Source organism: Mobula hypostoma, chromosome 19 (assembly GCF_963921235.1).
Source record: "Mobula hypostoma chromosome 19, sMobHyp1.1, whole genome shotgun sequence".
In the NCBI taxonomy this organism is placed as follows: domain Eukaryota; kingdom Metazoa; phylum Chordata; class Chondrichthyes; order Myliobatiformes; family Myliobatidae; genus Mobula; species Mobula hypostoma.
The window spans coordinates 12426968-12499056 of record NC_086115.1 but is presented as its reverse complement, the minus strand read 5'-3'; the positions used below and the strand labels follow the sequence as shown (position 1 = coordinate 12499056).

Sequence of the window (72089 nt, the reverse complement as noted above, 5' to 3'; positions counted from 1 at the left end):
GTACTGGTGGGGATTGAACCACAATTGTAATCACTGGCATTGTAAAGCTTTATACTAACTGCTATGCTCTCTTTATACCCAGCAAGATGGACTGTAAGAACTTTTCCTCTGCAGCAGTTAGTACCATATCTAAGCTAAATCCAGTGTGAAGTATTATAATATTTTCAACTCTGGCACTGCAGGTGTGTCGGTGTGCACCCAGCCCAAATTCTGCCACAATTATTCAAGCAATATCAAATGTCACCATCAGGAGGTCAGAAAACACGAGCAGTGGAGATGTGGATGAAGAGAGGCAAGGCCTGATGAGCAGTAGGTAAACACAGACACTTGTACCTGACACTGTCACTGTACCACGATGTGGTATTGTCAATGTTTGCAGAAACCAAACGCAGATTAATTTGTAAGCACAAGAGAGCCTGCAGGTGTCGGAAATCCAGAGTAGCACACACAAAATTCTGGAGGAACTCCACAGGTCAAGCAGCATCGATAGAGAAAAATAAAGAGTCAACGTTTCGGGCCAAGACCCTTCATCAGGACAGAATAAAGAGTCTTGATTCTGCATTCTTGTATTGTTTTCCCTTGTACCACCTCAGTGCAGTGTTGTAATGAAATGATCTGTATGGATGGCATGCAAAACCAACTTTCTCACTGTAACACATTACATTTGAAAATAATAAACCAGTTCACCAATTTTATTCTGTCCTTTGTTGGATATACTGATTCTCTATACAATGAATACCTTTCTCAGTGCCTGTAAGAAACAAATTCTAATGCCCTTTCTCCCCATTGAGACTATGGTCCCCCTACATTGGTCAAAGTAATACATGATCCTATCAGGATTCAGTTACAGTCTAGAATCAAACTAACCCTAACCTGTATATCTTTGGAATGTGGGAGGAAACCAGAGCACCCAGAGGAAACCCACGGGAGGAGGAGATGGCGGCGCGACGGCAGCGCGAGCGGCCTCTCCGGTGAATGATAACTGCAATCTGTCAAGTAGGGGACCGTGCACAATTCTGATTTGATGGAGACAGATGTGAGAGTACTGAGGAACATCTGGAGAAACTTCTGAAATGCCCGCTTCGCTGCCACTGCTACTGTGTGGTAACCAGAACCTCTGGAGCAGAAGGCCCCGAATCCTCGGCTTTGCTTGTTTCAGCGGCCGGGGCGAGGTCGAAGGCACTCGGAAGGCTGTATCGGAGGGGCTGGTCGGAGGCTCGAAGTTTTCGGACGGACGGACTCAGTGTCGGCTGTGGTCGGCTGCTTCCAAGGCATCAGCAAGTTGACGGTGCCTGGAGGTTTATGGCAGGGAGTTTCTCCCTTTCGCCGCCACTATCGGGGACTTTGAGATTTTTTTTTACCGTGCCCATGGTTTGCTCTTTATCAAATTATGGTATTGCTTTGCACTGCTGTAACAATATGTTATAATTATGTGGTTCTGTCTGTGTTAGTCTTTGGTTTGTCCTGTTTTCTGTGATATCACTCCGGAGAAACATTGTATCATTTCTTAATGCATGTATGCATTTCTACATGACAATAAAAGAGGACTGAGTGTTCTCATAATCTAATCTAAATCTAACTGAGAAAATGTGGAGTTTGTATACAGAAACAGATATCTGGGAAAGAGATGACAGATCTCTCCCTGCTTGTTTGAATAGTCATTTTTAGAGTCTTTACATCCAGCTTACAGGCAGACTAGAACAGATTAATTCTCCCAGCTGAAAGCTGTTACAATTCAGCTGCAGAAAGTTGTAAACTCAGCCAACTCTATTAAGGGCACTGGCATCCCCACCGTTCAGGATACCTTCAAAAGGAGATGCCCTAAACAGGCGGGATCCATCATTAAGGAACCCTCCCCTACCCCATCACCCAGGACATCCCCTCTTCTTGTTGCTGCCGTCAGGGAGAAGGCACAGGAGCCTGAAGAGCTCAGGAACAGCTTCTTCCCCTCTCCATCACATTTCTGAATGGACAATGAACCCATGAAACCTCAATTTATTTTTTGCTTTTTGTATTACTGACATAATTTAATTTCATATATATATGTATAGAGAGAGAGAGAGAGAGAGAGAGAGAGAGAGAGTGTGTTTTTATAGTAATTCCTAGCTTTTTATTATGTATTGCAAGGTACAGCTGCTGCAAAAGAACAAATTTCACAAGACACGCCAGTGATTTTAAACCTGAATCACTCTCTCTGCTGGGCAGAGTGAACATGACCTCATATACTGGTGCATCACCTCAACCTTAGGACTATCAGTACCAACAAAGGCAAGCCTATCAGAATAGACCCACACACGTCTATGTAAAGAGACAAAGACATGTATACAGAGAGAGAGAGAGAGAGAGAGAGAGATACAAACCACACACATGTACAGGCGCAAGCACACACTGAGACACACACACACACACACACACATGCACAGGCACAAACACATACACACACACACACTGAGACACACACACTGAGAGACACACACACACACACACACACACCCACACACACACACTGAGACACACACACTGAGAGACACACACACACACACACACACTGAGACACACACATGCACAGGTGCAAACACACACAGAGACACACACACACAGAAGTAAGAATATATTCACAATTCTCACCTCATTATAGGAAGGATAATGGAGACTTTGGAAAGAGTGTAGTGTAGATTTACCAGGATACTGTCTGGATTACAGAGCATGTTTATGAAGATAGGTCGAGCAGTCTAGGGATTTGCTCTTTGGAGCAAAGGAGGAGGAGAAGTGACTTGATGGAGATGTACAAAATGATTAGAAGCATAGATAGAGTGGATTGCCAGAGACTTTAATCCCACCGTAGAAATGGCTCATATGAGGGGGGCATTAGAGTGTTTGAAGGAAAGTACAGAGGGGATGTCAGAGGCAGGATTTTTACACAGAGAGTGATAGGTGCATGGAACACATGGCCAGGGGCAGGGGTAGAGGTAGATACTTTCGGGACCTTTAAGAGATTCTTAGATAGACTAATGGATGAAAGAAAAACGGAGGGCTATGTGATTGATTGATCTTAGAATAGGTTAACAAATCAGCATGTCATTGTGGGCTGAAAGCCCTGTACTGTACTGTACTGTACTGCTCTTTGTTATAACACACAGCCCGTTCAAAACACACAGGGACATGTGTGTGTCCAGACAACACACACACACACACACACACACAAAAACACACACACACAAAAACATACAGAGACATGACACAGGGACATTCAAAACACACAACAGATATACTCACACAGCTTGGCTGCAGTGACAGGAAAGTCCTAGAGAGAACAAGGGCAACGCACTCTCACCCCTACACGAGGGGCACTAACAGAGTTCAGCACAGTACTGAGACAGAATCACACACGGCATCGTGCAGCTTCCTATAAAAACACTCTCAGGCTGGAACGCCATGAGCAGTCTCCGGAGGGCATGTGACAGGATTTGTACATGGAATAACTTAACTGGGAATGACCTCTAGGCTGGAACCCAGTTTGTAGATTTCATGATGTTTACGTATAGAATTACAAATGTTAATGGTGTAACAGATCCCTGGGAGTCAGCAACAGGCTTGGATGTAATCCAAAGATTCAGGGGGTTTCTATAAAGAATAACAGATCCCTGGAAGTAAGTCACAAACTAGGGTCTAATCCAAGAGTTTAGGGGTTCAGGAGAGAGCTTTTTCCCATTAAAACAAAATGTTCACACCATTTTAAACTTTTTTCCCCCAAGCAGCTAATCTGATCAACCATTCTAGTGAACCCCCAACCCCCTGCTATCGATTCCCCCGTCACTGCTCTGACAGCACTTCAATCCACTTCTTATAATGTTGTTTACATTGTAAATACGTGTTTATTTGTACATTCATTTATTTATGCATATTTTTCCATATCCATCCTTTTAACCTCTAACTTTATTATCCTTTTATATATAATTATTTATTCTTTATAATTGTTGAATGTTGCATTTATCGTTGCGTGTCGCACCAACACATCATGGCAAATTTCTAAAACGTGTAAATGTATATGATATATTAAATCAAGTTGATCCCTGATGCTTGACCCTTGAATAACAGATCCCTAGGAATGGGTTATAGGCTGGGATCTAATCACACGAGGAGTTTGGGAATGGGGTTATATGGAGAATGATAACCATTTGGGAGTGAGTTATGGATATAGAATAGAGTGAAACCACATGATGGACTTGGGGAAGGATTGTACATAAATGCTTGCCAGTGGGTTACAGACTGGAAACTAATTCAAGGGTTCATGGGGTCTCTAATAGAATAACAGGTTTGGGTTGTCCATATCAGGCAGCACGGTTAGCATAACGCTCTACAGTACAGGCAACCTGGGTTCAATTCCCGCCACTGCCTGTAAGGAGTTTGTACGTTTTCCCGTGACCCAGTGGGTTTCCTCCGGGTGCTCTGGTTTCCTCCCACAGTCCAAAGACCTACTGGTTGGTAGATGCACTGTAGATTGTCCCATAATTAGGCTAGGATTAAATCTGGGGATTGGTTGGGGGGGTGCGGCTAAATAAATAGAATATCATAGAGGAAATATCTTAAAAGCCTAGGAAATATCATACTAGGCTTATATTCATTGGAATTTAGAAGATTGAGGGGGGATCTTATTGAAACGTATAAAATCCTAAAGGGATTGGACAGGCTAGATGCAGGAAGATTGTTCCCGATGTTGGGGAAGTCCAGAACGAGGGGTCACAGTTTGAGGATAAAGGGGAAGCCTTTTAGGACCGAGATGAGGAAAAACTTCTTCACACAGAGAGTGGTGAATCTGTGGAATTCTCTGCCACAGGAAACAGTTGAGGCCAGTTCATTGGGTATATTTAAGAGGGAGTTAGATATGGCCCTTGTGGCTAAAGGGATCAGGGGGTATGGAGGGAAGGCTGGTACAGGGTTCTAAGTTGGATGATCAGCCATGATCATACTGAATGGCGGTGCAGGCTCGAAGGGCCAAATGGCCTACTGCTGCACCTATTTTCTATGTTTCTATGTTTCTAAAATGCAGCCCAGAGTTAGTTGGAGGTTGGAATCTATTTAAGAGTTCCTGGAGCATGATATATAAAATAACAGATCCCCAAGAATGGGTTACAGACTGGGATCTAATCCAAAGATTCAGGGGTTTTATATAAAGAATAGTAGATCCCTTTGACTAAATTACAAATGGGAATCTAATCCAAGGGTTTAGGGGGATTAACAGATAGAATAATAGATTCCCCAGGAATGAGTTACAGACTAGGATCTAATCCAGAGCTTCCAGTGGTCTATATAGAGAATAACAGATCCCTGGAGTGATTTAGATTTTGCAATCTAATCCAAGAGTGCCCAGGTTTATTTATTCAATAACAGATCCCTGGAATTGGGCTGCAGGCTTGGATCTGATCCAGTAGTTCAGGGGTTTATATATAGAATAACAGATCCCCGGCTGTGAGTTACAGACTGGGATTTACATGAGGAGTTTGGGATAGGGTTATATAGAAAGCATCAAACATCAGGAAGGAAGTTAGAGGCTGGAAGCTAAATAAAATATCTTGGGTAGTTGTGGGTAAGGGTTAAATAAATATAACCCCCAGGAACAAGGAATAAGTTACAGGTTGGGTTTACGGGGTTTTATGGATATAGTTCAGACTTCTGGAAGAGTTATAGGCTGGAATACAATTAAGAGGTTTGGGTGTTTACACAGAGAATAACAGATCCCCGAGAGTGGTTTACCGGTGGGAGCGAATCGGGGGATCTGAAATGATATTTGCGGACATTGAAAGCAGCAATATCAGCGCAATAAAGAGAAGTTCCACTGCCCTCCGTGTCCCGGGAGCCCGCTGCCAACTGGGGTGGGTATCCCGAGAGAGGTCTGCGAGTTTCGCCGAGGCCTGGGGTTGGCGTGTCGTGACTGCTGGCTGGCCGCGGACCCACATACTCCGGAACCCCTGAGCCCTAGTCTGCCGGAGCTGATCTCTGCGGTTGCGACTGCGGGACTCCTGTGGTCTGTAGGGCTTCTAAAGGGTTAGGGTGTTCCCGCGTGTGAGAGTGAGTGCGAGTGAGACTCTGTGCATGAGGGTGGAAATGAGAGGAGGACTGGGGTGAGCGTGACCGTGGGAGAGCGGATGACTACAGGAGCGAGAGGATGAGAATGTGTGCGCCAGTCTGCGAGTGAGAATGTGTGTTACGTGTGAGTGTGCGAGATCTGCGTGTAAGATGTGTGCACGAGATTGCATGACAGTGTCTATCAGAATCGGTGCGTGTGTGTGTAAAAAAGCGCGTGATTCAGTATGCGTGAGTGTATGCAAAATTAGTGCGTGAGTGAGAGAGAAAGACAATGTTTGAATGAATTTGTGTGCGTGAGGGAGAGACAGAGAGAGAGAGAAAGAAAAGGAAGAGGCTGTAGGTGCTTCTATGTGAACACGAGTTCGTGACTGCTCTCACAGTCAAACATCGAGTGGATACCGTACTCGGGAGATGAAAGGCGGCTGAAAAATGACCGTGGGGGATGCAGGAGGGGAGGAGAAAGGGGCAGCCTGTAAACTGACAATCCTTCTACACCCGAAGAGCGTGGACAGAGTTCCATGAGTACGCGGGGCTGCTAACAAAGGCCCAAACCAATTGGATAGTAGACGCGGGCAGATGCTTAAGATGAATGGTCTCGTCCTGGTCCCCACGAGCCAAAGACAAAGGGAGGTTTTTAATGATCTGAAATACATGTTACAGGGAGAATGATCCGGAAGAATCACAATCAACGATAAATTAACGAAGACATCCACAGGATCTGAGGCAGGGTAGTGGGGAGGCTGTTCCAAAACCCTGAGACGATGCCGTTCCTATGAGTCCCGGGACGGTTCGATTCTCCACAGGAACTCACAGGGTCTATTCCAGCTCTCATCCCTGCCTCAGCCCCTCCATCTCCCTTTTCCCCTCAATCCATCTCCCTCCTCCCTCTCCATCTCCCTCTTCCCCTCAATCCATCCAGCTCCTTCCCCTCCATCTCCCTCCTGACTTTCTAGTCTTGATGAAGGGTCTCAGCCCGAAACGTCAAAGTGTATTCCCCTCTATCGATGCTGCCTGACCCGTTGAGCTCCTCCAGTATTTTCTTTTGTGCATTGGAATGAAATACGACCCCTGATCCTGAATGTTGGTGGATTAACCGTGGGGAGGGGCGATTCCTTAATGACACGCAGGCAGTCACGGCGAGCGGCGATATTCCAAAGACAGGACCCCCGCGCCCTCCCCACCCCGCCACGTTACCACAGGGGGCTTGGATGTCTGTTAGGGTGGGATTGTCTTGGGGCAGTGGGGGTGGGGGGAGAGCTACTTCCGTGAAGATTCCGCACCACACACGCAAGCCGTCCCGTTAGGAAACACGACTATATGAAGAACGTGTTTTATTTTCTCTCAGTTGAGGCATTCCCAACTTCAAAGGACCGGGCAACGGAATCCCCTTTTGAAGGCGTCCAATTTCTCCCTCTCTCTCTCGCAAAGTGAGATCCCACACGAGCCGCTGACTGATCTAGTGACTGGCTTGGGGTTATCTGCGGATGGAAAGAGCGGCGCGGGACCGTGATCCCGAGGCAGCAGGCTCAGCCTCATTGTGCACAGCGGCACCTCGGACAGTGAAGCGCTCCCTCGGCTCTGCATTCCGGGTGTTCAGCGGGTCCGCAGAGGAACGGGGGAGGGGTTGGGGGACAGGAGGAGAAGGGGTACATGAATACTACCCCCTCTCATCCCTTGCTCACCCTTTAAGGCTTTGAAACATCATTACCATCCGGCACTAGGTTCTTTTTGAACGGCGGCGGCGAGGTTCTGAAGTTTGGGATTCGTATAGCCCCGACCGATCACTTACAAAGGATGTGCACCCCATTCCTACCCGCCCCCTCCCCTCCCCGGATCTAAAGAGAAGGCGGCTTTCCATACTCACAGTCTCTCTGCGTTTCTGGGGATGTTCTTGGGGATGGTACGGAGTCCCAGCCCGTGGCAGTCCACGCTTGTGCCCACACAGCTGCAGAGAGCCGGGCAGGCACTTGTCCCAATCCCGCAGGCGGCCAGCAGCAGGATCCCAGTCCTGATGATCTTGGGCAACTCCCGGCTTCTGTCCATGGTGTCTGCGAGGGATGTATGCGTGTGGCTGGGGTGGGGGTACAGAGAGAGAGAGTGGGAGATAGAGAGGGAGAGAGAGAGAGAGAGAGAGAGAGAGGGGAAAGAGGTCCTTCAGCCTCCGTCAGATCATAGTGAAGGGGCGCAAGCTTGCCGAAATCCGGTCCTTGCTACTTGCACCCACTTCGCACCCAGCGCCGGAGGGTCACACGCCCTCGATAACACAATAGAAGGGGAGGCCGGCTCGCAGCTACCCGGGATCCTGTGATCTCCACGGCTGAGACTGGCCCCAGTGGTGAATCTCGCAGCCTCACTCTCTATTGCAAACACACACACACATACACTGGGTTACAAGCTGCATTTGACGGCCTGTACAATAAAAGCGTCACACACATCCATCAACGTGACCACAAATAGCAGAGGCGACCCCGCCCACCGAACACACAGCCCCGACTCATCCAACGCAGGGCAGTGACTGCCAATACGCCCCTCCCTCCCTCCCTGCACACCCACATGAACAGCAGGTTACAGTAAGGACGAACGGTTAGCATAACCTGCCTGCTCCGTGGTCCGAGCGTGTGTGCATGTGTCTGTGAATGCTTTTGTGTGTGTGTGTGTGTGTGTGTGTAAACGTGCGTGTGTGTCTCTGTGTGAATGTATATGTGTGTGTGCCTGTCTCTGAATGTATATGTGTGTGTGCGTGTGAGTGTGTGTGTGTGTGTGCGTGTCTCTGAATGTATATGTGTGTGTGCGAGTGAGTGTGTGTGCGTGTGTGTGTGTGTCTGTCTTCCTCTGTGTGAATGCGTGCATGTATTCGTGTACTTATCTGCGTGTGTACTTGTATGTGTGTTTTTGTGTATTTATACGTGTGCATTTGTATCCGTGTGTGTCTGTGTGTGTGACTGAGCCTGGTACACCGGAACACACACACTACACGCGAAAGAATAATTGTTTATTAGGAGGTGTTTTTTTAAATCTCTTGTTCATCATCTGTTGTGTTGCCAAGAGAAACAGAGACACACTCCTCGGAAAGTCTGCCAGACGCCGTTCCCGTTACTGTCGGAAGAATAATGCGTAGAATCATAATTCCCAAGATTACTAATTACAGTTTACGTTTCACTGGGGCTGGGAATGTGAGCGTCAGGGAGTCCGCTGCGGTCACGCTCGGTTTGGGTGAGGTTGTTGCGGCTGTGGGGCGGGGTGTAGGGAAAGTAGGCGAGGGGTCTGTCCCTGTCTGAGCGCTCCCGGAAAGTTGTGCCTGTGTGTGTGTGTGTGTTGTCTGTGTGTGTGTGTGTTGTCTGTGTGTCTGCTGGGCGCAGCGGGAACACGGAACATCGCTGTGATGCAAAACGTGCGGACAGAAAAAAAAAGACTTGCAATATTTAACAATTTGCTGGAGGAACTCAGCGGGTCGAGCAGCATGCGTGAAGGAAAATTAATTCAAGTCGAAAACCCGCACCAGGGTCAATGTCCCAATGAGTAGGAAGGATTTGATTAAACTGGAAAGAGTACAGACAAGATTTACAAGAATTAAACCGGGATTGAGGGGCTGAGTTATAGGACGAGGTTGGACCGACTGGGCCTTTACTCCTCGGAGTGCTGGAGACTGAGCGTATAAATGAGGGGTATAGATAGGGCGAGGTAAAATGTGAGGTCAAGAGCCCGTTCTATTGCCTGAGCATTCAATAGTGTTGTATCGCGGGGTAGAAGCTGTTCTTCAGTCTGTTGGTTCGTGCTGCCAGGCTTTTTCTCCTGTCCGATGGGAGAGGGGAGTAGAGAGATGTCCGGGACAAGAGGGGGTCTTTGAGAGTGCTGGCTGCTTTACTGAGGCAGCAGGAAGTGTAGACCATCCATGGAGGGGAGGCTGGTTTTGACCAGGTCTTGACTGGGTGGACACAGAGAGGGTATTTCCTCTGGTGGGGCAACTCTAGATTGAGTTTAGAAATAAGAGGTTATCTACATAATACAGAGATAAGGTGAAATGCTTGTCTCCCAGAATTTTCCAGGTCTCTGGAATCCTTTCCCTCAGAGGGCAGTGGAAACAGGGACATAGAGTCATAGAGCACCATGGCACAGAAACAGGCCCTTCAGCCCATCTAGTCCATGCCACATCGTTATTCTGCTTAGCGCCATTGATCCACACCTGGACCACATCCATGTAGATATCAAGACACCTCTTAAATATTGCAATTGAACCTACATCTACTGTTCCACACTCTCACCGCCCTCCTAGTGAAATGTGCCCTTCAGGTTCCCCTAAACATGTCACCTTTCACCTCTAACCTATGGCCTCAAGTTCTACTCTCACCAAACCTCAGTGGAAAAAGCCTGCTTGCATTTACCTTGTGTAAACCTCTATCAAAATCCCCTCATTCTCCTGCACTCTAGGCAATAATGTCCTAATCTATTCAGGCTTTCCCTATAACTCAGGACCTCAAGTCCCGGCAATGTCCTTGTAAATTTTCTAAACACTTTCAATCTTATTGATATTTTTCCTGCCGGTAGGTGACCAAAACCGCACACAAAACTCCAAATATGCTCTCACCAATGTCTTATACAACTCCAACATGGCAACCCAACTCCTGCATTCAATACTTCGATTTATGAAGGCTGATATGCCAAAAGCTGTCTTACATCCCTATCTTCTTGTGAAGCCACTTTCAAGGAATTATGGATCTAAATTCCCAGCAGTCTGAATACTTCCAAGGCTCTTGAAAAGTGATGGATGAAAGGTTACTGCAGACAGATGGAAATGCAGAATTGAGATTGCATTCAGATCCGTCATGATCCTCTAGGCAGGTGGACTTGCGAGGATCCTCTGCTGCTCTGTGTATATGGATGGTGTATATGTGTATGTATGTGTATATGGATGGTGTTCACTGTCTGAGCTGGACTAGTTCCCGGGCACCTTCAGGAAGGACAAAGATGGTATAGTGGTGCACCTTGCAAGTGTAACCACCTGATTCGATCCTGATGGTATGTGGAGTTTCCGTGTTCTCCCTGTGACCTTGTGGGCTTCCTCCTGCTTCTCCGGTTTTCTACGCTTCAGAGATGTGCACGTTGGTGAGTCAATTGACCACCTGTACATTTCCCCTACAGTGTGGGTGATGGGTGGAGTTCATGGGGATGGAATTCCTGATGGATGGAATTATGACAGAGATCTCATTGAAACCTAACAGACATTGAGCTTGGAAGAATGAGGGAGATCTCATTGAAACCGAACAAATATTGAAAGGCCTAGATAGAGTGGATATTTATAAGATGCTTCCTACAGTGGGAGAGTCCGGAACCAGAGGGCACAGCATACAAGGGTGCCCGTTTGGACCAAAGATGAGGAGAAATTTCTTTAGCCAGAGGGTAGGGGATCTGTGGAATTCATTGCCACAGAAGGCTGTGAAGGCCAAGTCACTGGATATATCTAAAGTGAAGGTTGATAGTTCTTGAAAAGCAAGGTTGCCATAGGTTACAGGGGAAAGGCGGTAGAATGGCGTTGAGAGGGAAAATAAATCAGCCATGATTGAATGGTAGAGCAGACTCAATGGGCTGAATGGCCTAATTCTGCTGCGATGTCTCATGGTCTTTTGTCAGGGGATACGGAGAAAGTTACTAACTAAGGCATGGGATTGACCTGTGAGCCAGCACAGACTGTGGGCTGAATGGCCTGCTGCATTGCTTCAGAAATGGAAAATACGGAACTATGGGTCAGGTAAGGTACAATACAAGGAGGGCCAGCTGATTGGTAGAATATTCTAGCCAGTCAAAGATCATGGGAGAGGGAGCAGTAAGGAGGATGGAATCAGTAAGCTCAGTCTGTCTCTGTCTCTGGTGTCTTGGGAGAGAAGCATGAGCTTAAACAAGCACACACTCACAGTAGGATATGGAGCAAGTACAAAGCCTCAGGCACATAAGGGATTGATGATGAACACATTTTCTTCATACCACTTGCCTTTCCCTTCTGCCTGAGACTGGATTATACTTCATACTTTATTGTCGCCAAACAATTGATACTGGAATGTACAATCATCACAGCGATATTTGATTCTGCGCTTCCCGCTCCCTGGAGTACAAATCGATACTAAATAGTAAAAAATTTAAATTATAAATCATAAATAGAAAATAGAAAAGGGAAAGTAAGGTAGTGCAAAAAAAAACTGAGAGGCAGGTCCGGATATTTGGAGGGTACGGCCCAGATCTGGGTCAAATATCCCGGATGGAACCACACTGGAAATGAAAGGAAAGCCATTCCAATTTAAACTTCTACCTTGGTGAGATTCAGATCAGTGGGCAAGTAAGGAAATTCGACATCCACCCTATGACTCTCTATAGCTGGCTGGTAGTGTACTGGCATCTGCCCAGACCTCGAAGTTCGAATCTGGCCAGCCCCTTGCCCGCTTTCCACCTGTGCTTGGATGAGCGTTGAGCTAGCAACTCGACCTCATAACAAAAAGACAAACAAATGCTAAAGGAGTGGCAGGGTTGCTGCCTGATGTGCCACAAGGCACAAAGAGGAACAAAAACGATGACGCCCACCAAATTTTGCAGATGCACCATGGAAAGCATCCTATACTGTTCTGCAGAGAGTGATGGACATAGCTCAGCATACCGCCGAACCCAGTCTCCCCTCTGTGGACTCTGACTACTCCTCATGATGGGCAGGCAAGGAGATAGGTCCTGCTGAAGAATCTTGGCCCGATACGTTGACTGTACTTTTTTCCCCATAGATGCTGCCTGGCCTGCTGAGTTCCTCCAGCATTTTGTGTGTGTGTGTGTGTTGCTTGGATTTCCGGCATCTGCAGATTTTCTCTTGTTTGTGATTTTTTTTAACACTTCTCACTTTCTTGTTAAAGAAGCCAATGTAATCAGAGACCCCACCCACCCCAGGCACTCGTTCTTCTCTCTGGACCTCTTTCTCCCCACTGGGCAGAAGAGACAAAAGCTTGAAGACACATTCACCAGGACAGCTTCCATCCTACTGTTATAAGCCTATTAAACAGACCTCTTGCAGGATAAAGGTGAATGTTTGATCTCACAGTCTACCTCGTAATGGCCTTTGCATTTATTGTCTGCCCGCACTGCAGCTGTCTGCACCTTATTCTGCATTCAGTTATTGTTTCTCCGTGTCCTGTCTCAGTGTTGTAATGACAACAGCTGGGATAGTCTCAACCACAGGGCTCATACATTGAGGTGATTGTCAAAAGAAGCTGAGACTCATTCTAATGCAGGAGGCTGTTGTGGTTTATTTTTATTTAGAGATACACATTGGAACAGGCCTTTCTTGCCCAATGAGCCGTGCCAACCCCAGAAACCTAACTATTTAACCCCAGCCTAATCACAGGACTATTCACGATGACTAACTAACCCACCAACTGGTAGGTCTCTGGTCTGGGGGAGGAAAGCCACCCGGTCACGGGGGTGAACGTACAAACTCCTTACAGGCAGCGACGGAACTCAACGCCGAAGTTCCACGCTGTAACAGTGTACCACTAACCGCTACATTACCGTGGCGCCCTATCCAGAATCCCTAGTCAAAAGTGGCAGTGGGGACAGATCTGTCTTGCAAATGGGAAAATGGAGAAATGTCAGAAAAGAGCAGGTGGTATGATTTTACATTTTATTTTTATTTCGAGATATAGCACAGTAACAGGTCATTCTGGCCCAGTGAGCCCCTGTCTCCCAATTACACCCATGTGACCAATTAACCTACTAACCCGCACATCTTTGCAAAGTGGGAGTACATTCATCAGGAGTACAAAAGGAAGTACAATTACACAATGCAGAACATAGTGTTACAGTTATAGAGAAAGTACAGCGCGGGCAAACAATGAGGTGTTATGGCCATGCAGAAGTGGATTGAGTGTTCATCTTTATCGTGTAAGTGGTCCATTCGGGAGTCCTATGACATTGTGACTGAAGTTGCCCTTATGCCTGGCAGTGCACATTTTCAAACTTCTGCATCTTCTTCCCAATGGGAGAGTGGCAAAGAGAGAATATCCAAGGTGGGAGAGGTCTTTCATTACGCTGCCTGTCGCAGCTGGGATTGTAGAGAGAACTGTGGGACAAATAAGGTAGGGTAGTCAGTATCCTTTCCTCCACGGCACAGGTTGAAGGTGAGAGGAAGAAGTTTCAAAGCAGATTTATTTCTCAATTCACTCTGAGTGAGCTCAGACTCCTGGATTTTCCTTTCTCTGTTATTTTCTCAGGTCTTTTTCTCTCCCTCTTCCTCTTTGCCAGGCTATTTTACCTGTTTTTTGTCCGAAATATCCAATATTCATATTCCTGTTGCAGGGCTAATTTACAGCGATAAGCAGACGTACTGGTTAAAACCCTTCCCCTGTATATCTTTTGGTAAGAGATAAGGGGTGAAGATTGCAAGCCAGTGCACGTGTCCATGAGGGGGGACAGATCAGATAGTGGAGAGAATTTGCAGTGTGATGAGAGAGGTGGGAGAGAGAAAGAGAGAGAGGTGTGGGGAGAGGGAAGGGGAGAGAGAGGGGGAGAGAGAGGTGTGGGGAGAGGGAAGGGGAGAGAGAGGGGGAGAGAGAGGTGTGGGGAGAAGGAAGGGGAGAGAGAGAGGGGGAGAGCGAGGTGTGGGGAGAGGGAAGGGGAGAGAGGGGGGAGAGAGAGGTGTGGGGAGAGGGAAGGGGAGAGGGGGGAGGGTGGGGAGAGGGGGAGGGGGGAAAGAGAGGGGGAGAGAAGGAGGAGAGGGGGAGAGAGAGGGGGAGAGAGGGGGAGAGAGGGGGAGAGAGGGGGAGGGGGAGAGAGGGGGAGAAGGGAGAGGGGGAGAGGGGGGAGAGAGGGGGGGAGAGGGGGGAGAGAGGGCGAGAGAGATAACGTTCCTATATATATATATAGGGGGAACCTCCAGGTTAGGCAGTTCAGCTCAGGGTTAACAACCCTGACTGGTAAAACAAGAAGGATCCATCTGCTTAGGACAGAGAGCAATGAAAGACCCTCATTGCTCCCTGATTGCCAGCAGTGAAATGGGCAGTAAAAAATGGACACCTGCTCAATATTGCAAATATCTAACCAGCCAATCGTGAGGCAGCAACTCAATGCATAAAAGCATGCAGCCATGGTCAAGAGATTCAGTCGTTGCTCAATCCAAATCTCAGAATGGAAAAGAAATGTAATGAAAGTGACTTTGTCTATAGAATGATTGCTGATTATCACCAGTGTCTAGAGTTTACAAAGAACGGCGCAAAAAGATAAAAAAAAGCCCGTGAGCAGCCGTTCTGTGTGTGAAAACGTCTTGCTAATGAGAGGTCTGGGGAGAACGGCCGGACTGGTTCAAGGAAGGCGAAAGCAACTCAAATAGCCACATGTTACAACAGCGGTGTGCAGAAGGGCATCTCAGAACACACAACACATCAAACCTTGAGGTGGATGGGCTACAGCAGCAGGAGATAACGAACATTCTCTCAGTTGCCCCTTTGTTAGGTACAGTAGGCACCTGATAACGTGGCCACTGAGTGAACGTTCTTTGCCTTCTGCTGTGGTAGGATTGTTCTCCTCAACCCTCCCCTTCTCTGCAACGGTAAACAGGCTATTATTCTAATTCGGAAAGATCACGTTAGCAATGCTTCCCTCTCCACAAACGTTATCCAACCTGCTGAGCGTTTCAAGAACTATGTTTTTATTTCAGCACACTCTCTGTTCTGCGATGGCTGTGTCAACCCTGTGGCTCTGCATGTTGGAGAACTACCCACGGCCTCACACAGATTATCAAAATACCAGTGGCAGCAGAAACCTCAGGCAGGCCCTGTTTATCTTCCCCACGTCACTTCATTCCCTGATCCTCTGACAGCCAGGACGCAGAACACGCACTGTCATTCTCCCCCGCCATAGAAATTAGAACAGTATAGATTTATTTATCACATGTATGTCGAAACATACAATGAAATGTGTCGTTTTGGTTAACAACCGCAACATAAGGATGTGCTGGGGGCAGCTCACACGTGTTGCAAAACATTCTGACACCAACATTAAATCAAAACAGCACAGAGACAGGCCCGTTGGCCCACGATGTCTGCACCAAACACGAGGCCAGGTGAAACTAAATCTCTATTGCCTGCACATAATCCATAATCCTCCATCCCTTGCATATCAGTGTGTCTATCAGCATCTTAAGTGCCACTATCAGATCTACTTTCACCATCACCTCTTGCCACCTATTCAGGCACCCACTGTTCTCTCTGTAAAAACAAAACTCTACCCCACCCCTCACCCCCATCTTAAGTACAAGTCCTCTAGTATTTAGGGCACATGACCAAGTGGTTAAGGCAGTCGACTAGCGATCTGAAGGTCGTGAGTTCAAGCCTCAGCCGAGGCAGCGTGTGTGTCCTTGAGCAAGGCACTTAACCACACATTGCTCTACGATGACACCGGCGCCAAGCTGTATTGGCTCTAGTGCCCTTCCCTTGGACAACATTGGTGTCGTGGAGAGGGGAGACTTGCAGCATGGGCAACTGCCGGTCTTCCATACAACCTTGCCCAGGCCTGCACCCAGGAGAGTGAAGACTTTCCAGGAGCAGATCCACGGTCTCGCAAGACTAACGGATGCCTTAATAATAAGTACTTGACATTTCTACTCTGGGGATAAAAAAAAAGATTCTGTCTACCATATCTATACCTCTTAAAATGTTTAGACTTATTAGCCTGACACTCAACATTTTAGGAACAATTCCTTCCCCTCCGCCACCAGAATTCTGAATGGTCGATGAATGTACCTCACTATTGGCGGCATAGCAGTGCAGCGGTTGGTGTGATGTTATTACAGCTCGAGGCGTTGGAATTCAGAGTTCAATCCGGCATCCTTTGTCAGGAGTCTGTACCCATCCCCGTGGAACGAGTGGGTTTTCTCTGGGTCCTCCCACAGTCCGAAGACCAGGTCGGTTAACTGGTTATTGTCAATTGTCCCGTGATTAGGTTAAGGCAATACGGTTTGCAGGGCTGGAAGGGCCAATTCCGCTCTGCATCTCTAAATAAAATTAAAATTATGCAACATGCACAAAATGCCAGAGGGACTCAGCAGGTCGGGCAGCGTCTATGGAGATGAATAAACTCTCATAGTTTTGGGCCAAGACCCTTCATCAGGACTGGAAAGCAAGGGGGAGGAAGCCAGAATAAAAAGCTGGAGGGGGCGGGTGTGGTGGGAGGGAGATCAGCTAGAAGGCGATAGGTGGGAAAGGTCAAGTGCTGGAGAAGAAGGAATCGAATAGGAGAGGAGAACAGAACATGGGAGAGGAGAAATGGAAAAAGTAGGGGCACCGGGGGAGGTGATGGGCAGGTGAGGAGAAGTAAGAGGCCAGAGTAGGGAATAGAAGATGAGGGAAGGGGGAGGGAAAAAGTATCACCAGGAGAAATTGTTGCTCAAGCCATCAGGTTGGAGGCTACCTAGACGGAATATGAGGCGTTGCTCCTCCACCCTGAGAATAGTCCCACCATGGCAAAATAGGAGCCCTACACTGGCGTGTTGGAATTGGAATGTGGACAGGAATTAAGATGGTTGGGCACCAGGAAATCCCACCTTTAGCAGATGGAGCGTAGGTGCTTGAAAAAAATGGTATTCCAATTTATGTCCAGTCTCGCTAGTACAGAGGAGGCCACATTGGGAGCAGCAGATACAATAGATGACCCAAAAAGATCCTCGCTTGAAGTGTTGCCTTACCTGGAAGGACTGTTTGGGGCCCTAAATGCGGGTAAGGGAGAAGGTAGCATTTCTGTCACTTGCAGGGATACATGCCAGGAGGGAGATTAGTGGGGATAGAAGAATGGAAAAGGGAATCACAATGCTCCCTAACTCTTCCTGCGCTACTGACGACTGATGCTGCTTCATGCACCCATGCTGAGCTCGTCAATTTCATCAACTTTCATCACCCTGTCCTTAAATTCACTTGGTCCATTTCTGACACCTCCCTCGCCTTTCTCAATCTCTCTGCCTTCATCTCTGGAGTCAAGATGTCTACAGACATCTTTTATAAACCTACTGATTCCCACAGCTGTCTTGACTATGCTACTTCCCAACCTGTCTCCTTTAAAAATGCTATCCCCTTTACTGAGTTCATTAGTCTCCACTTCATCTGTTCCCAGGATGAGGCTTTCCATTCCAGGACATCTGAGATGTCCTCCTACTTCATAGAATGGGGTATCCCTTCCTCGACCGTTGATGCTACTCTCACCTGCGTTTCCGCAATCTCCTAGACATCCTCATTAGCCCATCTTCCCGACGCCTTAACAAGGAGAGGTCCTCTTGTCCTCACCTACCATTCCATCAGCCTCCACATCCAACATATGATTATCCATTACTTCTGTCATCTTAAATTGGATCCTACCTCCAAATACATCTTTATCTCCACTCTGTTTTCTGCAGGGGTTGCACCCGCTGTGATTCCCTTGTCCATTTATCCTTCCCCATTAATCTCCCTCCCAGCACTTATCCCTGCTACACCTTTCCCATTTACTTCCTCCTTTACCTCCAGTCAGGGCAACAAACAGTCCTTCCAGGTGAGGCAACACTTCACCTGTGAATCTGTTGGGGTCACCTATTGTGTACAGTGCTCTCAATTCAGCCTTCTCTGCATTAGTGAGACCCCTCGTAAATTGGGGAACTGTTTTCCTGAGCACCTCCGCTCCATTTGCCAAAAGTGGAATTCACTGGTGGCCAACCATTTTAATATTCCATTGAGGTAGCCTCCAACCTGATGGCACTTTCTCCTTCCGGTAAAAAAAAATTCCCTCTTCTTCTATTCCCCAGTCTGGCCTCTTTTCTCCTCACCTGCCTATCCCCTCCTCCTTCCCTTTCTCCCATGGTCCACTGTCCTATCAGATTCCTTCTTCTCCAACTCTTTACCTTTCCCACCCACCTGGCTTCACCTAACACCTTCTAGCTAGTCCTCCTTCCCCTCCCTTCACCTTTTTTTTATTCTGGCACCTTCTCCCTTCCTTTCCAGCCCTGAAAATGTCAACTGTTTATTCATTTCCACAGGTGCTCCCTTACCTGCTGTGTTCCTCCAGCATTTTGTGTGAATTGCTCTCGATCTCCAGCAGAAATTCATGTTTGTAATTTTTTAAATGTTTTGCGCTGTACTGCTACCACAAAACAATTAAATTTCATGACATGGGCTGGAGATAATAAACCTGATTTGAAATATAGAACTCCAAGTCTCTATCTTACAAGCAAGCATGAGTTACACAGACAAAATGCTGGTGGAACGCAGCAGGTCAGGAAGCACCTATGGAGATTAATAACCAGTCAGTGTTTTGGTCTGAGACCCTTCTTCAGGTCTGGAAAGGATGGGGGAGTGGATGGAGGAGAGCTGGAAGGTGGTAGGTGAGGTCAGGTGGTTGGCTGCAGAAGGAGGAATCTGCTGGGAGAGGAGAGTGGATCATGGGAGAAAGAGAAGGAGGAGGGGCACCAGAGGAAGGTAACAGGCAAGTGAGGAGAAGAGGTAAGAGGCCAGAGTGTGGAATTGAAGAAGAGGGAAAGGGGTGGGGAAAAACTACCAAAATGAGAAATCAATGTTCATGCCATCAGGTTGGAGGCTACCTAGAGAGAGCGTGAGTTGTTGCTCCTCCACCCTGAATAGCGGCAAACCAGAAGGCCATGGAGCAACATGTCGGAACGGGAACGGGGATAGGAGTTAAAATAGTCGACCACCAGGAAATTCCACTTTTGACCGATGGAGCAGAGATGCTCAACAAAGCAGTCCTCTAACTTACATCAGTTCCCACCAATGTAGAGAAGGCTGAATCAGGAGTACTGGGTACAATAGACAACTCCAATAGATTCACAGGTGAAGTATTGCCTCACCTGGGAGGACTGTTTGGGGCCCTGGAGATCAGAGTGGAGAGGAATGGACAGGTGTAGCATTCCTGTCACTTGTAGGGATATGTGCCAGGAGGGAAAAGAGTGGGAAGGAAGGAATGGACAAGGAAATCAAAGAAGGAACAATGCCTGTGGAAAGCAGGAAGGTGCGGGTGCTGGGGAGGTAAAGGTGTGTTTGGTGGTAGGATCCCGTTGAAGAGGGCGGATATAGAAGTTACATGTAAGCCTGCCACCTGCTGGTCATGCAATGAACTGAAAAGAAATCTCAATCTGGATGGCTAATCTCAACTAATAACTTCGGTTAAAATCTAGAGAGGGAGGATTTAATGTGCTGAGACTAGAATTATAAATTCCTTTGGCAAGAAGTTAAATGGTTTACTCAGGATTATGATTTAATCCACTTTGATTGTGGTTACATGGGCATTAACTTGTGCAAAACTGTTGTTAGAAGTACATAGAATTTATGTACTATGAACACTGGGAACATCTAATAATGTGACTCAAAGTAAGCACAACAGGGCATTTGAAGGATGGTCAGTATATGGGATTATTTTTAAAAATGGAAAGAGTTTGAATGATTGAGTTGAAGGATATGTTCCTTTCAAGCTACTGAAACGTCATTAATGCGCTTTTGTTAAAAGCAAGCTTCTTGGCCATTTGTAGGATTTAGGAAAATATTAGTCTTACTGAATCAGAAGCAGCAGTACAGTGCAAAGATGTAAACTTACTACAAATTACAAAAAGGAATAAATACAAAGGAAAGGAATAATGTAGACAGTTCAGAAATCTGACGGCAGAGGGGAAGCAGCTGGTAACTGGATTGGACAGGGTTTAGACTTTCAATATTTTTATTGAACAAGATGTTTTGCTGCAGCATCACCTTTCATGCAATATAACATCCCAAAAGTGCATAATCAAATGAAGAGAAAATTGAGATCAAGCGAACAGGGTCTATAAACAACCAACTCTTGTGTTTTAATGGAAATGGAGACTGGAGGGTAATCAGAAGTTGTGTTGCTGTATTTGACAACTGAGGCTATAGCAAGTAGGGGGATAGAATGACAGAGTCACAGAGCACTACAGCACAGAAACAGACCCTTCAGCCCATCTAGCCCATGTTTTCTGCCTAGTCCCATCGACCTGCACCTGGACCATAACCCTGCACACCAAGTACCTATCTGTAGTCTATTCAATATTTCCACAAGACCATAAGATATAGGAGCAGAATTAGGCCATTTGGCCCATCAGGTCTGCTCCAGCATTTCATCATGGCTGATCCATTTCCCTCTCAGCCCCAAGCTCCTGCCTTCTCCCCGTATCTCTTCATGCCCTGACTAATCAAGAATCTGTCAACCTCCACCTTAAATATACCCAATGACTTGGCCTCCACAGCCGTCTGTGGTAACGAATTCCAGAGATTCATCAGTTTGACTAAAGAAATACACAGAAACATAGAAAACCTACAGCACAATGCAGGCCCTTCGGCCCACAAAGCTGTGCCAAATATGTCCCTACCTTAGAACTACCTAGGCTTACCCTTAGCCCTCTATTTTTCTAAGCTCCATGTATCTGTCCAGGAGTCTCTTAAAAGACCCTATCGTTTCCGCTTCCGCCACCGTCGCCGGCAGCCCATTCCACGCACTCACCACTCTCTGTATAAAAAACTTACCCCTGACATCTCCTCTGTACCTACTTCCAAGCACCTTAAAACTATACCCTCCCATGCTAGCCACTTCAGCCCTGGGGAAAAGCCTCTGACTATCCACACGATCAATGCCTCTCATCATCTTTTACACCTCTATCAGGTCACCTCCCATCCTCCGTCGCTCCAAGGAGAAAAAGCCGAGTTCACTCAACTTATTCTCATAAGGCATGCTCCCCAATCCAGGCAACATCCTTGTAAATCTCCTCTGCACCCTTTCTATGGTTTCCACGTCCTTCCTGTAGTGAGACAACCAGAACTGAGCACAGTACCCCAAGTGGGTCTGACTAGGGTCCTATATAGCTGCAACATTACTTCTTGGCTCTTAAACTCAATCCCACAATTGATGAAGGCCAATGCACCGTATGCCTTCTTAACCACAGAGTCAACCTACTTAGCAGCTTTGAGTGTCCTATGGACTCGGACTCCAATGACTCATCTCCAGTCTAAATGGACGTCCCTCTGTTCTGAGGCTGTCCCCTCTGACCTGAGACTTCCCACCACAGGAAACATTCTCTCCACATCCACTCTATCAAAGCCTTTCAACATCCAATAGAGTTCAATGAGATCCTTCCTCATTCTTCTGAATTCTAGTGAGTAGAGGCCCAAAGCCATCAAGTGCTTCTCATATGAGCCTTTCAATCCCGGAATCATTTTCATGAACCTCCTTTGAATCCTCTTTAATGACAGTATATCCTTTCTTAAGTAATGTGCCAAAAATTGCCCACAATACTCCAAGTGAGGCCTTACTAATCCATTACACCAGAAGTGAACGGCAAATTAATGCAAATGGAATTGGACACTAGCTCGGGTGTTTCAGTCATTCCACAAAATGAGTTTGAATGGCATTTCAAAGATATTGAACTGAAGCCTTCAGATATCCAACTAAGAACTTGACGGTGACCTGTGAAAATGACGTTCCTAACAGTGAAATACAACAACCAACAAGCCACATTGGGCGTGTATGTGGTGAAAATAGGTGGGCCAGCACTGTGGGGCCATGATTGGCTGAGAGAACAACAACTTGATTGGAGATCCATCCACCATTTACATGCCTCATACCCTGTAATAGCCAACTGAAAGCAAACTGAGAAAGACCCTGGATGATGCGCAGCAGTGCTCAAGAATGGCATTGGAAGACTCAAGCAGCAAGGTTAAAATAGTGTTAAATGAAAATGCCACACTCAAGTTTTGCAAAGCCCATCCAGTTCCTTATACATTCCGTGATAAAGTAGCCGGTGAGCTGGATCGCATGGAGGCTGAAGGAATTCTTTCCAAGGTGAGTGGAGCCCAGAGGCAACTCCAGTATTCCTGATAGGCAAGAAAAATGGGCCTGTCACAATCTGTGGTGATCTTAAGGTCACTATCAACCCAGTACAGAAAGCAGATCTATACCATCTGCCCAGGATAGAGGAGATCTTTGAACGTTTCTGGAGGAAAACACTTCAGCAGAGTGAACTTAAGTGAGGCCTACCTACAGATGTTGATGGGCTTTATCACTATAACAGCCATTTTTTTGGAGTGCCATCTGCCCCTGCACTTTGGCAGAAAGCTATGGACCAGGTGCTACAAGGCTACCCAGGCACTCAGTGTTACCTGGAAGACATCGTTACTGGTGAGGATCACAAGAAATATCTCCGAAATCTCAGGACAGTGTTAAAAAGATTATGTGGTCAGAAAACTATGCAGCAACTGTGCATTATTTAAATCAAGCATCACTTACTGTAGTCACACCATTAACACACAAGGTGATACAAGTATGCTGAGAAAATTCAAGCGGTGGTGGATGTCCAAAGGACATGTCACAGTTGCAGCTCTTTTTAGGATTTATTAGTTGCCAGAACAGGTTCCTGTCAAACCTGGCTACTGTTGAGCTCATTACTACAGATTGGGAAGCAATGGCAATGGACAAAGCAATGTGAGGTGTCTTTCCAAAAGGCAAAGGAAATGATGATGCCAGACACTGTCACACATTATGACCCACATTGACTAGTGAAGCTTGCCTGTGATGCCTCGCCTTATGTTATAGGTGCAATCATGTCACATGTTATGAGTGATGGAAGTGATCACCCCATTGCCTTTGTATCATGTTCACTTTACTGCTACAGAGGAATATTTTGCACAGATTGGCAGAGAGGCCTCGAGTCTGGTTTAGGGTGTAAAAGCTTCAACCAGTGGGACAGAGTTTACCCTTATTACTGATGAACAACCACTAGTGTGCACTTTCACTCCACAAACAGCAGCAGCATAAATTCAGATATGAGCTCTGGTTCTTGGAGGACACAACTACAAGATCGAATTCAAGAGGACAACTAATCATGGAAACGCTGATCAATTACTCCATCTTCCCTTGGGAAAGGAAATACCTGAAAAATTTACAATAAAAAATACACTCCCCTGTACGTATTCTCCCAAATGCAATGGAGGTCTCCCTTGTACAGAAGAGATGATCCAAGGGGAAACCAGCAAACAGCCCACATCATCTCAGATCTACATGGCAACCCAAAATGGCATGTGCCGCAGAAATTCCACTCCCCTCATCTTTACCAGTGTAAGGATGAACTTGCCCTTTACAGGGTTTGCCTTGTGTGGGGATTGAGAGTTGTTGTACCATCCAAACTGAGAACTAGTGTTGGAGGAACTACATACTAGTCATCTGGTTGTGGTCAAAATTAAAGTGTTGGCTCAAAGTTTTGTCTGGTGGCCTGGGAGTTTTCCAGTGCCAAGAACAGTGTCTCTGCATCACTTTGAATAGACTGCATTACCCTGGCAGAGGATTCATATGGATTTTGCCAGACCATTCAAGGGCACAAATTTCTTGGATGCAGGTACAACATGGCCAGTGTCCCCAGTGCCCTCCACTGCAGCCTTGCACAGTACTGTATGAGAAGCCTCTTCTCAAGGATTAGTGTTCCAGCATACTTAGTTGGTGACAATGGACCACAGTTTGTTGCAAAACAGTTTCAAACATCCTGAAAATGAATGGAATAAGACATATTACATCTACAACTTACTAGCCCGCTACAAATGACTTGGTGGAAAGGTTTATCCAGAAACTAAAGAATGCACTGCGAGCAATGTCAGCTCAACACACTACACTGAATCAGAAGCTCGTCAACTTCCTCAGAAGGAGTATGCAGGACAAACAGCTGAGACAAATTGTGGGCTCCTCAAACAAGGAGGGTTGATGTTTCACTCCTAGACAAGCAGACTTGGCAATGCACTACAGAAATATTCAATGTGGGTTCTTGAAAAGATTCAGGAGAGAACTGGACCACTCTTCTACAAAGTGGAGATTGTGTCTGATATTATCTGGAGATGGCATATCGATCAGTTGAGGAGAGCAGGGTCAGTTGTTAGATAAGAAAAGTGTCCAGAGTTGTCACAACCACTTCCTGCAGTCTCAGCCAACTCCAACACCACAGAGGAGGGCACAAAACCTGAGGTTGTTTCACAGACACAAGCCTCACTTTACTTTACTTTATTGTCGCCAAACAATTGATACTAGAGTGTACAATCATCACAGCCATATTTGATGCTGCGCTTCGCGTTCCCTGGAATACAAATCAGTAGTAAATAGTAAAAATTTGAATTATAAATCATAACAAAAAATAGAAAAGGGAAAGTAAGGTAGTGCAAAAAAAAAAACGAGAGGCAGGTCCGGATATTTGGAGGGTACGGCCCAGATCCGGGTCAGGATCCGTTCAGCAGTCTTATCACAGTTGGAAAGAAGCTGTTCCCAAATCTGGTCGTACGAGTCTTCAAGCTCCCGAACCTTCTCCCGGAGGGAAGAGGGACGAAAAGTGTGTTGGCTGGGTGGGTCGTGTCCTTGATTATCCTGGCAGCACTGCTGCGACAGCCTGTGGTGTAAAGTGAGTCCAAGGACGGAAGATTGGTTTGTGTGATGTGCTGGGCTGTGTTCACGATCTACTGCAGCTTCTTTCGGTCTTGGACAGGACAACTTAGGAGGAGAATGGAGTCATCGACACGAAGGTTTTCTTCTTTTCCATTTTTAAGTTGTTAGTTTTGCCCAAGTCTTTTAGTTTAGTTGATTAATTTTGTTTTTCTTTGGGGATGGGGGATGATTTTTTTTTCAGTTTTTTTTATTTGTATTATCCGTTGTCAGTTCTACATGATTGGGAGCTTTGTTAACTTACACTATTTGATTTTACAATTACTTTTCCTAAGTGTAACAATATATCTCTTACTATTTGTATTATTGCTATGTTTTGTTTCTATACTTCGAAATTAATAAAAAGATTGAAAAAGAAAAAGAAAGGACAATTTCCATACCAGGTTGTGATGCACCTAGAAGAATGCTTTCTACGGTGCATCTATAAAAATTAGTGAGAGTTTTAGGGGACAGGCCAAATTTCTTAATTTTTCTCAGGAAGTAAAGGCGCTGGTGGGCCTTCTTGGCAGTGGACTCTGCTTGGTTGGACCAAGTCAGGTCATTTGTGATATTGACCCCAAGGAACTTAAAGCTTTTGACTTGTTCTACTTGCGCACCACCGATGTAAATGGGGCCGTGCGGTCCGCTACTCCTTCTGAAGTCAACAACCAATTCCTTTGTCTTGCTGACACTGAGGGATAGGTTATTGTCTTCGCACCATGCCACCAGGTTCTTATTGATCCCCTTGTCAGGAAAGGGTAAATGTATACTGATACTCTATATATACATATACAGTGCCTATAAAAACTATTCTCCCCCCTTGGAAGTTTTCATGTTCTATTGTTTTACAACATTGAACCACAGAAGATTTAACTTGATCAAGACCGAAAGAAGCTGCAGAAGATCGTGAACATGGCGCGGCACATCACACAAACCAATCTTCCGTCTGTGAACTCACTTTACACTGCACGCTGTTGGAGCAGTGCTGCCAGGATAACCAAGGACACGACCCACCCAGCCAACACATTTTTCATCCCTCTTCCCTCCGGGAGAAGGCTCAGGAACTTGAAGACTTGTACGGCCAGATTTGGGAACAGCTTCTTTCCAACTGTGATAAGACTGCTGAACGGATCCTGACCCGGATCTAGGCCATACCCTCCAAAAATCCAGATCTGCCTCTCGGTTTTTTTGCACTACCTTACTTTCCATTTTTCTATTTTCTATTTATGATTTATAATTTAATTTTTTAATATTTACTAATTTTTAATATTTATTATTTGTAATCCAGGGAGCGGAAAGCGCAGAATCAAATATCGCTGTGATGATTGTACATTCTAGTATCAATTGTTTGGTGACAATAAAGTATAAAGTATGGACTCTGATTTGCTCACTCCAGGACATTAACTTTGTTGTTTTTAAGTGAGGGGCTGTGTAGCTTTGGCTTTATGCTTGGGGTCATTGTCAAATCTTCTCCCAAGTCACAGATATCTTGCAGACTGCACCAGCTTTTCCCTCCAAGATTTCCCTGTATTTTGCTGCATTCACTTTACCTTCTACCTTCACAAGCCTTCCAGGGCCTGCTGCAGTGAAGCATCCCCACAGCGTGATCCACCCACCCTCATGCTTCATGATAGGGATTGTGTATTTCTGATGATGTGCAGAGTTTGGCTTACACTAAACAACGTGTTTAGTCTGATGGCAAAAAAAGCTAAATGTTGGTTTCATCAAAGCATAGAACCTTGAGGTCCTAAAGTGTGAGTTTCGGAAACTAGGCAGAAGGCTGAAGAACAGGACCTCAAGGGTGACGTTCTCAGGATTGCTGCCAGTGCTACGTGATAGTGATGGTAAGAATTGGAGGAGATGGCAGTTGAATGTGTGGCTGAGGAGTTGGTGCAGGGGGCAGGGTTTTAGATTTTTGGATCATTGGGATCTCTTCTGGGGAAGGTGGGACCTGTACAGATAGGATGGGTTGCACCTGAACTCGAGGGGGAGCAATATCCTTGCAGGTAGGTTTGCTAGCATGGTTTGGGAGGGTTTAAACTAATTTGCAAGGGGGATGGGACCCGGACCGATAGAGCAGTGAAAGAAGTGCATGGAGTAAAGTCACATCTAACATATAGAGAGGCTTTGAGGAAAGAGAAGCAGAATAAAGGGAGTAAAGGTAGGAAGGTAGAAAGGCTAAAGTGCGTGTACTTCAATGCAAAAAGCATCAGGAACAAAAGTGATGAACTGAGAGCTTGGATATATACATGGAATTATGATGTAGTGGCCATTACAGAGATTTGGCTGGCACCAGGGCAGGAATGGATTCTCAATATTCCTAGATTTCAGTGCTTTAAAAGGGATGGCAGGGGGAAGGGGAGGAGGGGTGGCATTACTGGTCAGGGATACTACTACAGCTACAGAAAGCGGGGGGTGGGGGTAATGTAGCAGGATCCTCTTTTGAGTCAGTATAGGCGGAAGTCAGGAACAGGAAGGGAGCAGTTACTCTATTGGGGGTATTCTATAGGCCCCCTGGTAGCAGCAGAGATACAGAAGAGCAGATTGGGAGGCAGATTTTGTAAAGGTGCAAAAATAACAGGGTTGTTATCATGGGTGACTTTAACTTCCCTAATATTGATTGGCACCTGATTAGTTCCAAGGGTTTAGATGGGGCAGAGTTTGATAAGTGTGTCCAGGACAGATTCCTGTCACAATATGTTGATGGACCAACTAGGGAGAATGCCATACTAGATCTAGTATTAGGTAACGAACCAAGTCAGGTCACAGATCTCTCAATGGGTGAGCATCTGGGGAACAGTGACCACTGCTCCCTGGCCTTTAGCATTATCATGGAAAAAGATAGAATCAGTGAGGACAGGAAAATTTTTAATTGGGGAAGGGCAAATTATGAGGCTATAAGGCTAGAACTTGCGGGTGTGAATAGGGATGATGTTTTTGCAGGGAAATGTACTATGGACATGTGGTCAATGTTTAGAGATCTCTTGCAGGGTGTTAGGGATAAATTTGTCTCGGTGAGGAAGATAAAGAACAGTAGGGTGAAGGAACCATGGGTGACAAGTGAGGTGGAAAATCTAGTCAGGTGGAAGAAAGCAGCATACATGAGGTTTAGGAAGCAAGGATCAGATGGGTCTATTGAGGAATATAGGGAAGCAAAAAAGGAGCTTAAGAAGGGGCTGAGAAGAGCAAGAAGGGGGCATGAGAAGGCCTTGGTGAGTAGGGTAAAGGAAAACCCCAAGGCATTCTTCAATTCTGTGAAGAACAAAAGGATGACAGGAGTGAATGTAGGACCGATTGGAGATAAAGGTGGGAAGATGTGCCTGGAGGCTGTGGAAGTGAGCGAGGTCCTCAATGAATACTTCTCTTTGCTATTCATCAATGAGAGGGAACTTGATGACGGTGAGGGCAATATGAGTGAGGTTGATGTTCTGGAGCATGTTGATATTAAGGCAGAGGAGGTGTTGGAGTTATTAAAATACATTAGGATGGATAAGTCCCCGGGCTCTGATGGAATATTCCCCAGGTTGCTCCACAAGGCGAGGGAAGAGATTGCTGAGCCTCTGGCTAGGATCTTTATGTCATCGTTGTCTACGGGAATGGTACCACAGGATTGGAGGGAGGCGAATGTTGTCCCCTTGTTCAAAAAGGGTAGTAGGAATAGTCCGGGTAATTATTGACCGGTGAGCCTTACGTCTGTGGTGGGAAAGCTGTTGGAAAAGGTTCTTAGAGATAGGATCTATGGGCATTTAGAGAATCATGGTCTGATCAGGGACAGTCAGCATGGCTTTTTGAAGGGCAGATCGTGTCTAACAAGCCTAATAGATTTCTTTGAGGAGGTGACCAGGAATATAGATGAGGGTAGTGCAGTGGATGTGATCTATATGGATTTTAGTAAGGCATTTGACAAGGTTCCACACAGTAGGCTTATTCAGAAAGTCAGAAGGCATGGGATCCAGGAAAGTTTGGCCAGGTGGATTCAGAATTGGCTTGCCTGCAGAAGGCAGAGGGTCGTGGTGTAGGGAGTACATTCAGATTGGAGGGTTGTGACTAGTGATAGGTTGCAGAAGTGGGCCGAGAAGTTCCAGTTGGAGTTCAACCTGGAGAAGTGTGAGGTGGTACACTTTGGAAGGACAAACTCCAAGGCAGAGTACAAAGTAAATAGCAGGATACTTGGTGGTGTGGAGGAGCAGAGGGATCTGGGGGTACATGTCCACAGATACCTGAAAGTTGCCTCACAGGTAGATAGGGTAGTTAAGAAAGCTTATGGGGTGTTAGCTTTCATAAGTCGAGGGATAGAGTTTAAGAGTTTCAAGGTAATGATGCAGCTCTATAATACTCTGGTTAGGCCATACTTGGAGTACTGTGTTCAGTTCTAGTCGCCTCACTATAGGAAGGATGTGGACACATTGGAAAGGGTACAGAGGAGATTTACCAGGATGCTGCCTGGTTTGGAGAGTATGCATTATGATCAGAGATTAAGGGAGCTAGGGCTTTACTCTTTGGAGAGAAGGAGGATGAGAGACATGATAGCGGTACACAAGATATTAAGAGGAATAGATAGAGTGGATAGCCAGTGCCTCTTCCCCAGGGCACCACTGCTCAATACAAGGGGACCTGGCTTTAAGGTAAGGGATGGGAAGTTCAAGGGGGATATTAGAGGAAGGTTTTTTTTACTCAGAGAGTGGTTGGTGCGTGGAATACACTGCCTGAGTCAGTGGTGGAGGCAGACACACTAGTGAAATTTAAGAGACTACTGGACAGGTATATGGAGTAATTTAAAGTGGGGGGTTATATGGGAGGCAGGATTTGAGGGTCAGCACAATGTGGCCAAAGGGCCTGTACTGTGCTGTACTATTCTATGCTCTATGTTCTTCTTTCAGCTGATTTCAGAGTCTCCCATATGCCTTCTGTCAAAATCTAGCCGATATTTCATGTTGTTTTTTCAACAGTGGCTTTCTCTTTGCCACTGTGACTCGTGAAGCACCTGAGCAACTGTTGTTATATGTGCCTCTGAAGCTTGTATCTTTCAGAGATGTTATAAGTCTCTTGGTAGCCTCCCTCACTAGTCCCCTTCTTGTACAGTCACTCAGTCTTTGAGGGAGGCATGCTCTAGTCAGATTTATAGCTGGGCCATACTCCTTCCATTCCTTGATGATTGACTTACATGTATTCCAAGTATTCAGTGACTTAGAAATTTTCTTGTATCCATCTCCTGACTTGTGTTTTTCAATAACCTTTTTGTTGAATTGCTTTTTCTTTTGTCTTCATGGTGTAGCTTTTGCCAGGATACTGACTCACCAGCAGTTGGACCTTCCAGATACAGGTGTTTTTTTACTACAATCAATTGAAACACCTTGACTGCACACAGGTCTCCATTTAACTCATTATGTGACTACTAAAACCAATTGGCTGCACCAGTGATGATTTGGTGTGTCATATTAAAAAGGGGAGGGGGTGAATACTTATGCAAGCAATTATTTTGTGTGTTATATTTGTAACATGTAGATCACTTTGTAGAGATGCTTTCACTTTGAGACAACTCTTTCTCTGTTGATCACTGTCAAAAGAGCAAAATTAAATCCACTACAATTCGTTGTAAAATTTTTAATAAAAACTTCCAAGGGCAGTGAATACTTTTTATGGGCACTGTAATGACTAGAGAGCATATTTGAGTTGAGATGTATTCTGTATTGAGTTGGAATTTATAATTAAGCAGGGAAGAGAGTACTGGATCCAATATTTCAGTAATATTTGAGTAATATTGTAAATATATTTAAGCATTGTTTACATAATACATTATGGGTTACATGTACTGTACATTCGTGAATGGCATACATCATTACACCAACACATCATGTGTGCGCCTCACTAAAGAAAAGAAATTAAGTACACACGTATCTCCCCATGTTTTTTTTCCAATTCGCTTTTGGAGTTACAAAACATATCACTATCCAAACTTTTCTTAAATGTTGCAATTTTACCAACTCCACCACTTCCACTGGCAGCTTGTTCCACACTCACACCACCCTCTGAGTGAAGGAACTCATCAGGTTCCCCTTAAATATTTCACCTTTCACCCTTAACCCATGACTTCTAGTTCTAGCCTTCGTGGAAGAAGACTGCTTGCATTTACCTTATCTATACCTCTCATAATTTGTATACCTCTATCATATCTCCCCTCATTCTCTTACACTCCAGTGAGTAAATTCCTAACCCTTTAACTCAGGTCAAGTTCCAGCAACAGTCTTGAAAAATCTTCTCTTCACTCTTTCCAATTGACTGATATCTTTCCTGTCGGAGAGTGACCAAAACTGCACACAATACTCGAAATTTGGCCTCACCAACATCTTGCGCAACAGAAAACAGAACAGTACATTGCAGGTCCCTCAGCCCACAATGTTGTGCTGACCTTATAATCTACTCTTAAGATAAAGAGAAATACGAGTTTGGACAACATGGCCAAGAGCAGAGAGTCTGAACCAAAATGTGAAAACCTGCATATTGCTAGATATCTATTTCGTTGTTGTTGCTCTGCTAAACATCGCCGGCATGGTGGACACCAGAATGTGTGGTGACACTTGGTGGGCTACACCTAGTACTGTGTGTGTCGATGTACAATGAATAAGTGATTCTGAATCTGAAATTAAAATCAAACAATCAGAAAATGCTTGAAAACCACTCAGTTCAGGCAACATCTGTGCAAAGAGAAACCATCACCACTTCAGCATGAAGACATTTTGTCAAAACTTGGGGGGAAGCTTGAAGATGTGGTTCTGTGCCAACGGTATTAGCTAAAGCTGTCTTTATTTTAAAATAGCTTATAATTAAAAAGTTGGCATTTGGCATTTGTGGTAAAATGTCAATAAATCTCCATCACTAAATCCTGGATAGATTAAAAAAATTCTCTCACTGAGCGTGTGGCACACCATGAAATTACACACCAAGTGTGTTACACCCTGTACTTTCACCATGAAGCTTTTGGGATCATCAGAACAATGTTGAAATCAAAAACAAAGCTTTCAGTAGTAATGATGGAATGGTCTTTTGCCAAGTTCATGATGATGGAATGATGATAAACGGCCTTTTATCAGGGTCATTATTGCTCAAGGTTTAAAGAAATTGGGGCTAACAGATTAATTTTATTGACTTCTGAAGTAGCATTGCAGAAGCATAATGGTTAGGCGTAATGCTATTAGTGCCATCAACCCAGTTTCAATTCCAACCACTCTCTGAAAGGAGCTTGTACTATTCTCCCATTGACCCTGTAGGTTTCAAATTTCAAAGTAAATTTATCAAAGTATATAGATGGCACCATATGCAATCCTGAGATTCATTTTCTTGCCGGTGTATTCAACAAATTCATAACAGAATAAACGGAAGACCGCACCAACATGGGTGTTCAACCAGTCTGCAAAACGCAAAACTGTGCAAATACAACACAGAAATAATTATTATAATAAATAAGCAATACATATTACATATTGAGAACATGAGATGAAGAATCAATGAAAGTGAGCCCATGGGTTGTGGGAACATTTCAATGATAGGCAAGTGAAGTTATTCCCTTTGGTTCAAGAGCCTGATGGTTGAGGGGTAATCCTTCCCGAACTGTTCCTACAAGTTTGGTGTTTCCTCCCACACTCCAAAGACATGGGAGTTAGTAGGTTCATTGATTACATGGGTGTCATTTGGGGGGGGGAGGGGTATGGGCTCGTTGGGCTGGAAAGGCCTGTTACCGCTCTGAATTTCCAATTAAAATTAAAGTAAATGCTACCCAACCTCAGTGTTGGCTGAGGTAGTATTTATACATTGAAAAACAAGAGCGCAGGGCACAAAAAGGCCATTACTACACTCAAATCACAAACAAGAGAAAAATCAGATGGTAACTGAGCAACACACACAAAATGCTGGAGGGACTCAGCAGACCAGGCAGCACCTATGGGGAAAAAAGTACAGTTGATGTTTCAGCCTGAAATGTTGACTGTACTTCTTTTTTTCCCATAGATGCTGCCTGGCCCTCTGAGTACCCCCGCCCCCAGCATTTTGTGTGTACCACTACACTCAAAATGGGAAAACTAGGTGCTCTATCAAAACTTGAGTAAGATGTTTCTCTTGACAACAGCTTGATGGAGTTCTTGCCTGTTCATCACAGCCAGCCTAAAAGAATGCTCCATTAACTTTCATCGTTAACAGTTGCATGATAAGACATTACACAAAAGGATGCAGATGGTCATGGTTGGATAATACTTGTTTTAGAAGAGTTAAGAAGGGGAAGTGGGCATGGATAATTAATGATTAAAAATATCCAATCTGAAGAAACTCCACAAGCAGTATCAGTTTGGTTTATGATGGAGGGCTGCCAGAGGAAGTGGAGTGGACACAGCTGGTAGAGCCAGTGCCTCACAATTGGAGTGAGCCAGGTTCAAGCCTGACCTTCAGTGCTGTTTGTGAGAACTTATCACATTCGCTCTATAAATGTGTGGCACTCCTCTCCCCCGACATCCCAAAGAAGTGCGGGTGGGTGGGTTAATTGATCACCACAAGTTTCCCGTCGTTAGGATATAGGGAGAATAAAGTGGAACTACTTGTTGGACAGTAAGGACTCGGAGGGCCAAAGGGCCTGGTTTCATGCTACAAAATTGACTCAAGAGACAGAAGACAAATAAAGACTGGAGCAATTTATAGACTCCTTCAATACTTATGAACTATGTCTAAATACTATATTCATGAAATGCTCAACAATTCCTAGTTCTATTGAAGTAGCATTGATGGGAAATGTTAATTCCATTTGTTTCCAGCATTGTCTTGTTTTTAAATTTAGTTAAAATGCCAGGCAGAATATAAATTAAAACAGGTGCACTAAAGCCTTAGCGTCAGTGTCATAAATACCACAGCAATTATGATATTTAACTCATCTAGGCCTTAGACAAAAGCCAGGAAGAATAGCAAGTAGGAGTGAAATTAAAAGGAAAATTACAAAAGTAAATGGAGTGATTAAAAAAAGACTTTAAGGATATGGATGAATAGGCTCTGATAAGGACCAAAATGGTAACTTATGTGGAAGCAGAGAATGTGGGCAAGGTTCTATTTTGCAATCCATCTTCACAGCCGGGTTGATGCCAATGTTAGTTAGGCAAGCAGGAGTAAACTGTTGAACTGAATGAATATACTTAAAAAAACAAGTATGATAGGGCTCCAATGAAATATACCCTTGGCTGTTAAAAAAAAAACCCAGCAAGGCTAGGGCTGGAATTGGAGAGTTTTCAACCAATTTCTTGATCATCCTTGGATACAGGAATGTCACCAGAGGTTTGGACAGCTAAAGTTGTTCAAAACAGGAGTAGGAAGGGGAAAATCAATCACATGCCTGCATAGCCTTGGTGTTAGGCAGATTATTAGAAGCCATACTAATCAATCAGACTGTTCATTTATTACTGGCATATGTCATGAAATTTGTTGTTTTGTGGCAGTACAGTGAATACATTTAAAAATTACTGTTACAATAAGTATATAAAAATAGCAACACACACAAAATGCTGGAGGAACTCAGCAAGTCAAGCAACATCAATAGAAATAAATAGTTGACGTTTTAGTGCGAACTGTCTTGTCCCAAAACAACAACTGTTTATTCATTTCCATAGATGCTGCACAATGTGCTGAGCTCCTCCAGAATTTTGTGAGTGTTGCTTTGGATTTCCAGCATCTGCAGAATTTCTTGCGTTTATATAAAAAAAAACTAAGTCATGCAAAAAGAGAACAAAATAGTGAGGTAGTGTCCATGGACCATTCAGAAATCTGATGGCAGAGGAGGAGAACACACAATGCTGGAGGAACTCAACAGGTCAGGCAGCATCTGTGGAGTGGAGTAAGGAGCCAATGTTTCCAGCAGAAGCCCTTTATCAGGACAAGGAGAGGCTATTTCTACAATGTTGAGTGTGCACCTTCAGGCTCCTGTACCTCCTCCTTGACGGTAGCAGTGTGAAGAGGGCATATCCCAAGTGGTGGAGTTCCTTAATAATGGATGCTGCCTTTTTGAAGTGCTGATTTGAAGGTTTCATTGATGGTGGTGATGCTAGTGCCGGCTGTGTTTACAATTCTCCGCAGCTTCTTCCAATCCTAATAAATGGCACCTCAATACCAGACTGTGATGCAATTAGTTAGAATGCTCTCAATGGTACATTAATAGAAATATGTTAGTCTTTGGTGACACACCAAATCTCCTCAAGCTCCTATTGAAAAATAACCTTCTTTGCATTTGTATCTATGTTGGTATGGATGGGATAAATCTTCATTTAGAAGGGCAGCAATTAATCATGGATTTATAAGTTAGTTAGTTACTGCCTGTTACGCCACTGGCGTTTAGAGCAGCAATCGATTTGTAATGGGTTTTGTTTTTCTTTGAGGCAACAATAATTCATGATGGCAGTGTGTTTGACATGGCCCACATGGACATCAGCAGAATATTTGACAAGTTCCAAAATTAGAGACTGGTCAAAGTAACAGCCCGCTGGAATCATGGGAAAGCATCAAATTGGATCCAAAGTTAGCTCTGCAGCTTTAGTAACTCTGAGATTATTTCAATTATATATTGTACAGAGTTCAGTACAATATGACTTCGAAGTAAAAGAGAAATGTTAGATTAATTCGCAGTGATATAAACTTGGCTGTGTGGTTACTGTGGCATATATTTTTAAACTTTATACTGCAAGAAAGTGTAGCTGGTCTACTCTGCTGGGCATAAAAATGGCAAATGAAACAATCTTTAAAAAACCTGGGGTAATACACAATAAATATCATGGAACCAAACATTACAGCACAGTACAGGCCCTTCAGCCCACGATGTTGTGCCAACCTTTTAACCTACTCTTAACATCAACCTAAACCTTCCCTCCCACATAGACCTCCATTTTCAATCATCCATGTCTTTTTAAAGAGTTTCTTAAATGACCTCTCTATATTTCCTTCTACCACCACTCCTGGGATTGAAAAGTGAAGAAAAAGAATATTGGGATCTGCTTCCACTAATCCTTAGTGGTAGTACAGGTCAAAGTGGTGGTTAAATAGGGCATATAGATGTTCTGTTTATATTTGTCAAGGCACAGAACAAACCATGACAAGCAACGTCTATGAGAGGACTGAATAGAGCTTGAGTAGTCTATTATTCAGCATGGAAACCGGTCCTGCAGCCCAACTCATCCATGCTAACCAAGTACTACTATTCACTATACACAATTACTACTAATAGTTCTAGTCAGGACATTACAGGGAAGTTGGGAGGATGCAGATGAGGTTTATAAGGATGTTGCCAGAACAGGAAAATTTGCAATTTTGAACAAAAATTGGAAAGGATGAAGTTGAAGCAAAGGAGCCATTTAATTAGTATGTATACAATTATGGGGACAAGGGAGGCTGACAGAGTAAGTAAGAGAGATAGAGCATTTCTCCCTCACCCATAGTGATGGGGGTCTAGAACTTGCTGAGATGGGATCAATAGTTTAGAGAAAACCAAGCACAATGTGTCCAGATCTGCTGTCGACACAAATCTGGTAGGAATAAGTAAGAGCTAACGGGAAAGGATCAGTCATTTGTTCCTCAGAGCTGTGCAATACTTCAGGATCTGCTAACATATCCTGCACTTCTGGACAAGAATCTAAGATTGGCAGTGTTTGAGGTTAACAACAATTAAGCAGGAGTAGTGTGATCATTTGAGTTGAGTAAGATGTGCTCCTAAGAGGTTGTCTATTGGTGCCCTAGTGAAGAATGCCCATGTATGACTTTAACATTGGGAGGCTGATGCACGGTCAGCCACTACATAGTCCTTGACATATCGGGGTCGGGGTCAGGGTTCAGTGGCATAGAATGCGAGATGACAGGGGACCCTTCGCTGCTGCAGCCCTCCTCTGCCTATACCACATTGTGATGTGCCATCATCTTCCACCAGCTCCACTGTTAAAGTCTCGGTTTGATCACTCTTTGTCTGGAACCTCCACCTTTCTCCCTACCAGAGCTATGCATCAGATGACTAAACTGCAGATGGCATCGCTCCTGATATCTCAGGAACACACAAGCCTCTCTATCTCAAGGTGATAATTGATCATGGTTTGCCCAGGATTGGCTCCAATCTTGTCAAGGGCTCTGGTGTGATGGAGCAAGGCCATCACCCCAACAATGGGCTCAAAAACCATAGAACATAGCACAATACAGCCCTTCAGCTCATGATGTTGTGCTGACCTTTAAACCTACTCAATCTAACCCTTTCTTCCTACACAGCCCTTCATTTTTCTTTCATCCACGTGCTTATCTAACCACTCTGGACTGGGTCCCATATTTTCCCCCTCAATCACCCCAAATCATATCATTAAACATTATAAATAATATAAACAGAGCGCTGAAACAGGTCATGTTAGAAAATTTATCAAATGCTAAACAGTAGTTTGGCAGATTTATACTTGCAGAAAATGATTATTTGGTTCTTGTTTTATATATTTAAATAGATTAGAGTATACAGTGCTTTATCAGAACAATACATTACAGATTCAGTATCAAGCAAAAAAATTAAAGCAGTTTAAACTGGCAGAGTATTAATCATTAACGGTTTCTCTGATAAGTAATGGTCCGATACAGTCGAATAGTGTTACACCACACTTGGCAACCCCTGCTGGCAACTTGAAACATAGTGAAAATTTTGTCTTTCCACTCCACTGGTGCTGAAAGCAGCTTTTAAACTGTCATGATGCCACTCACAAGTAACTTAAGCTCCCTGACAGGAGAGATAAGCAAGACTGATTGGAAAGGGAGCCAACAATCTAAGCACGTTGGATAGGTATCAATTTCAAAATCTCTTCATTAAACGATGGGTACAGAAATAAAAAGCTGAGGTACAACCTCAACCTACCTATTTAAGACAAAGTTCTAGCTCCTTTCCTGAACTTCCGAAGGAAGTGCAGAAATTAAGAATGGCCTATTGAGTGGATTGATAAGGAGAAGCAGTTATACACTGATGGTATTAGTAGTCATCTCGAGAGCCCCATTCACAGCAGACCACCCCTTTCAGCAGGTACACACCATAGTGCCACACATATACTTTAGATAATGCAGTTTAAATAATCTTTTAAAAAAATAAATTCCATATCTTAAGGCATAATGAATACTAGAGCAGTACCTCTATCATAGATCCCCCCCCCCACCCACATAATGGACAATTGAAGACTGCGTTCAGAGACTTGCATAATAGTTAACAGATAGCTTGTGAGATCGTTAGGTGGTTAAAGGAATTTTCTACAGAAGTTTGCATCCAAGCAGGATAAAAATACACTTCATTCCCCAAATGGCACAACTATTATCTGCAGCAGGATTCATATTTAACTGCATTCCAACACTATATATAGAATGACTCAAATAAAATCTAACCTGCAAAAAAATTCTCCAAGGTAATTTTAAATATATTCGTCTGCAAACCTGAAAGAAATCTCATTAAAATAGGCACCGGTGAAATTGCAAATTGTGTGTTAGCTGGCTAAGTGAGCAAAATATTGGAAAGGAGCCAGACAACAAATTAAATGAAGAGAATTGTTCCAATTCTTACATTTACCATCACCAGAACCTTTATATGCAAAAGGAAACAAACAAATCAAAAGCTGTTGAAATGGAAACGCACCGGTTTTACAAAATGGCAAAGTATTCTGATGGATCTGACTCCAGATTCATTTTGACCGTGGAGTTCTTGATGGTTGCCATGGGAGATAACAATGACAGGATTGAAATCACTAAGCACCTACCCCAACCCCCCCCCCATATCAGGGGGCACAATTTACCCTCAACAAATATTAGGAATTGGAGAATCAAGCTCTCACATCCATATCTCTATCAGAGGGCAAGAACCTGATAATAAGGGGTCATAAAGTTCTACAAGCTGTGAAACTGCAGCACACATTTAGGACTAGAGCAAAATACAAGCCATCCTGGAACAGGTTCAAATCTGCATCTGAGAAGACAAGGGTAAGGTGGAACAAAACAGTGTACATGTAGCTTTTGATTAATATACTAACAGAAACATGTGACTAACCAAATGCTGGATCATTAAGCAAAGTGGCTACTTATTTGGGAAGACACATCAACAGCTGATTGCCCACCCCAAACTATTTTGCATAAGAGAGCATGTGGTGAGACCAGAAAATGCATGGGACTTTTAGAGGGTTAATCCACATGGATAAGTATTCAAACAACCATTTTCAGTGTACTCCACTTAGAATGCAGAAAGGAGGATGTGGAAGGTGGCAGAGATAAGAACTGTATTCATCCAAAAGTAATGAATATACATATTGAGGACTGATAAATCAAATGCATATAATATTTAGACACAGTTAAAGGGATAAAAATGGATACCTCCCTCTTAAATGTAAAGGACAAGAATCTGTGGGTGTTGTCCCAAATGAGTCACACGAAGATTTGTAGAGAGATTTAAAGCTGTTTTTTTTTGGGGTGGGGGGAATTGGTACATCATAAAATCTGCCACTTTAAAGAGAAGTTTTTTTTGCTTGAAAACACAGATTTTAAGCACATTCTACTGGGAGAGGTGAGAGACACCTGGGGAAGAGGAAAGGAACGTAAATATCGGCAGAAATGATTGCTCCAAAACATGGTCAGCTGTAGTGAGGATCAGTACGATATACTCTTTGAAACAAGCTGCACATTATGAAAAGGGGGACATTAAGAGGGAGGGAAGGGCATCAGAAGTTACACAGAACTAATGAGACTTCAAGTTGCACAGCTTGAGGTACTTCCCATTACATTTTGCTCCTATCTCTGTAGAGTGGTAACCACAAGAATTCTATCTAAGCGCCACCCTGCATCTAAAATCACTAAATTGACAATCTATTTTTCTCTGAAGGGTACAAGACTGAAGTTTAAGTACATATACCTTCCAGGAAAATGGCTGTGATGGGAAAAAGGAAATGTACACACCAGGACATCTCTCCCATTAGATCAGCCATGGTTATATTATAAGTTCAATGTCCCATTACAAAATTAAAACTAAAATCACTCAAAGATTTCCTAACTTTATTTTCCATTCTCTATCCTCACCCCACAAAGGTTCAATAAGGCTGCGAATTCAGCTAATGCAAGCAAAAAGACCCATGGGGTAATCATTTTAAAATCAGTCCTAACTGGACTAGAATGCAGTTTTACTGTATTCAGTCATCTCCACCATTAACACATGCACCCATTAAAGACTTGCTCACATAGGATTTCCATACAGAATTACTAAAAGTTACTCCAGAGATTGGCAAGTATTAAACCCAAGCAATAATTTAAAAGACAGACCAAATGTGTGTTAGGCTTAAACACCCAAGGAAAGTTAAACCAGACTGAGTATGCGTGTGACCATCCATTATCAGTGTTCTAGATTATGCATATTCTCCATCTCACTGGGAGAGAGAGTCACAAAATGATCAGATGAAGTTTAATTCTTAAAAGAATGCTGACTAATTTAAATTCGTCATCTTCACTATAACGCTTTAAAGTAATGCCTACTAGATTCAAAATTGTGTAATGTACTTTGAAGATTTATTCCAACAATGTTTCAAATATCAGCCCAGGAGTGAAGCAAAAAACCGTGCACTTCACCTCATCTTTCTTCACTATCACCCAATGTGTTCACTTATTTTGCAAGGTGCTAGACACAGAATCCCACCCCTCAATAGCTAGCTAGTCCATTTTGAGCAGATTACTGCTCAAACATTAGTGACCAGAATATACATAATACCCAGTCATTTGCAACTAAGACACTCTTTGAGTCCTGTGTTGCCTGAAAATCTGTCTAGAGTTCATGAAAATAAAACATATCACTGCATACTTTGTTCACATTAAGTGGTTGTACAAGGAAATTTTTAGAAATTCTTTAGTGAAGTTTTGTTGCTAACTCAGCCAGAGTGTAAAACAAGATCACCCAGTAAATGGACAGACAACTTGGCCAAAACATTGAAAATTTGAAGCTAAACAAGTCAGACAGGACATATGTTACCGTTTAAAGATTTATAAACTAAAATAAAATCTTGACATACAGCATGACAGAGACTCAGACTACTTGACTAAATTCAAAATGACACTACTGAAAACCAGGGTAAGATACCAGGCTATGGCCAAATCAACAGTTGTGACTTAATAACCAGAACTCTCCACTGCCTCTCCCAATTCCAAGTATGTTTTCAGTTAGGGGCAACCAGGAATAAACCATTCACTTCTTCAATTTTACTAAATTAAATTTCAGAGCAGATGGTCCAAATCACTAACTGCACCGGTTTTGGTTCTCCCATCTCCAACAGCCTCCTTTGATAAACAAAAAAAAAAATGAACACCCACATTCCCTTTCACCTTTAATGTGGAAAGGCTGGGAGAGATGGGATGGAAAAGCTTGTATCACCGACAAAAAAAGCTGGTACATTATGAAAATCCCACTCATCTATTGCATAGTTTTTCTTCCTTAAAGTATTCATGTGGCCACATCAAATTAAAGGAGGTTCGTTTTTCACTGACAAAGACAAAAAGGATTGGGTAATATGCAAAGACGACTTGTGTTCCCACGTTAATTAGGTCTACTCTGAGTGAAAGGTATACTACATATTCTCACTGAGCAACACACTAGGCCCTACAATAAGGAGGTAACGTAATTGCTACATCAATGCAGCCCTAATATTTAAAGTAGCCAATGACAATGGAAAAGGAGTGTATAGTTTGCCCTACAACTTTCGTGACTGCCTCACTTTAATAGAATATTTCTTTAAACGTGGCTGACAAAACATTTCAAAAAACAGAAAAGCTTTCAAATGTTGACTACCTGCCTTCAACCTCGACTGAAGTTCACTATCAATGCAAATTTAGAAAGTACATCACATACCTGGCCCCATCCTTTCTCAATAATAATTAGGGAGTGGGTTCTGTAATGATGCGGGATTGAGTGTTAATAATCACTGGACGAGGGAAGCATACATTCCAGACCAGTTGCAACTCCTGAAATAACTGTATAGACCGCAGCAGCTTTAATATGTATGTCTCAATCCTGAATCTGACAAAGGCTATCACAGATACCATTTCTTTCCCTCATACTCCCTCTCCAAGTCAGGAATGGGTGATGTTAAGGGCAACAAGGTAAATATGCCTCCCTGGAATCGGAGTACTTCTGGTTCACCACAAGAGGAATGTAGGGTATGGGCACCATTTCAATTGTTGTTTAAATATATTGGATACAGGTAAGCCAGTTTTTCAATCAAACCAGAAAAGAGTCTAGCTACAAGGATGTGTCCATAATTCAAACAATGCCCAAGCAGCTTGTTTCTCACGTTAACCATTTAAAAAATATCAAGGTCATTATCTCCTCTTGTGCAGTGATCATTTCATGGTTACAATGACACAGAATATTAGAGTCTTTAAACCTTGCTGTCTGTGACAAGCAGAGGGATGAGGAAGCTGACCAAGCAAGAGGAACAGATTACTTAAACAAAGAGACCATCAGATTACCTAAATAGAACATCACTTCTCTTCAAATACAGTCGACATCCCCTCTGCTCAATATCTGGCAATCCCATCTACTCCACCCCCCTCACCTCCTACCCAACTAGAAGGCAGGGAGAGAGGGAAAATGAAGAAAAGGACACTGATCTCCACAATCCAGCACCTGGGCACCCAAAGAGCTGACAATTTAAAAGATCTGAATCGCCTCCTCTTGCTCTGGCATCAGTGCTCCAAAAAGTAAACTGAAGTTTGGAAAAGCAAAAGAAAAAAGCATCCTGTTAGGCAGAAAGATTGGCAAAGAGGAATATTTGCCACCTGAATAGGAATCTGCTGAGCATACTTCAGTCACAGCAAGATAAAAACCACTAAAGCCAAGAGGTGGTGCACTAGAAACAGTGGGCAGTTACAGGACCCTTGTGCAAAGTTTTTGCATTAACCATTATTTTGGCTTTTATATATATATGTATAATATATACATGCTATATTAGCTTCTGATTACAGTTAGATTACTCCTTGATCACAATCAAACTATGTAGACTGAATACCATTTTACATGCACATCCCTTCCCCTGATAGGACATGTACAATGTAATAAAATAGAAGGTCGGGGAAGAGGGCAAGAGGAGGGTGCCATGGGTGCAATTTTTATCTATAGAACCGCTAACTCATGCTGTAGATTTAAGGCCAAAGGGTTCCAAACCCAGCACTGAGAAACATTTTAACCTGGCTGGGATTCAGATTGTTGCAAGCGGGTGGAGAGATTAAGTGATTGTGCAGCTACCTTCCCACACGCCAGCTGAACAGAGGTTGATGACAGATTTTCTTCACAAGTACAGCATGATCACTTCTTGTATCCGCAGCTCTCCTTTATCCTACATGCACTTTCCTCTGTAAAAGCAGAAATACACTGCAAAGTGGAATGGGATGGACCATGATTGCAGATTATTCCAGCTCTAGCTTGAACCTATTTCATCATGAAGTGCACTAGGTTGCAATTTGAACCAATATCATTTTAGTGCAGAAAAAACTTTCAGTTTTGGGGCTCAGTGAAAAGGGCAGAGATAAGACAGACCAACAGAATTCTGTGCCCAAAACATCATAAATTAGCTCAACAGAAGCAGCATTACAGAGTCCAGTGGTATCCAAGCATCTGAGCCATCAGAGGAATTGAGGAACAATGGATAATTTCAGGGAAGGGTGCTTGAATTAAGTGCAAATTGCCCAGAAGAATCCCCTTCATTCACCATTCCTTAGAGATGTAGTGGCATCTTGTGCAATGGTCATACATAGGACAACAGACAAAGCTGACCTCTCTCGCTCTCCACACGTGAAGTGAGTCCACTGAGTCCTCATCAGCAAAGAGCAGAGGAGATGCGAATTATCGGGACCGTCAATCAGTGCATGTAACAGGGTTTCTCTCCCTATATTCGGCCATGCTACCACCACGTAAAAAAAGGTTTTCTGCTCTGGAAGCTTTGTGTATACAAGTCACTGCTACGATGGTGGCTTCGCGTTGTTTCAACAATGACGGGTGGGATGTGAATGAGCAACAGGGGTGACTTCCCATCCTTCAGAGCCTGCGTGAGATTTAAAATCTTGGGATTGGGATGGAGAGAGAAGAGAAAACAATGTCAGATTGGAAACAACACAAGAGATTAATCACAAGTATGCTTCTATTAGTACTGATGAAGGATTTCAGCCCAAAACATCAACAGTTTATACATCTCTACAGGTGCTGCATGACCTGTGGAGTTCTTCCGGCACTTTGTGTGTATTGCTCTGGATTTCCAGCATCAGCTGAATCTCTTGTATTTAAGTGTTCCTATGCTTGAGTTCTTTACACAATCAACTTCAGGAGGCAGTCTTCAACCTTACTTTGCCTGAGGGCCCAGAAGACACTGGCTGTGTGCCGAAGGGCAGGCTGCATCAATGGAGAATTAACATCAGGAGCTTTTCTCTCTATAGATACTGCCTAACCCATTTCAAGCATTTTTTCAGACTTCTAGTATTTACAGTTGCAAGAAAAAGTTTGTAAACACTTTGCAATTACCTTTTTTCTGTGTTAATTACTCATAAGTGTAGTCTGATCTTCATCTAAGTCACAATAATAAATAAACACATTCTGCCTAAACTAACAACACACAAACAATTGTACTTCTTCTCAGCAATACTGAGGATACCATTTAAACAATCACAGTCTAGGTTCAAAATGTATGTGACCCTCTGGGGTAATGCCTTCTACAAAAGCTATTTGGAGTCAGGTATTCCAATCAACGAGATGAGATTGGATGTGTGAGTTGTAGAGGTGCCCTGCTCTAAAAAAAGGACAAAGTCAGGTTGCTGACAAAGCCTGCTCTTCTCAAGAAAGTGCTGTTCATGTGCACCAGGCCTCAATAAAACAACTTTCGGAGGACCTGAGAAGAAGAATTATAGAGATGCATGAAGCTGGAAAAGGCTACAAAACATTTCTAAAGGCCTGAGTGTTCATCAGTCCACAGTAAATGTCTACAAATGGAGGAAATTCATTACTGTTGCTACTCTCCCTAGGAGTGGGCGCCCTGTAAAGATTGCACCAAGAGCACAATGTGAAAAAGAACCCAAGGATAACAGCAAAAGACCTGCAGAGATCTCTGGAACTTGCTAAAGTCTTTGATCTTGGGTCCATTATAAGAAAAACACTGAACAAGAATGGTGTTCTTGGAAGGACACCACAGAGGAAACCACTGCTCTCCAAAAAAAACATTGCTGCATGTCTCAAGTTTCCAAAAACAAAAACAAAAAACACCTGGGTGTTCCACGACACTTCTGGAACAATGTTTTGTGGACAAATGAGACAAAAAGTGAACTTTTTGGCAAAAATGTACACCGCTATGTTTGAAGGAAGAAGGACACTGCACACCAATGCCAAAACCTCATCCCAACTGTGAAGCATGGTGGAATGAGCATCATGGTTTGGGGTTGCTTTGTTGCCTCAGGGCCTGGTCAGCTTGCAATCGTTGAGCGAACAATGAGTTCAAAATTGTATCAAGACATTTTATAGGAGAACGTCATAGCAGTCCGTCAGCTGAAGCTTAATAGAAGTTGGATGATGCAACAAGACAATGATCTGAAACACAAGAGTAAATCAACAGAATGGTTTAAATAGAAAAAAATATTCTGTTTTGAAATGGCCAAGTCAGAGTCCAGACCTTAACCCAATTGAGATGCTGTGGCACGGCCTGAAGAGGGCTGCTCATGCAAGGTATCTCAGAAATATTGATGAACTGAAACAGTTTTGAATGGAGGAATGTTCTAAAATTCCTCCTCACCACTGTGCAAGTCTGATCAACAGCTACAAGAAACATTTGGTAGGGGTAAATGCTGCTAAAGGAGGTTCTACCAGTTATTAAATATGGGGGAGGGAAGGAACGTCGACTCAGACCATGAGAGGCCTGCGTCGGGCATTTTCATGCCTTACAAGGCGCAGATTGGAAGTCTATGTGGGGCACCACTCCTCGCACAGACTAGAGCAATGTGTGATTAAGTGCCTTGCTCAAAGGCACAAACACACTGCCACATGAGTGTTCAGATACTTTTCCCAGCCTGTGCAGTGCATGATTAAACATTGTGTTCAATAAAGACATGAAAAGTACAATTGTTTGTGTTATTAATTTATGCAGATTGTGTTTGTCTATTATTGTGACTTAGATGAAGAGCAGACATTTTATGAGTAACTAATGCAGAAAACCAGATGATTGCAAAGGGCTCAAACTTTTTCTTGCAACTGTAGGTTGTCTTTTTTTTGGCTTTAATAAGCTGTCCTTTATTACCTCCAGTACTAATTTTTCCCAACAAGATGAGAAATTTGAATAGTGCTGTTTTCAGCAGGTACTCTTTCAATCTGCCTACTACAACCCAAGCCTTTTGGACTTTCAGATCAATGGCTCAAAATCAGGAACCACAGCTGTTCAGAAGCATGATTATATCTGTAGAGTCTAGTCCACAATTAAAAAAAATATTATTCAGAACATTTACTGCCTGGATTAATGAATATGCCTTATGAGGAAAGGTTAAGCAAGCTAGGGCTTCTGTCTTTAAACGTAAGAGGACAAGGTGACTTGATAGAGGCATTGAAAGAAGTAGACAGCCAGCACCTTTTGCCAAGGGTGGAAATAGTTAATACAAGAGGGCAGAACTAATATGATTTAAGGAAAGTGTAGGGAGGGGGGGATGTCAGAGGTTCTTTGCACAGGGAGGTAGGTGTGTGAAAAGCACGGCCAGGGTGGTGGTAGAGGCATATACATTAGAGTTATTTAAAAGACATAGATAGACATATAGCTGATAGAAAATGGAGGGCTACATGGGAGGGAAGGATTTGATTGATCTCAGAGTGGATTAAAAGGTCGCCACAACATTGTGTCAAAGGGCCTGCACTGTGTTGTACTGTTCTATGTCAATGACATTGGCATGTGAGGGGCATTTAGCATAAGTGCAAGGGTTGCATTTTTCACCACATTCACAGTCATCTACTGATCATCCAAATTCCTTGCTCAGTCAATTAGGAACCATTTTGATTAGCTCCTGCAGTAACATATAGGTCACACCATCCATTTGTTATCCAATTTTACTTCTAATTTTCAAAGCTAAAAAAAATTAAAACTCCATTTGATGTCTCACTGCTTTCAGTGACTTTTGATTAAAAATATAAGAACCTGCTAAATTCATGCATATGGAAAGCATACAAGTGTTCAAAAGTGTGAACAAGATACCAAGTGAGGCACCACCAGTTCTTTGGAGTGACAAATTACAGCACCTGTGTTCAGCTGTTAGGCAGTCTTACTTACGTTTTTTCCAGCTGTAAGACCAGACACAGGAGCAGAATTGGGCCATTTAGTCCATCGAGTCTGCTCTGCTATTCCACCATGGCTGATTTATTCCACCCCAATCCCATTCTTCTGCCTTCTCCTCTTCGACACCCTTACTAGTCAAGAACCTATCAATCTCCTCTTTAAATACACTCAATGACTTGGCCTCCACAGCCATCCATAGCAATGAATTCCACAGATTAATCACCCTCTGGCAAAAAATTTCTCCTCATCTTTGTTCAAAAGGGACATCCTTCTCTTGAGGCTAGGCATTCTGGCCCTAGACTTCCCCTGTACTGCAAATATCCTCTCCACTTTCACACTACCTAGGCCTTTCAATATTCAATAAGACTACCCCCCCCCCCCGCCATTCTTCTAAACTCCATTGAGTCCAGGCTCTGAGCCACTAAACTCTCCTCATATATTCCTGGGATCATTCTTGTAAACCTCCTCAGGATCCTTTCCAATGTCAGCACATCTTTTCTTAGATGTGGGGCCCAAAACTGCTCACAATACTCCAAATGTGGTCAGACTAAGGCCTCAATAATTACAGGTGCCTCTAGTTCTGGTTGCCACAGCTGCACGTGGACAAAAGGTGTCAAACTCTACTAAGGATCGGGTTGCATGCTACATTTTGAGCTCACAACCCAAGCTAACCGTATCCATGTCAGGGCAACCGAACTGAAGCCCTATATTGAGGTTGCTGTGGTAGAGGTGAAGAGAAGAGACATTTTTACACTTAACTCCACTTTCGAACTATACAAACATTCAGATTCATGAACAATATGGAAACTTTCAAGCTCAATTTTCATGCTGGGCTCTCAATAACTCACGCCTTGACACACAGGGCATTCTCTCTCTCCCAGACCCTTGTGCACTGCCTTTCTTTGTAAGGCTGCTGTAGTTGATTAGCTTCACAAGCACACTACAGGCAGTTTTAGGAGATACAAGCAATGCCTCACCTGCCCTCTCATGACAGAAATTTGTTTGTAGAACTGTCCTCGATCAAAACCAGGATCTTCCTGCAAAAGGAGAAGCAAATGACATTTTAAACTTGTACAAAGCCCTCACATACTGTATATAACTAAAATCACTGCTAAAGAATTCCACAGACACTAAGTTATATTGGACAGTAGAAACTAAAACTATTCAGTGCATTTTTTTAAAACCAGAAAATAACAGAACTGGGCATTTCTTTTTTTTTTAATATAATTTTTATTGAGTTTTCAAAATGACACAAGAGAAAAAAAAATATCTACCCTCCCCCCTCCCCTTAACCCTTCCCCCCACCGATATATCCTCCTATCCAAGAAGAAAAAAAGGAAAAAAAGGAACTGCCTGAATATTGGAAGGTTTGCACATACTCCATGGGATAAAAATAAATTTAATAGATATTTGTTACTTTCCCCCAAGGAACCAAGATCTTCATCATCAGAGCTATAAATAAGGGCTCCAAATATTCAAAAATGTTACATATTTATCTCTTAAAATCTAAAACATTACTTAACTTCTCAACTCTCATAGTTCCCTGGGGAATCTCTTTGAACTTCACCATGTTGCTATGTGCTTCCCTCCCAATCATCCAGGCAAAAAGAAAAAAATAGAAAAGATACAAAAAAAGAAAAAAACAAAATACCCCCCCACTAATGTTGTGAATGAAAAATACACACTACCCCCCTCCATTGTGCGGGTCGTGGCTATTGCCACGTTTGCACACATGAATAACGTAGCGATTGGACAGTGTTTCTTCCAGCTCCCTCATAACAAAAAAATATATATATAGAAAAAAAAATTAATGTTATTATTCCCAGCTAATATTCCTCAAATTTTAACCTTTCTTCCCCTCCCTCATATAATTAATAATATATTTATATATTCATCCACCTAAAAATTCAACAGGCCTAATCCTTGATCCAATCTTCATCTTCAATCCATCTCGCTCGCTTAAGTTTGTTCTTGTATCTGGTGAATATTCAAAGAATCTCGCACAAACTCCTCCGCTTTCCGGTAATCGTCAAAAAATCTTTTTTCTCCACCCAGCAAAAAAATCTTCAAGGTTCAGGATAACGCAATATAAATTGATAACCGTGATCCCATAGGGCTTTTTTCACTGGGTTAAACTTCTTCCTTCTTTTCAAAAGTTCATAACTTATGTCAGGGTACAAAAACATTTTCTTCCCTTCTATCATCAGTGGCCTTTTTCTCTTCTTGGCAGCTTGGGCAGCCGCCTGTCGAATCCTTTCTTTATCTTGAAATCTTAAGAATTTTATTAAAATTTATCGTGGATATTGGTCATCTCGTGGTTTCGGTCTTAGAGCTCTATGTACCCACTCAATTTCAATTGATCGGTCTTCCTCTTTCATTTGCAAAGTCTCCAGGATCCATCTTTGAAAAAATTCTATTGGATTATCTCCCTCTATACCTTCCTTAAGACCAACAATTTTAATGTTATTACGTCTACTATCACTTTCCAACACGTCCACTTTCTCCAAGAGTCGATTTCTTTCCGTGTTCCAGACAAGCACATTATTTTCTGTTTTTTCCACTCTATCGTTAATATGCTCGATTGTTCTTTCCATCTTCTGAAGTTTCTTATCCATTTTATCCTGTCTTTTCATAGCTTTATCATAGCACATCTTCACGTCTTTAAGCTCTGTTCTTAATTTTCTTAGTTCAGCCGTTAATTGCAATAAAGCCTCTCTTATGTCTCTGTCGTCTCCTTTACTTCCAATCTCTTCCAGTTCTTCCTCCTCTTCTTCATCTGTATTCTCTGCGATATCCAATTCTGACTCTGAGTCACTTTCAGTTGCAGTGGCCATCAGTTCTTGTAGTTTATATTGTGTCGATTTGCGCATGCGCAATTCCGGCATCTTCTTCTGAGAGATCACTACCGCCGCCATTGCTCCCCGTTCTTCTACGCCAGAGATAAAATGCGTCTTCTCTGAAGGAGATCCAACCTGAATCCGAGGCTCCGTCGCTGCAGTAGGCCCTTTTTTCTTCCCATCTCCCGGCGACTTCACAACAACAGACTTCTTCTGTTGCGGTTTACGAGGCATATCGTAGAGTAGTCTTACGAAGTTTATAAGTAGTTTTCAGAAAGTATTTATTAACTTTACTTTGATTAAACGGTACTTTGCTGATTTTTTACAGGAGAGCTGGATTTACACGTCTCAATCCCACATCATCACGTGACACCCCCCAGAACTAGGCATTTCTGAAGCAGTCTCCACAAAGTATCAACTTTTGAGACTTCAAACAAGCTCTCGGGAAACCACATGACTGCAAAAGGGGCACAGGGAAATGTTCGGGGACTGAGTGCAAAACATGTTAGACAGTATTTAAATCTATGTATACTAAAGCCTCAATAATCTATTCTTGGAACTGCAGGCAGGGAGCATTCAGTATGGCCCTGCCTACCTTAATAGCAGAATATAAAGCAATTAAAAAAACATGATCAGCAAGAAAGAAAAGAAAATCTGCAGATGCTGAGAATCATACACAACATACACAAAATGCTGGAGGAACTCACAAGACCAGCATCTATGGAAAAAAGTAGTCGACATTTCAGGGGAAGAACACAAGAGGGAGGCAATGGGCAGGCAAGGAGATAACATGAGAGAGGAACAAGGGGATGGGAAATGGTGAAGGTGGGGCGGGGGGGGAAGAGAGGCATTGCTGGAAATTTGAGATATCGATGTTCATGCCATCAGGTTGGAGGCCACCCAAACAGAATATAAAGATGTTGTTCTTCCAACCTAAGTGTGGCCTTATCCTGACTGGGGGAAGTCATAGATGGACATATCAGAATGGGAATGGGAAGTGGAATTAAAATGGGAGGCCACTGGCAGATCCCACTTGTTCTGGCAGATGGAGCACAGGTGCTTGGTGAAGCTGTCTCTCAATCTACATTGGGTCTCACCGATATACAAGAGGCCACATTGGGAGCACCAAACACAGTATATGACCCCAACAGACTCACCTGGAAGGACTGTTTGGGGCCCTGAATGTTAGTGAGGGAGGAGGTGTAGGGGCAGGTGTAGCACTTGTTCTGCTTGCAAGGATAAACAACGCCAAGAATCACACTTCAACTGAAGTCTGACAGGCCTACCACTGAACTAAATATTGACAGTATACAACTCAAGATGTTCTTTTCAGACATCTCAGTTTGTCAGAGGGATATTTCAAATCAAAGTAAAATTTATTATCAAAGTACATATACAATACTGTGCAAAAGTCTAAGGGAGATACAGTATATCCTGCATAGCTAGGGTGCTCAAGACTTTTGCACAGTACTGTATTTGTCAACATGGAGGGTGGAGTGCTGTAGGAAGGATGTGGACCAGGTGGCAGAGAAGGAGTGCCAGGGCGAGTGAGTGGTACGGATGCAGACGCACCCAGCCCTGAGAACCAGACAAGATCATTTGATTCCAAACAATTGGTTTATAGATCATTATGGAATGTCTCTCTGGTGCATCCTGCTCCCTCCCCTCTACTTCCCCCTTTCCCAGCACTACAGTACAATACATAAAATCACCAACAGTACTGTGCAAAAGTCTTAGGCACCCTAGCTATAGACATGCCCCTGAGATTTTTGCATAGTATTATATGTTACCATATACTACCTTGAGACTCATTTTCCTGTAGGCATTTACAAGAGAATAAAGAAATACAATAGGATTTACGAAAAACTAAACATAAAGACTGTCAAACAATCAATATGTAAAAGAAGGCAAATCGTGCAAATAGAAAATTAGTACTGAGAACATGAGTTGAAAGCCAGTCCATAGGTTGTGGAATCAGTTCAGATATTTGTTATTCTGCAGCACAATTCTCTTAATTCAAATGGGCAGTGAAAATGTCATCAGCAAACTGCTTCCCACAGTGTTATGTTTCTGCACCTTACTTACATAGGTACAACATAAGAAAACTCAATCCTGTCATCACAGTCATTACAAATAATGAAACTATGGCTCCTGAGATATGGAACAAACATACTTGTACTCCCTTGCTAAGGTTTGCACTCTGCAACCTGTGACAGTTATGCATTCTGGAGACTTCACATGGAAGAATCAAGTCCTGTTGTCCTCTGACAGCCAAATGCAGAGTGTTTTGTTTTTGACAGATACCAACCTTAAAGAGGTCATAAAGATCCTCTTCTAAATCTTTTATGAAGTTTGGGTCAGAAATCTTCGGAAGAACGAGGTCCTTAATTTCCTGGGAAAATGGTATCTTTGCTTGAGGTAGCCAGGCCCAGTAAAAGGGATCTAAAGATGAGGTAAAAGAAATTCCTTACACTTTATTTGTAATGTTCCTTTGCATGTAACGATCAAACAAGTCTCTTGCCCATGATAAGGCAAACAAGGTCACATAGCCCAAATCTCGTTCCAATGGGTTAATAATAAGCAAAAGAGATTGTGAACACTTCTTTCTGCACTCAGGCATCTTTAACAATGATAACCTCCCCTTTGAGAAAGATACCTCTAGAATCACTTCTGATCCTGTTAGTTGCCTTTTCTAACAGTTATTTGAAGACTATGGAACCTACCTAAACATTTCTATCTTACTTGACGCTACAAAGCTCTTTAAAGTTGTAAGTGTGTTATTTAGGGGCAGCATAGTAGTGTAACGGTTAGCATAATACATTTTCAAGGCTAGCAACCAGAGTTCATTTCTACCGCTGTCTGTAAGGAGTTCATACATTCCTCCCAACACTCCGGTTTCCTCCCACATTCCAAAGGTGTACGGACTAGTAGGTCACACAGATATAATTGGGCAGAGAGGATCTTTGGGCTGTACCTCAAACCAATAGAATAAATAAATAAATAATGCTGATGTAAGGAGTTTGTACATTCTCCCCATGATCAGGTAGGTTTCCTCTGGTGTTCTGGATTCCTCCCATATTCCAAAGATATATGGATTAGGGTTACTAAATTGCGGGCATGCTTCGTTAACGCTAGAGGCACAGCGACACTTGCAGACTGCCCTGAGCATATCGTCGGGCTGCATTGTTCATTGACACAAAAATCGCATTTCGCTGTATGTTTCTAAAGCAAATGCTGAAATTTATCCTTTAGATTTTCTTTGCTGCCACTTCAGTCCTCTGATTCTATCCCTTACGGCTAGGTTCCTAGTGTTGACTGGGTGAGAAGTTTAACCAAAGGTTAAAGATGTTGATCTTGCTCTGATTTCATATTTCTCCTGATGTGGTCCACTTGCCACTCTTGTTAGTCATTGCACAACCCCTTTGTGTTCATTTTATGCAACGCTTTTATACTTCATTTTTATCTGTCATTCTTTGCACTTACCTTTCTGGAAATATTCCGCATCCAATCCTTACACCCATCCAAAAATACAGACAGAATTAGTCCAAAAAGGCTGTGAATGATCAGGCCTTTTGAAAAGAAAGCTATTCAAATCCATTGTGGCTGACTGGAACTAGATCAAGTGTTGCCAATCTTTCCCATAATCTCAATATTTCCACAGAAATTACAAAAGTGACTAAGAAGCGTGACCAGTGGTTGGTTCATGGAGAAGACTGCCTACTCATCAGGAGAAGAATGAAATCACAACAAGATCAACACCTTTAATATTTGGTTAAACTTTTCACCCAGTTAACGCTAGGGTTCTAGCTGTAAGGGATAGAATCAGAGGACTGAAGTGCTAGCAAGGGGAATCTGAAGGACATAGTCAACATTTATTTGTACACATTCAATGCGAATTTGCAGTATTTAAGAGAAGGCGAAGATTGAGATTGATTAGATGAGCCTTCAAAGAGGCAGCACAGACGGCGGGGTGGGAGATAATGGCTCAGCTGTGGAACGCTGCTGACTTGAATGTTCTCCCCATAATCACATGTGTTTCCACCGGGTGTTCTAGTTTCCTCTCACGTTCCAAAAACATACAGCTTAATAGGTTAATTAGTTATATGGCTGTAACTGGGCAGTGTAGGCTCGTTGGGCCAGAAGAGCATCTGCATCTACATCTCTAAATAAATACTTATTCTGCTTCAATTCTACAACAGCACATCGATTTACTTACATGCCCGCCAGGAGTCTGGGTGTTTCAGAGGGAATGCCAATCCATTGTCTATTGCAGCAATCTTTATAATAGGTTCTTTCACTACAACCCAGTCAGCATCCTGCAAGGAACAACACAGCAGATTGCAAACAATAGCCTACCCTCCACTGACTCTGTATACACTTTCATTGTAACAGTGTTGACCCCACCCATCGCAGACATTCTCTCTTTTTCCTCCCTCCCATGGAACAGAAGATACAAAAGCCTTAAAGCATGTAGCACCACGCTCAAGTACAGGTTCTAATGACTCTAGACCTCACAATCTATCTTATTATGGCCATTTTGTCTTCCTGCACTGCATTTTCTCTGTAACTATAACACTTTATTCTACACTGTTACTGTTTTCCCTTCTCTACTACCTCAATGAATTATAATGAAATGATCTGCATGGACGGCATTGCATCTAAAGTTATTCACTGTACCTCGTTACATGTGACATTAACAAACCAATTCCAATTTACAAAATGTTAGAGAGGCAGCATTATTAATAAACTGATTAGACGACTGATTGATGAGTCTTAGCTGACAACCACAAAGACCTGTGAACAAATGATGGGGCCCCATCTGCTCTCCCCTCTGCCATCAGGCTTCTGAATGGCACGTGACTATTCATATTCATAATTATTTACATTATGCAACATTTGTAACTTGTATTAGTTTATGTATCACACTGTCCTGCTGCTGCAAAGCAACAAATTTCATGCCATATGTCCTGATAATAAACCTGAGCCTGACAACTATATCACATGCAGTGGGGAGCAAGGGAACATTTTCTCTCGTATCAGAGTTTGGCTTCATATTTATGACCCTAGTTTCAGATTGAACTGCAAGGTCACTTGTAAAATATTATTTTGTGATTATTCTTCCTTGAAGATCCCTTTACAATGAGATTATATAACCCTTCCTCACTGCACAAGACCTAAAACAACCATCACCCTGGTTGCTTCCTCAACACATTGAACCAACAAGCTACCTAGTCTACATTTCACAAATTCATTATCTAACTTTAACTGTAACAAGCAACCGTGTCTACATTTCACAAATTCATTATCTAACTTTAACTTTAACAAGCAACCCTGTCTACATTTCACAAATTCATTATCTAACTTTAACTTGCCTAGCACAAACAGATTACTGAATATACATTACACAAACCAATCTCCCGTCCTTAGACTCACTTTACACCGCACGCTGTCGGAGCAGTGCTGCCAGGATAATCAAGGACACGACCCACCCAGCCAACACACTTTTCATCCCTCTTCCCTCCGGGAGAAGGCTCAGGAGCTTGAAGACTCATACGGCCAGATTTGGGAACAGCTTCTTTCCAACTGTGATAAGACTGCTGAACGAATCCTGACCCGGATCTCCGCCGTACCCTCCAAATATCTGGACCTGCCTCTCGGTTTTTTTGCACTACCTTACTTCCTATTTTTCTATTTATGATGTATAATTTAAATTTTTAATACTTACTAATTTTAACTATTTTTAATATTTTTAATATTTAATATTTGCAATCCAGAGAGTGTAAAGCGTAGGATCAAATATCACTGTGATGACTATACGTTCTAGTACCAATTGTTTGGCGACAATATCTTTAACTTTTTGATCATGCCATTTCTGACATGAATTAGTTCAGTACATTATGGCCGAAGGGCCTGCTCCTGTTGTTCTATGTTATATGCTCTTAAACATTTATATGAACTTCTATAAATTATCCCAACCATTTTTTAGCTCAACTCAGATTAATTTTAATTTGACATCATGCTCTATCAAAACAAGATAATTTCTTCCCACTATACAGACATCCTCCACAGACCACATCCTTTGCTGGTTTTTTTGGTCTGTCCTTCCTAAATGTCAAAACTCTTTGAATGCTAAGCTTTCAGCTCTAAGTACAGTATCCACAATGGCAATCAGAACATATTTATTTTTGGTATTTTGGATCTGAGGCCACTTGCTTTGTTTTATATTCCATCCAATAGCATGCTTGCCTTTGTTACGATGTCTTTTTTTTTGTTAAATGTGAAAGGCAAGTCCTCCCATTGGAAAATTTCCTTCTCATTTCTACAAAGTATATAGCTTTCTCGTGTCTAAAAGATTTTCATAAATCTGATACTACATCTTGACTCACTGATCTCAACCTAATTTGCATGCTTATTTTAACTTTCATGAAGTTAAAATTTCCTTCATTGACATTTAAAGGGATGTGCATTTAGTCATGTGCCCTGAAAACTATGGAGGAAGCAGCTAGACAGAGGCAAGGCCATAACGGATCATAAAACAGTGTTGGTTTATTTTGAGAGGGATAGGATTAGACTGTAGAGAAGTTGCTCTAAATACAGTACTGTGGTTCTACAACACAAGTATTGGGCATAAATTTGGTCGCCATATAAATTTTATCACTGGAAGATTTATGAAAATCATAACAGAAGAGCAACCCCACAAGTGCAGGATTATCAGGTAGTGGCGTTTTTCTTGGGGGGAGGGGGGTCAGGAGAAAATCCTAAAGGGTAGTGTCAGATAGATGTCTTTAAGATAATGAAAGATTTCAGAAGAAGAAATAGATTTCCAGTTATGGGGAAAGGAAAACTAGTAACAATCAATTTATGACAGTAAACAAATTCTTCAGAGTTCTCTTTACCTGAGAATGCAGAAAAATTGATGCAAACTGAACAAGTTACTTAAGAAGTTGGGTTAAGTATAAGGGAGAAAGAATATGAGACAGCAAAATGAGGAAGGATGTGGAGAGGTGCAAAAGAAATACAAATACCAATAGACATGTTGAATAGTCCAATCCTATCCTGTTGTGAAGTTTTATATATACACGCCATAAAAAGACCTGTCTAATATCAAAGATTAAAAAAAACTACTCACCTTCAAACTAGCCCCATCCATCGGACAGTCATATTTAATCAGCCAGTTATCATTACCACGATCTAAGGAAAGAGAGACTTTTGTGAAAAACTTTGTGGATTCTACTTGTCACCACACACTGCCTAATGCCATTTTTCCCTCACACCTTTAAGATATTAACATCTCACAGGGACAAAGAACAATGTAATCATTCATCTCAAGTGAACAGTTCATTTGGCTTAAGCCAACCACTGGAACCAGGATATACATGGGTTTGTGTTAGAATCAAAATGAGCACAAATATATTTGGCTGTTTGTACAAAGCTGTTGTAATGATAGGGGAAATTTTAGTCATCCTCCTTATAATCAATAACAAACTGGGGTCTAACATTGTTACATGAAGTATAATCTTGAGAACTGACATCAAACAAGTAGATTACAAGTAGCAGTAATGCACACTCACTTTCAGCTCCTAACCATCACTCCACAATTACAAAATGTAAATGCATTCTTCAATACCACTTGTGCAGGGGGACATGAAGTCCATTTGACCTATAAAAGGAACTAAGTCACGTCAGAGAAAGATGCAACATTACCACCAGAGGATCTGTGCAGCTTGAGAATGAAAATCCCAGCAGTTATCCAAGGATCTTTCAAGAAGTAAGGAAGAAATTGCCTTTAACTTCCTTTCTGCATCAAACTGAATATTGATAAAGGCCACAACAGAAATTTAGGTCAATCCAAAACCTGACCACAGTGGGAATGGCACCCACTCCTCTCAAGCCAGCCCGTTTTCACTGAGGAATTCTGAAATGAGGATTACATGTTTCATATCATCGACAATGGCCTTCTTCGATATACAGCTATAACTGAAATCTATATAGGTACCTTTCAACTATATAGGAACTGCTGCTCTCTCCTTTACTGTCTAGTAAAACACACAGCAAAATGAGTCATTTGTACCATAAGGGTGAAAACGTAGTCAGTGGATGTGGAATTAAGAATGGAATTGCAGTGCACACACATTCCAAATGGCCAGAGGAGAAACACCTGGAAACACATTTGCAATATGTCATATCAAAACCATACCCAGACCTGAACTTTCAGCATCACTATTTTTCCCATGAGTTTCAATGGTTACCATCTTATTAACAATTTACTCCCATAGATCTAGTCAAGAATATTAACATGAACTTTTCTTTTAATTTGTTAGAAGCTTTGGTCTATGCTAGCACTCCCTCCTTCTGAGCAGAAAATACTTCACAGCATGACTTAAATATCGAGCTGAGCTCTATGGTCTTCAACTAAACTACAGATGCAAGAACTTGAAAATAAAAACAGAAAACGCTGGAAACTCAACAGGTCAAGCAGCATCTGTGAAGAGAGAAGCAGACTTAGCATTGCCGATCATAGAACAGAGAGTGAGGAAGCAAGTTAGTTCTGAGATGAAGAGAAGGGAACAGATGGGTGGATAGGGTAAGAGGCATATCCAACAGCGTGAGGCCTAGATTCCCATGGTGATGTGCTGTTTTCAAAGTTGTACCGTCGTTAACAAGATGGAGTGGAAACAAAGACAGACATAGGCAAGACTAAAAATGCAGGTCAGAGCAACACACACAAAATGCTGGAGGAACTCACCAGGTCAGGCAGATTCTGTGGAGGGGAATAAACAGCTGATGCTTTTGTCCGAGACCCTTCATCAGGATTGGAAGAAACAGAGAAGAAAGAATGGTAGCAAGTTTGGGTGAGCACATGGTTGAAGGGTCAGAGGGCAGCAGAGATCACAGAGGTAACAGTGAGAGTGTCAATGAACTCCTGTCAAAGAGTGAATTGAAACTTCTTCAGGGTAGACATACATTGAAGAGACCTTGCTGCAAATCAAAAGTACAAGAGATGCTGCAGATGCTGGAAATCCAGAGTCCCACAAAACGCTGGAGGAACTCAACAGGTCAGGTAGCATCTATGGAGGGGACACTTCATTTGGATTGGAAAGGATGGATGAAGCAGCCAGATGTATTGAGAATGCAAATCAGAGGGACGTGGATCAAATTCTGACAATGTACACTCCTGCCACCAGCCAATCCAGCCCAGCCTTCACCAAACAAAAACTTGCACTCTGACTGTAAGAGCAAGCTTCAACACTCCCAAAGATGGCCTTTAGAGCTGTCACACAATGCCTAAGCACACACACTCATCATTAAGGGGGAGTCATCATTCAGTTGCAGCAGAAGAGAAAGGAACTTCAGAACAGCCACTAACCTGTGTTTCTGATGATGTAATCCAGCACCACCAGCCTCTCAAACTGGAGTTGCAGTTGTCGATTTGTCTTCTCAGGCAAAGGCTCTGCCTCAAACCTGCGCAACCAATAATCCGCATCTCTATAACCCTCAACAAACAACTGGAAGGAACCGACCTGAGGGGAAAAGAGTAGAAGAAACTCCACTTTTACTGCCAAATTTAGAAGCAGGGGAAATATTCTGAAATAATCAGGCAATTTGGATCCTGCAGATGTAGATATCCATCTTCTGGAATATATTTTATTATTTGTTAATTTATTTGTGGTAATATTACTTTGTGTTGTGCGTGTTATACGTACTGCATTGTGTACCTTGGTCCAGAGGAACCTTTATGTTATTTATTGCTTATTTAGTTATTATTATTGTTTTTTTTCCCCCTCTTTTTGTACTTGCAGTTTGGTGTCCTCTGCACATTGGTTTGTCCATCTTTGTCGTATGAGGTTATTCACTGACTCTCTTATGTTTCTTTGTAGTTACTGTGAATGCCGGCAAGAAAAATGAATCTCACGGTACTATTTAATTTCTGTCCATTAGAGCCATGCATTTATTTTCTGTCCGTATTGCAGTTTGTGGTGTGTTTATTATGGGTTAGGGCATGGTAGAAGTAAATGAGTATACAGGTAGTTACGTTTTCTCGTTGGTTAGTTTGTTGTTTGGTTTAGTCTAGTGGAGAGGAGTTCAGCCACATAGAATGGGTATTTTTTTACCGCTAATTGGAACACTATTAGACTGCAAGTTAGACCATTATATCACTAATTAGATTTGTTAAGTTTTTTTGTTACAAGATCATTCATCTTTGTTGATTTTGTAATAAAAGATCAAACGTACCTTTTTTGATTTGAAAGTTCGGTATTTGGAATTGCATCAGTATCGAGTACCCTGGCTCATCTCTTAGTGGTTTTGGTTTGTTTTAAAATAACCACTACAGTAGTACATGGTGACGTTACATGCACTTGATAATAAATTTACTTAGAACTTTGAACTTGAACTTAAGGGGAAAAAAATTACACCAGAACTGAAGCGTTATACTTGTCACAGCTTCTTTCTCCTGATTAACAATAAGCCTTGAAAAGATTATTTTGGAGAGGCAAGATTTACAAAAGAGGGCTGACTATTTACTCACATGACTGTTACTGACACAGCAACCAAGATTGGAAATAGACAATAATCTCAAAGAGGTGAATCTCAGATTGCTGAGCTAGAGATTGAATTAAACATTAAAAACCAAAATTTGATGGAACTGGAACCAACGCAAACCGACTAGCACTGAGGATGGGTGGATGCTTGGAACAATATATTGTCTTAGAATTGACATTCTGCTATCAAAAGTCATGTGACTTGCTTACTTACTGCCCATTATGCTGCTGGCATTTAAGGCAGCAATGAAGATCCTTTATCTCTGCTTGTATAGAAGGATTCTTTATTGCTGTTTTCTTAACAACTGTTTTCTGACCAGTCATGGTTGTTAGCCCTGAGCTGAACCCCCAAACCTGGAGGACCAGTGGACCACTCTTAGTCCGGCCTATATCCTTTGATCTGTTTGGCATGAGTGACCCTACAAAGAGCAAAAGTACAAGGCCCTGACTCCAGCCAACATAGCTCTCCAGGTCGCTGAGGCATGACAAGGTTGTGGTCCTCTTGGAGGGGAGGTCACGTGAGTAAAAAGTTAAACACAGTCACAGCATCATACAGCACAGAAACAGGCCCTTCGGCCCAATCCATCATCAGCAATCAAGGTGCCTACCTGAGCTGGTCTCATTTTCCTATGTTTAGCCCATATCACAATTAAGTAGAATAATCGTATGATTTAGTGCAAAAGGAGCAACCAACATGATCAAATGCTATTATTAATCAGAACTTTGTACCTTGGGAGGTAGGCCTATCCGGTGAAACCGCTGTCCCACTTTCGGCACTTTCTCGAGTGCCAGCTTCTTTCCCCGGGATTTCACCCGGTCAATCGCACTGTAATTGAAAGTTTCACTTGCTAAGCGTACCACCTGAAAAGAGAAAAAGAAATCAGCTTTAAGAACAGTTTGCAATTTTAACTCTAAATCCAGTTCAGATAGCTTCAGTGAACAGGAGGAGGTCATCTCACTTCTTTTGCCCAGTCCACCTATCAACAAGATCATGGCTGATTTATTACCTCAAAGCCTCCTGCATTAATTCTGTATTCCTAGGTATCAAACCTGTTCTATTAGATTCTTTCAACAGATGCAAACTTGCTACATAACCAATGACATTTTGTTTGTGTACCTTCTGCAATGAGGACAAAAAGTTGCTAAGATAGCCATGTTACACTAACTTTATTGATATTTCTAGGAGTTTGAGAGAAAATTGGCTGCAGTGTACAAAATATTGTCATATGGTCCTATGAATGTTACCAGAAGCACCAAAAGACAATTCAACATGTTGTGCAATAGAAATGGTAACAGCCCTAAAACAAAACACTTATATATAAAACACATATACAGCCTTGAGATTTATCTTCTTGCGAGCAATCACAAAACAAAGAACACAATAAAACACAAACAAAACACAAGGACTGGCATACATCCAATGTGGGAGAAAAAAGAACAAATCCTGCAAGCAATAAAAATAAAGTAAGCAAATAACGCACAAAACAAGAACCAGTGTTCCTGAAAGTGAGTCCACAACCATGGAGCCACGATGGCTGGAGGCCACAGCCGCAGAGCGGGTTCAGTGCTGCAGCCGGTACAGGAGCCTGATGGCTGTGGGCCAAAGCTGCAAGTCAGTTCAGTGGTGAGGCGAGTAAAGCCTCCTGGAGTAGTGAGCCAAACAGTGATTTGTCCTTTGCCCTCTGCCTTGATGCCTTGATCTTTTAAATCTGGCTTGGTGCTTCAATTGGCTAAACATCAATTCATTTTTTGCTCTCAAGCCTGGGTCCCATCATTTCAATCCAGCCCAAAATTTCAATCCGGATCCAAATTCGCTCCAGCAATGGCCACCATGGCCATACTTGCATTCTCAAGAGCTCAATTTGCCAAATCCTACAGAATACCACAAAAACACCAGGATGTACAGACAGCCAAAAAAAACGACTCCCAGAGGGAAATTACAGGCTGCGGACTGCAGTGATCATAGACAAGAAAAAGTGTAATTAGTAGAATGTTTGTAGTTTTGTTTGCTGCCTGGAAAATGCTGCTGCACCTCACCAGTGCCATCTTTCCTCCAGTACTCTGAATCGGGAGTTGTGAAGAAGGGTCTCAGGCCGGAACATCAACTGTTTATTCCTCTCCATAGATGCTGCCTGACCTGCTGAGTTCCTCAGAATTTTTGTGTGCTGCAATCAATTTAGTGTTGTCCTGATGTAGAGACAACCAGCCTTCAAGGATCTGCACTAGACACTTGTAATCTCAACCAGAACGGTACTGGTTGAGTAACTGTAAGGGGTTTCTTCTTTTATGTTACTGCGTAGGCTAATCAAAATGGCTTCTTTGATATGTTAACTGCTGAGAAAGTTCTCTCTCTAGCAGCTTGTTTGGATTATAAAGAGAGTTGTATTCATTTGCTAACCAATTGAGATAGATGTTATTCTTTCTTGTGTGTCTGTAAGCTACTGTGATGCGCGGGCTTTGGGGCAGAAGGCGTGATGGAGACAGAGAGAGTGGACGTGATGCTGTAAACTGGCCGATGGAACGGACCCCGAGCGGGAGTCCGAGGCCCAGGGTCTTCGGCGAGGAGAGCAGACGAAGACAGACTCGTGTGGATCATCTGGTCGACCACCGTGGTTGGTCCCAGGTGGTGGGTCGAGGGGTTCGGAGGGGATCGAATGGGGGAAAGAAGACTCCGTTACTTGAGCTCCAACTGTTGTGCACGAAGTAGTTGAACTTTGATAAGTTTGGCACCTTTTACTTTCCTTTTATATTTTATCTCTATTAATTACATAGTTCCTGTAATATCTATAAAGTGTAATCATTTAATCGCATATGGGGTACTGTCTGTTATCTGGGGCTGTGGGGTACATCACACAGCACCCACACAAACTTGATTACCCAGTCTGGCGGGGCCGAAGGCTGCTCCCCCTAGACGAAAGCGAGTTGAGTGAGCCTGAGGCTTACCGGGGGCTACATACCCTAATCCAAAACACTTGGGGCAGAAGTGCTCTGGATTTCAGATTTTTTCTGATATTGGAATATATAATGAGATAGCTCGAGATTGCCGTCATTTAAGCTCTGAACATCTGTGCTCCTGGTAAGCAGTCTTTGCCTTACACTTGTTCGTCACACATATGTACTGATGCAGCCACTCAGCATGTTAGACTTTCATCAATGATGATCTTGGTAAATGAATTCCTAAGCTGTTTCATGATCAGCAGATGCTTTATCACAAATCTTTAAAAATTCAATGCTGTGCCTTTTAAATTTCTGTAAACAGCTTGCTGAATATTTACAATTACCTTCAATTTTCAGTTTGTGGTGATAGATCTTTGCTTGTTTCATGATCAGCATACTGTAAAGTGCCATATGATCACTCCGAAGCTGACAAATCCACTCTTTCAATATACAATCAAGATCTTCATTTTTCACTTCATGCAGTGTTTTCTATCTTCAATAATTTCTGTTCATCACGTATGTGAAGTCACTTCTCAGAACTGTCTGTGGTGCACAGAGGTTTTTGGATTTTGGAATTTCAGAAAAAGGGTACTCAATCTGAACTGAGAATATGAGCAAGGAGCCAGTGAAATCAATTCAGGTTGGTCTTAAGTGATTAGATGACGGCTTAGGCTGGACACCGCTGCCTATAAAATCAAATACCTGCAGGCCATCTGTAATGGTTTATCAAGGTAATGACTGTGCACTTTTGGGACAGGAATTGCCACTAGCATTGAGCTGCTCTACAAGGGAAGGACATAAAAATCAAAAATAAAGCAGAATAGAAAATGCACATAAGCTAAAGTCCTACCTTAGTCCTTGGTACTATGTTAAGTCCCAGTTTCTGGTCCACCAAGCTGGCCCCAGCCTCAGAGAGGTAGCCCTGATTGAGAACGAGGCAGTCTCTGCCGAAGCAACACGGACAACACAGCTTCTGCAGCCATTTGGTCCATTTGGGATTCAGGTGTCCATATGGTTCCTCGTTTTTAGGTTTAAAAACACCTATAATGTCCTGTGGATGCAAAGAATATATAGTCCTATCAAGAGGCTTCCAATGTTGATTACAACTAGAAAATACAAAAACCTCAGAGGTTTCTAAGGATCTAATACTAAAGATTCAATAAGCAGCAGGATCAGCCCAGAAATGCTTCCCATCAGAAAAGGCAATACTACCACTCTACTTTCTAAAGTGATATTACAGCATAGTACAGGGCTTTGACCCATAATGCAGTGGCAACCTTTAAGCCGCTCAAAGATTAATCTAAACCTTCCCTCCTACATAGCCCTCCATTTTTCTATCATCCAGAGTTTAAATATCCCTAATATATCTTCCTCTACCACCACCTCAAACATGGCGTTCCAAGCACGCACCACCCCCTGTGTGAAAAATTACCTCTGACATCTCCTCCATACTTCCCTCTAATCACTTTAAAATTATGCCCCTTGTATTGGCCATTTCTGCACTGGAAAACGTCTCTCGTACTTAATCTATGCCTCTTATTGTCTTCTACACCTCTATCAAGTCACCTCTCACCCTCCTTCACTGTAAAGAGAAAAGCCTTTGCTCGCCCTATCTTCATAAGACATGCCTTCTAATCCGGGCAGCATTCTGGTAAATCTCCTCTGCCCTCTCTCTAAAGTTTCTACATCCTTTCTATAAAAAGGCAACCAGAATTGAAAACAATATTCCAAGTATGGTCTAAACAGAGTTACAGCCTACCATGGGGAACTTTATCAAATGCCTTACTAAAATCCATATCCAACACATCAATTGCTCCACCTTCATCAATGCTTTGTCACATCTTCAATCAGGTTCATGAGGCATGACCTGCCCCTCACAAACCGATACTAACTATCCCTAATCAGACTGTTTCTCTAAAAGCTTATAAATCTTGTCTCAAAGAATCTCCTTGAAAAATTTGCCGACCGGGCTGGCTGGTGGCACAATGACATCGGTGCCGGACCCGGGAGCGGAGGTTCCCGGGTTCGAAACTAGTCGGGTCCGCTCCCGAGTACGCTTTCCATCCGTGCCGGGTTGAGTGTCGAGACCGCAACTCGACCTTGTAAACTAAAGGGAAACTACTGCGAAAATATCTGTGTGAGGAGTGACGCCCCACACAGTCTCTCTCTCTCGCTCCGCGCCTTGTAAAAGCCATGAAAAAGACATCACGGACGCACGCACGCAGATGCAGGCACACGCCAAAAAAAAATGAAAAAAAGAAAAATTTGCCGACCACTGAAGAAAGGTTCACTGATCATGATTAATGCCAATTTAGTGGATCAGGTATAGCCACAGTACATCATTAAAGACCCCTCATACCCTCTGTTTGTTCTTCTGCCATCAGGCAAACGTTACAGGAGCATCAAAACTAAAACCACAAGGCTACTAAACAGCTTCCTCCCACAGGCAGTCAGACTGCTAAATAGCTGCTCTACCCAACTCTGCTTTGGACACTTTTAACTTGCACTGGACACTTATAACTTGATTTTAACTGACATGTGGCTGTTGTGTTTTACTATTTATTGTTATGTTTATTATTTAGTGTTGCGTTTGTTATGTTATGATTGCACTGCTCCTGGGAAACACTGTCTCATTCTGCCCTGCAGAGCTGATGTACGGTTAGAATGACAATAAAGTTCTTTGAATCTTTTGTGTGCTGTAGAAGAGGCTACCACAGTCACAAGATCAAACAAGTGAATGACTGATTGCAGTTAGGATTTTAAGTTTCACCCAAAAACTGTAATGAGGCAGCGTTCTTGCCACACAGTGACATGTACTCTCTGGAATAGCACAGAAAACAGGAATTCCAAAAGACAACCCATTCATGCTCATTCATTCAAATTAAACTAGCCATTATTTACATGTTCTCTGGGATACATCATCAATCCCAAATCTGTCTCTTAATAAAATGAATCTCGGTCAGAATTTACATTCACAGAATTATGATGACTTTTTAAACGTGAATTAACAACGTTCATTTTGCCACCTTAGGGAGAGGAAATTGGATGTAAAGTTATTTCTTTCACATTCACCCCACCCTTGCGCTGTATTTCAGTTGGACTTTTGTCTCATCTATACTGTCTCGATCAACGCTGCCTGAGTCTTAGGACTTGGGCAAGGTTTAATAGACGCAGTTTGCAGATTGGACCCTGCAGTTCACGTTATATGTGTTTCTAGCTTCTGGTTACTCTTTTTAATTGCTGACCGGGGCAGACTGACCCAGCGGCCTACAGTCACTGAACAAAAGGAGGCAATGGCAAACCACTTATGTAAATTTGCCAAGAACAATCATAGTCATAGACCATGACTGCCCACGTCATACCACAAGGCACACAATGCTGATGATGATGATGATGATGATGATGGTGATGGTGATGGTGATGAGACATTTCCAACCACCAATATAAAACAGCTTGTAGTACTAGGAAGTGTGTCACAACAGCAGAAGCTTTCAGCTGTTAGTAATCTCTACCGAAGTGCCCCAGGCTTCAGTGCAATGGATGGAAAATGCAAAGTGAATTCGGGAAACAAAGTTGAGATTGATTTCACGTTCCATCTAAACCTGGAGCTGTTCCAAAAATGTGCCCCACTCACTAAGTTCATGTATAAGGCAGGTTTGAAAGTGAAATCAAAACTGGTAGGAAATTCCAACTATGGATCACCATAGTGATAATCAATTGTCACCAGCTTAAGCAGTGCAAAGATATAAAATTACTGTAAATTATAAAATAAACATAAATATCTTGGAATACAGTTGAGTTCTATTACAGCAAAGGCCAAGGCGTAGTCATATTCAGGACGCAATGCTGGGCCAGGGGAAAGAGAACAGATACTTAGCCTCAGATGACCATATGCCCATGACACATAATCTTGTGTACAGAGGGAACAAACAAAATGGGTATCAAGCTCATTAAGTAGCACCATCAGATGAAGCTAATCAATATGATAAGTAATATATCAGCAGAATGACACAGCAAAAGACAATTCACTCGAATGTACCTACACAGGCTCTTCAAAAATCAATTAGTCCTACTTTTTCCTTTAAAAATCTGATTCCCTTTAGTTTTTTTTAATTGAATCTCCTTCTACCACTTTTATATAATGGATTCCAATCTGCAAATCATATCGACCTTGGTAAAATATTTCATTGATTTTATTGCATGGAAATGTGCCCTCGGTAACTGGGACAGTAGAGTGGAATCCAAATGAGACAGCAATGCAGAACAGGAGAAGCAACTTGGTGATGGCACTAATTCACAGGGTTATTCTTAGCTGAGGTAATTTGTGTCAAATTTGGACAAGAACCTGAGACTGAGGTAGAGCTGGGTGTTTGTAGAATTTAAAAAGGCACTGTGGTTGGTCATTCTGCAGGAAGAGAGAGGGGGGTTGGAGCAATTTTCAGAGATTGCTATTCAAGATTAGTTCAGATCATGGCTTAGGTTACTTCAGTGACTAATTGTTGTATACGTGCTCTTTCATCCTTATCAGGATTTCTAGCATTCTAAAGCAGACAAAACAGCTGAAAGAGTTGAGTATATCCTAAGAATGTGCACAATGTTGTCTGTTGTGTGCCAGCTTTTATCAGTCTGAACAGATCACATTAGTGTCCCAGACACAGAAAAGAGAACTCACTGGACACCTTACCCACAAAAGCACATCACAGCTGATTCAGGCCCTGCACTTGATCAGAAACTTGTGAAACTGAAGGTCACAAGACAGTATGGTGTTAGACTGGATTACTCAGTGAAGATGGAGCAAACTAGTACCCCACACATGGAACAGCGTGCTCACTGGCATCTTGCATTTGCAATTGATTTACACTTAATCAAAAACAGGATCACAGGACAGCACCTCTCTTCATCTCATTTTCCTAACCCCAGACACAGTAAAAATAAAACAGCAGATGTTGGAATGAAAACAGACAATATCAGACAGCACTCAGGTCAAGCAGCATCAGGTCAAAGACTCTACATTAAAATACGAGGGGGTATAAATTTAAGCTGAATGAAGGAAAGTACGGCGGGGGGGGGCTGTCAGAAGTTTTTTTTAAACAGAGGGTGGTGAGTGTGTGGAATTCGCTACCAGGACTGGTGGTACAGGCAGATACATTAAGGCATTTAAGAAACTATTAGGTAGATACATGGGTGAAAGAAAAATGGAGGGCTATGTGGGAGAGATGGGTTAGATTGACCAATGCAAGGAAGTCTGCAGATGCTGGAAATCCAAAGTAACACGTGCAAAATGCTGGAGGAACTCAGCAGGTCAGGCAGCATCTGAGGAAAAGAGTGAACAGTCAACATTTTGAGGCTGAGAATTTCTTAGGGGTTAGATTGATCTTGCAGTATGTTAAAGGGTGCTGAGTTTCCCGCCCACCTCATGTTGGTTTTGTATTTTTACTTCAGCCTGCTGAATTATTACAAACACAAGAACCTCAGTCCTCATAATTTGAACCAAAGAATCATGTCAGGTTATTAAATAAGTCCCATGCCTTACTAGATTAAGCTGATGTAGCATCTATTTTGGTCTAACAATGAATCAGACACACTCATCATCCAATAAACTACATAGAATTCCCATTCAGTTCCAATTACTGACCTTAATTCTAATATTCTGGCCCTTTCCAAGTTACAAACACCCGGACGTACAGACAAGTTACCACAAATATTAGATTCACGAGAACCAGTCTTGAAAGAAACTTATTTACATGCAACCTCCCAGCCGTAATTGCACACCATGGGCTCTCAAGAACACAAACTCCCTGTTAAACCCTGGGAGGCCACTTTGGAATAACTTCTACTGATCCTCCTACAACGCCAGTCTAGTAAACTGATAGTGAAACTCATGGAAACCAGCCATTGAATTTGGGACACATCACCTCAGGCAGAGGAAGGTAAGAATTAAATGCTCAAGCAGATGCTGGAATCTCAAGCAAAAAAAAGAGCTGACGGGGACCTCAGCAGGTTAGGCAACATCGAGGCCGGTTGACACTTCAGTTAAAGACCATGTACCAGGACTACACACCCCTATATTTCTAGATGAAGATGCTGCGAATTCTCATCTGCCTCCATAGATCCGCTGAGCTCCTCCAGCGTTCGGGGTCGGCCCATGCAATTACTCAGCGGCTCAGGGAGCGTCTTAGTCGGTACCCTTCAAATGAGTGTCCAGTCCTGAATCAGGGTCTCGACCTGGAGGGAGACCCGGGGGGTTAAACGGCCCTACAATCCGATCCTCCTCCCCACCCCACCCGCCTGCAGGGGTTCAAAACTCACCCCCGACGGGTCGCGGATGAAGTAGCTGCCGCTGGAGCCCTGGCTGATGCGCTGCGGGTGGATGCCCAGCTCCTGCGCCTGCTCGGCCCGCCGCACCACCTCGGCGAACTCGGGCTCGTCCGGGAACTCGTTGTGGGCGCGCGGGCCCAGCAACGGCTGCCGCTCGCGCTCGCGGCCCGCCCCCGGCGACCCGGGCGGCGACGGGCCCAGGCCCGGGCCCGGCACCCGCACCCCCGCGCCCGGACCCCCGCCCGACAGCCGAGGCCCGAAGGCCGGGCCCGGCGCTGAGGGAACCGCCGGCGACGGAGGCTGCGCCAGCTGCGCCGTGGACAGGTAGCTGTCGGGCGGCTGCTGGAACGGGGAGCGGAGCGGGCTGGTCTCGTCCATGCTGGAGGAGGGATGGAGGCAGACGCAGCAGAGATTCGACTCCCACGGCGGCGGCAGCCCAGCCACTAGATCAGGTGACGGAGCCACTTCCGCTTCTATTCCAAACTTCCGCACTCCCCTCCCTCCCGTCCCTCCATTCCCATCTCCTGGCGAAGAGCCGTTAATGCAAAACATTAAAACTTTTATTGTGGACAAAGCACCGCAGCTCCAGCACACGCTTTCCCCTGCACAGGTGCATGCATCATAGTGAAAGCACAAGAGATTCTGCTGATGCAGAATTCTGATTCGGTTTTGTTTATCACAAGTACTGTACATCGAAACATACAGTGAAATATGTATCTTGTGTTTAAGGTGATACATGCTGGGGAAAGCCCGCAAGTGTCGCCGCACATTCCTGTGGCAATAGCTCAGCAACACAGAATATGCCCACAGTGCTGAACAGAACACAATAAGCCACAGAGTAACAGCAGTAACACAAGCCCCTTTCCTCCCTTCCGTCCCCCGAACCCCAATCTTCCATCCCCAGGGCAAGCCTCCGGCCTCCAGTGGGCTCGCAGACAAAGGTCCACTTTCCCAGTGGACCTCAAACACGTAGAACCAGGGGCCATTTGGCCTCGACTTCCAGTCGACTTTCGGTATCGACCCGACGACCAGCCGATGACGGGACCTTGAACTCCGGTCCTCGACACCCGGTCCTGCCGGCTCGTATACCTTTTGGGCACCTGGCTCTCGTGGCCCCGCACACGCAGGTATCCACCAGCACGGGGAAACTAGCTGACCCGGTGGGCCATCAACCCTCCTACTAACCTGGTCCCCAGGAACAACCTGCACAAAACTGCTGGAGCAACTCAGCAAGCCAGGCGGCATCTATGGCGGGAGATGGACAGCCAACGTCTTTGGCTCAGACTGGGAAAGATCTCATCGAATAGAGGATGTCACCTTCCAGTCAGCCTATTTCCCTTCCCCCCACCTTTTTATTCTGACATCCTTGTCACTCCTGAAGAAGGGTCATGTCCCGAAACGTCGACAGTTTACTCTTTTCCATAGATGCTGCTTGACCTCCTAAGTTTCTCCAACATTTTGTGTTTGTTGTTTGGATTTCCAGCGACTAGGACTAAAAGCGGATTCGGTTTGTACCCCGTCCAGTCAATTTTCATTCCTTTGAAAATGTAATTAAAATTTGCTTTCATTGC

The 72089-nt window shown here is 43.3% G+C and overlaps 2 protein-coding genes across 4 annotated transcripts in view; both read right to left on the bottom strand.

Moving 5' to 3' along the window:
• Positions 1-8441, bottom strand: part of LOC134358831 (slit homolog 1 protein-like) — a 339272-nt gene extending 330831 nt beyond the window's left edge. For all 3 annotated transcript variants that reach the window (XM_063071371.1, XM_063071370.1, XM_063071372.1), the window contains exon 1: positions 7952-8441. In XM_063071371.1, coding sequence (XP_062927441.1) covers positions 7952-8130 — 179 coding nt within the window. In that variant the 5' untranslated portion in view covers positions 8131-8441. The remainder of the gene's footprint in view (positions 1-7951) is intronic.
• Positions 8442-31176: 22735 nt separating this feature from the next.
• pi4k2a (phosphatidylinositol 4-kinase type 2 alpha) lies at positions 31177-70964 on the bottom strand. Its single transcript, XM_063071363.1, has 9 exons — positions 70510-70964; positions 65051-65251; positions 61993-62124; positions 60090-60243; positions 57852-57913; positions 54939-55038; positions 53031-53164; positions 48863-48922; positions 31177-44651 (listed from the first exon to the last, which is right to left on the bottom strand). The coding sequence occupies exons 1-9, from the start codon at positions 70894-70896 to the stop codon at positions 44493-44495; spliced, it is 1389 nt and encodes a 462-aa protein (XP_062927433.1). The 5' UTR covers positions 70897-70964; the 3' UTR covers positions 31177-44492.
• Between the last annotated feature and the right edge of the window lie 1125 nt (positions 70965-72089).

Bases quoted from the DNA above. Each gene is read 5' to 3' on its own strand.
- pi4k2a (XM_063071363.1), bottom strand. From the start codon at position 70,896: ATGGACGAGACCAGCCCGCTCCGCTCCCCGTTCCAGCAGCCGCCCGAC. The intron at 65,252-70,509 runs GTGAGTTTTGAA...TTGCATCCACAG, and splicing joins TCATCCGCGACCCGTCGGGG to GACATTATAGGTGTTTTTAA. The intron at 60,244-61,992 runs GTACAAAGTTCT...TTTTCCCCTCAG, and splicing joins GGATAGGCCTACCTCCCAAG to GTCGGTTCCTTCCAGTTGTT.